The 72,089-nt window shown below is 37.3% G+C and overlaps 3 protein-coding genes and 1 pseudogene across 3 annotated transcripts; all 4 read left to right on the forward strand.

Moving 5' to 3' along the window:
- Positions 1-2,397: 2,397 nt before the first annotated feature.
- Positions 2,398-6,810, forward strand: LOC147381189 (uncharacterized). The gene is made up of 2 exons (XM_086430735.1): positions 2,398-2,911; positions 5,719-6,810. The coding sequence occupies exon 2, from the start codon at positions 5,719-5,721 to the stop codon at positions 6,808-6,810; it is 1,092 nt and encodes a 363-aa protein (XP_086286861.1). The 5' UTR covers positions 2,398-2,911.
- A 2,157-nt stretch (positions 6,811-8,967) lies between these two features.
- On the forward strand, positions 8,968-12,642 carry LOC147381190 (uncharacterized). Its single transcript, XM_086430736.1, has 5 exons — positions 8,968-9,787; positions 9,947-10,302; positions 10,399-10,963; positions 11,597-12,222; positions 12,484-12,642. The coding sequence occupies exons 1-5, from the start codon at positions 8,968-8,970 to the stop codon at positions 12,640-12,642; spliced, it is 2,526 nt and encodes an 841-aa protein (XP_086286862.1).
- Positions 12,643-12,793: 151 nt separating this feature from the next.
- On the forward strand, positions 12,794-13,476 carry LOC147381191 (uncharacterized). Its single transcript, XM_086430737.1, has 2 exons — positions 12,794-13,084; positions 13,405-13,476. Exons 1-2 carry the CDS (start codon positions 12,794-12,796, stop codon positions 13,474-13,476), a joined length of 363 nt encoding a protein of 120 aa, XP_086286863.1.
- A 4,838-nt stretch (positions 13,477-18,314) lies between these two features.
- Positions 18,315-29,124, forward strand: LOC147381192 (derlin-2.2 pseudogene; annotated as a pseudogene).
- Positions 29,125-72,089: the final 42,965 nt, after the last annotated feature.

Here is a 72,089-nt window from a genome sequence, read left to right on the forward strand (position 1 = left end):
GAATGCATTTAGTGAATGCAGCACACCCTTAAACCCTTAAGTTACCCCTAGTAGACAAGTTTGACTCGTGAGGGTTGTAGTAAATATAACCACAAAATTCTAACACTTTACAAAAATATATAAATCAAAGTCAACGTATGTAAGGCAAACATAATGACATTTCACAAATCAATCACAGGTCCTTTACGTTTGAGCAAAGTTCTAGTTTCTATTCCTTACTTTAGAAAATTTCAAAACTTGAGTGCCCTTGTAATTTTTATTTTAAAAAACATATTTTTAAGTAACAAGATTTCACCTTTTAACTCTTAAGAATGGTCGATTCTACCTAAGTTCTAACTCAAAACTAAGTATCATATATAGGATTGTGAGAGGTGTGGATGTTCACTTTAATGCCTCTAAAGAGTTTTATCTGTGATATTCCAGCTTACTCACATTTTTACTATTGATGGCTTTCACCCTATTAAAATTATTTGGTCTCATTGGACTCTTTTCTTTTTATAATTTTTAAGATCTAACCTTCTACGTTGACATCTTTCTATTTTTATTTTTCAACTTTTTTTTCACACATCACCATTTTTCTAATGTTCGTTTTATAAAAAAAATAGCTAGTCATTTTCAAGGTAGGCAATCTAATCCTATGGTTGCTTTCCAAGTTATACTAACTTCAGTTCTGCTTTCTTCTAACCAGCCAACCAAAGGACAAAAACGTCATAGTTCACTAGACTCGATTTCCCCTAATATTCTAAACAGAAAAGAGAGTCGTCTCTTATTCCTTAAAATCTTATTTTTACTTAATTAAAAGTGTCGTGAATTTCAAAGTATTCTTTTGATTTTCTTGATAATGAATAAAAAGAACACATGCTCAAAAAAAAATTTGGACATGAGCTTGAGATTTGAAATTCATATGTAGATCTACATACAAGGAGTTTGAATAAAATATTTTACAAGTGTTAAATATTTTTTATCAATTCAATTTTTTTCTGAAAAAATAAACTTACAATGTAATGCAATTGTGAGCTAACCTTACCCCCAAACTTAAACAAAATATTGTCATCAATTTGAATCAATAAGTAAAGAGAAAAGAAGTTAGATCACACTTGAACCGATTTTGATATTAATATCATTGATGTTACAACTTATCTGTAGAGATTGAACAGTTATAACATACATGTGTAGCCACCCCATTTTTGCATTTGCCTAATTCGACAATTCGTCACCCAGTTACTGTAGATTCCTAATGATGATTGTAGAGAACTCGAAGGCTTGTGAGTACTGTCCTTGGTTCCCTTCGTTTTCACTCTTCTCATCTCCTCTATTCGTCACGACTCGACATAGAAATTTACGCACGTTTAGGATCGCCATACATCATACCCGATTTAGTAAGCACGTACGCTTAGGCTCATTACACAGTTCGATAACCTAGAGATCTCGCCACGCTAGGAAAATACGACTTTGAAACATAGAAATAATCACGTTGGGACTAAAAGAAACCTCACGCCAGAATTCGTAAAAATCTGACAAAATGACAAAAATACCCCTCATAAATTTTGGACCTCCGAAAGACCTCGAAAGTACCTCCATTGTACTTAGAATAGGATTTCAAGTCTAACGGGACCCAAACCGACAAAAACAGAAAATTTTAAGAAAAATCATAAAAAGGACCGAAATGCCCCCTTAACCGCCAAACTCAACTTAGAAATCTCGATCTTTAGGAAAATATAATAAAAATTAAAATCAAATAAAAATTTAAACAATTAAAATTTAAAATTAGAATCAAATAAAAAATTAAACAATTAAAACTTAAAAAGTAAAACAAGTAACATCTAATTCAAAATTAAATAATTAAAACTTAAAAATTAAACAAATAAAATTTAATTCAAACAAATTTTTTAAAATCTAATTCACAATTAAACAATTAAAATCCAATTCAAAGCTAAACAATTAAAATTCAACATCCAATTCAAAATTAAATTATTAACATCTAATTTGAAATTAAATAATTAAAACTTAAAATTAAAATTTTTTAAATCCAATTCAAAATTAAAAAATTAAAATCAAATCAAAAGTTAAACAATTAAACCAATAAAATTCAAATTAAATTCAAATCAATAAAACCTAAAACAAAATTTGTAATCGAAACTAGAGTAAACCAATCACAAGTTGAAGTTACCATGCTACGAGTAGCAGGGGATCACCCCACCACCATTTTTCCAAAAGAAAAGAATGCGTATAGAATAAAAAGAAAGAAGAGAATTTTAGAAAGAAATAAAAAATAAAAAAAATAGAAAGTAGCTTTCTATTTAAGAGAGATAACGTTTTCTCTCTAGAGGGGCTTCTCTCTCAACGTGCTTAGGTTGAACGGCTTCATCATCTTCTTCCTCAACGAGCTTAGGTTGAACGACTTCATCATTTTCTTCCTCAACGTCTGGCTGCTCTCCCTTCTTCTTCCCACTCTTCCCATGTTTATTCTCACACAGCCCTTTCTCCATCTTCTTCTGATCTTCAACAAAGTCCTCACAGTCCTTCACTATTAACAGTCCCAAACAGCATGCTCTTGCTGCCCCATTCACGTCCTACAGCCATTACAGGACCTACAGCCTCTTCTTCATGCACACTTCCTTTTCCTTGCTGCTCAAGGGAATGAACCCTACCGCTGTAAAATCAGCAACGCCCCAGCTTTCATCTACGTTGATTGGCTACTGTACCACGTCTTAGCAGCCTCCTCGCTGCACTGCAAAACAGCCATAGTGTTGTCTTCATCATCTCCAATAGTCTCTCTGCAAAACGTGATTGTTGCAGCCATCGGTCCAGCCACTCTTCGATCTTCTCTGTCTCTGTTACACGTTCTCCATACGCGCACAAGCCTTCGAATTCTATCTGAAGGAGACGACTATACTGTTTCATCCTACAGGTGATTTTACTGGTTTATTTTATTCTCTGTTTTTCTCATCTCCTCTCTCTCTTTGTGTGCTAACACTCGCCTTTACGTTGAGGTTCTACGTTAATCTGTAACGTCATAATCATCATGGAATTTGGTATGAGATGGTTTTTTTTATGATGCCATGGGAGGGTTTATTATACTCTTATACGTTTTCTTAGTTTTTTTTTTTTTTTTAGGTATCTTTATTGTATATTGATAGAAGGGAAATCTGCTCCTTTTGTATGTTTATTTTTTTATTTTGTTTTGTTTTGTTTTTTTATCTATCTCCGCATATCGTTAGGATTAAGAGACTTTATTTTATTTTATTTTGTGTCGTTTTTTTATTTTCGTTTTGTAATTAGTAAGATTAGGAAGATCTTTCATATATATATATATTTTCCGTTTTTCTCCTTTATTTATGTATGCTTTGAAGTTTTTTTTTTCTTTTCTTTTCTCTTTTTGATAAGATAGGTACATGATTTTAGTTCACATAGTTTCTATATTTTTTTTAGATTTGTCGGTCAAGAGTGATTTTTGTTTTTAGATAGGCTTCGTTTTTATATTTTTTCCTTCTTGCATGTTAATAGGTTAGGAGAATATTTTCCATTTCCATATTTTTCATCTTTATTTGTTATTGTTATTATTTTGAACCTTAGAAGGGGTAAAGGAATTTTTTTATCATCATGATCATTACGCTCAATTCCAATTTACATGTTTTGTGATGATATTTGAACTCTTTGTGTAATTTTGGGATTTTTTCATGTGGTTAATGTATCCCTTGGCTTGATAAACATGCATGTCATTGAACAATAGTTGCTTTGGAAAGATCGAAAATCATGAATGCATGCCCGTTTGATTATTTTGAGAGTTGATTGTATGGGATTCTTTATTATTTTATTAATTTCCAATTTGTGGATTCATCATAAATTCATAATTCCTTGATTTGGAAACTCCTATTTGTAATCCCATTGGAAAATTCATATTTGGAATTTTCTGATATAGAAATTGCATAATTGCCTATTTAAGGAAGGAATATATTTATAAATTCCTATTTTAGGAATTTCATATCTCACCAATTTCTAATTTAGATGATTTTATAATTTCGTATTTAGAAAGTTTATGAATTTAGAAGTTTCTAACTCAAAATTGTGATCTTTGAAAATTTTCTATTTTGAGAATATTCCATTTTTTTATAAATTTTTAATTTGGGAATTCTGTGTATATCTCTTGAATCCTAATTTAGGAAATTTTATATCCCTAATTTGGAAATGTTAAATCCCAATTTGACAGGTTTCTATTTGTAATCTTCCTACTTAGGATATTCTCATGATTTTCTATTTTGGACAGTTTGAGGAATATTTGCAGGTGGAGTTTCTTAATTAATTTCAGGTCATGGAGCTGATTAGGGCTTTTTCAAACCCTCCCATACTTTGTGGAATTCAAAGAAGAATCACGTGATAATTGAGATAAATTTTAGCCATGGGATTTGGTTGGAAAATCCAACATAAAGTGATGATGATGATTGGACTGTGACCTTGATTGTAATTTTTGTATGTTGACCGTAAGATGATTTTGGATAGTAGTAGAGACCAATCATATTGATTGGGCGGGTTCGGTGCCTAACACCTTCCAAAAACCCGTAACCTGACCCCTTACCCATACCTTTGATCCGTGGATCGACCCATTATCCATTTGGAGTTATTTATGGTTCCTAGACCTAAACTAGGTGGCGACTCCCTTATTTTAAAGTCCCTTATTTAATAAATCGGACCCATATCCACTATTGAGTGAAAACGGGTCGAGGCGATTTCAGTGGCGACTCCATTGGGGACTTTAGGGTCAAACTTGACCCGATCCAAGACTATCCTTAGGTTGACCTTTTGCTCGAGTCAACCTAGTTGACTCAATGAGACTCTCAGATTATGTTAGATTTTGTCCTTTTTTTCATTGTATTGTGATTGGATGTAATCAATTATTGTGTTCATTGTGATTGATTTGATGATGGGATGAATGTGGTTTGTATGGATGAATATTCACGAAAACGCCCCGGGCGCACTTTGTCCTTTTGCACACACTCACGAGCATGCATATATATGTTTGTATCACGACATGTCCTTATAAACCCCCGTAGCCGGATCCAAGCTAACCTGGTCCTTCGGGACACAGGGGATGACAGTGAACGCTACAACTTCAGTACAGTACCTTCGGGTATATCAAACTGGAGCACCACGTACTGCTTGACCAAGTAAAACTGGGATAGTATATCGGTGTTTCGGGCTGAAGTGACCTAAGTTTTGTCCTAACCTAGCCTCAATCATATAGTGAGCTTAGAGCCTCGAATTTAGGTACGGTCCCACTAGGCCACGACTCGAATCAACTAAGAGTGCTCTCAGGTTGCTTTACTTAATTTAACCAAAAGGTAAATGGATGAACCGATCCACACCGTTCAAACTAAACCCGCAATATCGGTCTAACCCAAAGGATATAATTGACAAGATGTGCAGGCCAATTTTTTAAACCCATTAACCCGATTGGTAAATCAATCTTTAGATCGATATATTGGCCAATCGAGTTAATTGGTTTAACAAAATGTCAATGAGGTGATATATTATTTTTTTTATCCATTGGGTAGAGCCGGTCCAAATCCGACAATCAAATTTCTCTATCTTACCAGTTTTATTCAATGGATCAACCTTTCTTTAAGGCAAATGGATGACTCATATTAAAGATCGTACCAAATGAAAAATAGATTTGATTTCTTTTAATGTGTCAGTAATGGAAAGTAGTTGTTTGTATAGATGGCTCATGATGATGTACGATTGTTGATGGATCAAGCCTTAGAAACATTCACCACTGTTGAAAAGTATAATTTTGGTACATATGGACTTCAAAGCGTATTCTCCCTCAAGTCAGTGAACGTCAATTGGAACCTCTTATGCTCCGCAGCCAATTTCTGGGATCAAGACTATCATATATTTTGCTTTGGGTCAGTCACACTTTGTCCAACTCACGAGGATTTCTGTAGCATCATGGGGATAAGTACATCAGGCCCAATGGCCCATCGGTCATTACCATCTCAACATACAGAAGAACTCGCAAGAGGATTAGGGGTTAAGCCTAAGAAAGCAAGAAGATTCATCAATCATGGTTCACTAAACATGAGAAGACTCTTAGAAGTGCACCGAACCCCTAAACCTGAGCATCCCGGGGATTTCGCTCTGGAATCTCATAGGAGAGCTAAAGATTTTACCTTATGCTTGGGGGTATTGTCTACATACTTCTTGGTTTCCTTTAGGATGGGTCATCAGTTACCTGGTTTCTTTGCGGATATTGCCAGACAACTCAAAAATAAGGCTAATCCAGTTCCTATAATACTCGCCGAGACTTTTGAGGGATTATCTAAGGAGAACGCACCAGAAGGAGCAGGGTTTAAAGGAAGCCCATACTTACTTTATATATGGCTGTGCATTAGACTCCGTATTGCAGAATTCCCACGAATTACGAAAGATAAATGGGATAAATTCACAGAAAATGACATATTAGTGGACTTTGCATCTGTGGGAGACTGGAGAAATTGGCTTTCAAGTTTGACTGCTCGGGATGTTAATTGGGATAGATTGGAATCGAGGACAGATGAAGGCATCGTGCTTGCTTCAAAGGGATATGATCACGTAACGCTCACCGGACTATTGAACACATCTTTTTATTGCCCGAGGATGATACCAAGACAGATAAGGCTCCCTTCATGGATCCCCATACGTTCGAGAAATCGATACCCTATTAAAGAACTGAACAGGCAACTGGTGGAACATATAGCTATAGCTTGGGATCAACGATCGTTTGTGGAACTCGAGGACCAGCAAGCATTCAAGAAGCATAAAAGAGGATAGAAGAACATATTTGAAAAAGTAGGATCCCAGATCGAGTCATTTTCATTTTTTGTAATAAAAGGAGAGTCCCCTTATTTCTTTTTGTTGAATTGAATGTTATCTTATTTACAAAAATAAATCAGAAATTGGTACGAACTTTAATGCATAAACAAGGACCTAATTGATAATAAATTACCTCGTAAGACATAAACTTGACCAACACATCTCATCAATTACAAAATGAAGTAATAATGAAAGAAAATGCTATCAAGAGGGAATGTCTATCAATTATTAATCCACCTTTGATGGGGTTACAGGATAATATTGCGCCCAAACTTAAGCGTCCACCACCCACTTGGGGTCGAGAGTCAGGTCGTTTGGGGCGAACGTCAGCACCAAGTGAACCTTCAGAAATGGCCTCCGAATCTGAACTCGCAGAAATCCGCAAAGTCTTAGCAGTGTTTGCAATGGACATAAACAGCATCAAGAACAAAGTAGAAGTGCTAGAACAGATCTCTGAATCGGCAAGAAATCCCCCTGATGATCAGAGGGGAAAAGGACCGGAAGGAAGCATGGCTAGAAACTTGGAAGATATTTACGAGCTTGATGGAAATGAGGAACACTTCCATGAAAGTCCGATACTGGCCAACAGGATGACTCAGTTGGAAACAGCCTTAAAAAATATTAAAGGGATTGATGAAATCGCAGCAGGCATCGAGGCCCTAAATCAGATCCCTAAGATTCGTTTGCCTGAGAAGTTCGTAATGCCAGAAATGGAGAAATTCAGTGGAGTGGGTTGTGCAAAAACTCATCTCAAGGTATATGTCACCAATATGCGCACCTTGGGCCTCAGTGATGAACAAATGACATCGTTGTTCCAACGTACTTTATCGGGATCCGCACTACGATAGTTGATGTCTCAAAATCCAGCTGCAATAGGGACATGGGAGAATATGTCAAAGCTATTCTGGCATCAATACAAATATAGCACAGAGATTGAGACTTCTCGGAGGGATTTGGAATCGACTAAACAAAAGAATGGGAAAACGTTTACTGACTTCATTGGCCACTGGAGGGCTAAGGCTGCGCAAATGTGGGACAGACCATCAGAAAAGGAACAAGTGGCGATCATACTGAAAAATCTCACACAAGGGTATGCTCAGCATTTGGTCGCCCAATACCTCCCCACATTTGAATCTCTGTTACAAGCTGGGAGCCAACTTGAAGATGCCTTTGCCTCTGGGATTTTGTCTAACCCTTCTGACAATAAACCCAAAAAACCCTTCACCAATCCTAAGCCCAACATCAATCATGCCTATATAGCCAACACTTCCACTACCACAATTCAACCCCCAGCGCGAACCAATAATCAAGTGAATTCGGGTAGAACCCCCTTTCGACAATTCACGAATCTAGGAATGACCCTCACAGTTGCTTTCCAAAAACTATTGAAGAAAGGACTCCTCACCCCTCTTCAACCGCGGCCTCTGCCGAACCCCCTACCAGCATCGCATAACCCTGACCTCTTCTGTGAATTCCATCAAAATCCTGGTCATCATACTGATCGGTGTATTACCCTTCGCCACGCCATCCAAAACCTCATCGACGCTAAAAAAATCACCATCCCCCACCCCAACACCACCAAACATCACCACCAATCCACTACCCGTATATCAACCTCCTCCTACCTTGAATATGATATCCAAAATCCAATTACCATTTGATCCAGTCTCCCTCATCCACCCAGTCTACACCAAGCCACCCAGTTATCCCCTCGTCGGAATAGCTTTCACTGACGAGGTCTATGCCACAAACCATGAGCCATTTGACCTAACTGAGGACGAAACTTACTGCTTATCCCCACCCCGCTACGATTGCCCATCATACACCAGTTATCTCTTAGCACAAATGGCCCCAGAAAGTGCATCCTCCTTAACAGGTGAAGACCCTTATTTATTGGCCGAAGAGGATGAACCATTTTCACTCTCTTGTGATGAAGTCAGACATGTAACTCGAGGAGGAAGGGTCTTTAAACCACCAGAACTCAGTGTTGATAACCCTGCAGCCTTGGCAAGAAAGGAAACAGTAGACCATGTTAAGGAAACCATTGAAGAAGACGACGCCGTAATAAAACAGTTAAAAAGGGCAGGTGCCAACATTTCAGTTTAGGGTCTACTAATGGCTTCCACAGCTCATAGGGAAGCTGTTCTCAAAGCATTAAGCGCAGCCCAAGTTTCACTCGACACTTCCCCAGATCAATTGGCCAACCTAGTAGGAGCAACACATGTTGAGAACAATCTGTCTTTTTCTGACTCAGACCTCCCAAAAGAAGGACCAAGCCATACGAAACCGTTGCATATCACAGTTGACTGCAATGGAATGAGAGTTCCTCTAGTTTTGGTAGACAATGCAAGTGCACTAAATGTCTATCCATTGAAGACCGCGACTTGTCTCGGATTCAAGGTAGAAGACTTCAAACCTACTAGTCAAGGTGTCAGAGCTTACGACAATACGAAAAGAGATGTACTGGGAACCTTGCACCTACGAATCTCCACAGGTATAGCAGACTTCCCTGTGGAATTCCAAGTCTTAGATATCCAGTCATCATTTAATTTACTACTAGGGAGACCATGGTTGCATCAGATCAAAGCCGTACCGTCTACTCTACATCAGAAGATTAAATTCATCAAGGACGGTTTAGTAATCACACTTCACGGAGACGCGGAAATCATGGGGATCGTCAACGACATCGAAACTAAGGAAAAGTCGCTACCCGAAATCCAACCCGAACAACGAGAAATACAACTCAGTGGGTTTGAATTTGAAAAGATTCATGCCGTCCAATGGGATAACCCTACAAAAGAGTTTGTTCCTATCGATAACACATTCAGCTGTTGTGTGGCCAGTATGTTCAAAGACATGAGATTCTTCCCGGGCATGGGCTTAGGTCGTAGACAACAAGGGATCAGAATCGCACCGGTCATTCAAGAAGTAGTTGGTACTTTTGGATTAGGGTACGAACCTACCAAAGAAGATTGGGCCCGATATTGGAAGATAAAGAGAGACAAGGCAAATGCGAAAAGACAAGGGCATATCGTCGATTTGATCAATATGAAGCCCTATCGAAAAACCCTTAATGGGCACTTCGTAAAAGCAGGAGAAGACTTTCCTTATTGTGGTTTCCCAAAACCTTTCATTAACCACCTCACGGGTATTCGTCAACCAGGGTTCGAGATCTTCTTTGGGATGAGTTGGCCTGACAAGGAAGAAGATAAGGCATCTAAAGAACTGGAAGAAGCTGACGATTGGCAGATAGCCATCGATTCACTCAACATCGCTCAAATGTTTCTCGAAAAAGTCAATGTGTCAGTCCTGTCAGTCGAAGGTGGTGCTCAAAGCCCACAGTCTGTAATCAAACCCGCAGTTGGGTCACTTTCTAATTACCATGTAATGAGTCCTTTGCTTTATGTTGAGTCTAGTCAAGTTAGTCTTGCTGAGTCTGTCGAGTCCGCAGTTAGTCCTGTCACCCCATCCATCTTTAATGAAATAGAAGAAGTTTCTGATTACCCCGAGTGCAATAATGATTTAACTGATAACCTCACTTCGAAGGAGGAATCTTCTGACGAAGAAACCCCTATCGAACTAATCAAATTACTTGAGCAAGAGAATGAACGTCGGGCTCAACCTGTAATGGAGGAAACAGAACCAGTCAATCTCGGGACTAAAGAAAACCCTCAAGAGATTCGAATTGGTGTCACCTTGTCTCCCGAGGAACGCGAGGGAATAGTAGATTTGCTCAGAAAATTCAAAGACTTGTTCGCGTGGTCCTATGAGGACATGCCTGGGGTGAGTACGGACATCGTTCAGCATAGAATTTCATTGTATCCTGACGCTCGACCAATAAAGCAAAAACTCCGACGCATGAAGCCAGAATGGACTTTGAAAATTAAACAAAAAGTCACCAAGCAGATCAATGCCGAATTTTTGGAAGTGGTAGAATACCCAGAATGGATCGCTAACGTAGTCCCAGTTCCTAAAAAAGATGGAAAAGTTAGAATGTGTGTGGATTTCAGAGATCTAAACAAGGCAAGTCCAAAAGATAGCTTTCCATTACCTCACATAGACGTACTGGTCGACAACACTGCAGGACATGCCATGCTCTCGTTTATGGATGGTTTTTCGGGATACAACCAGATAAAGATGGACCCCCGCGACATGCAAAAGACATCGTTCATCACCCAATGGGGAACTTTTTGTTATAAAGTCATGCCTTTCGGTCTAAAAAACGCTGGGGCCACATATCAGAGAGCAGCTACGACCTTATTGCACGACATGATACACAAGGAAGTTGAAGTTTATGTGGACGACATGATAGTCAAATCCAAGGAACGATCGGGACACGCTGCTGCACTAGAAAAATTTCTTACAAGGATTTAGAAATACCAGTTACGTCTCAACCCACAGAAATGCGTATTCGGTGTGACTTCAGGAAAATTGCTAGGATTTGTGGTCAGTCAAAGAGGGATCGAAGTAGATCCCGGGAAAATCAAAGCCATACAGGAAATGGTACCACCTAAGATTGAAAAGCAGATTCGAGGGTTTTTAGGAAGAATTCAGTATGTCAGCAGATTCATGCTCAGCTCACCAATGTATGTGAACCGATATTCAAGCTTCTCAAGAAGAATGAGCCGACAGTATGGAATGAAGCAATGCCAAAAAGCCTTCGATCAAGTCAAGGAGTATCTCGCAAATCCGCCTATTCTGGTTCCGCCTACCCTGGGTGAACCTCTTCTCCTTTACCTGTCAGTCACAGAAGAAGCTATGGGATGTATGTTGGCACAGTACGACAAAGACAATCATAAAGAGAGAGCCATCTATTACATCAGCAAGAAGATGTTAGAGTACGAACGAAAATATTCAGCTCTTGAAAAGACCTGCCTAGCATTAGTATGGGCTACTCAAAGGCTTCGGCACTACATGCTCTCCCATTCAGTCATTCTGTTATCCCGGATGGATCCTCTAAAATATCTTTTTGAAAAGCCAGCATTGACAGGAAGGACTGCACGATGGTTACTTCTGTTATCAGAATTTGATATCACGCATGTTACACAGAAGTCTATTAAGGGAAGAGCAATAGCAGAGTATTTGGCCGATCATCCCGTAATAGAGGGAATAAGACTTGTCGATCAATTCCCGGATGAAAATATCCTGAACCTCGAAGAAGGATCACGAGACCAAGTTTGGCAATTATACTTCGATGGAGCTGCAAATCAAAATGGGTATGGAATAGGGGCGGTTTTGTTATCTCCCGAAAGGTGCCATATTCCGATCGCTATTAAGTTGACTTTCTCCAATACGAATAATACAGCTGAATATGAAGCGTGTATCGCTAGGCTTGAGGCTGCATTGAATTTGGGCATCACAGAAATTGAAGTATTTGGAGATTCGGCCTTGGTCATACATCAATCGTTGGAAGAGTGGAAAACCAAGGATGCGAAGCTGAAACCTTATCATGAATATCTGTTAAATCTGGTGAGGAAATTCAAAACCATCTTGTTTCAACATCTGGCAAGGGAAGATAACAGATTCGCAGATGCCCTAGCTACTCTCTCTTCAATGATCCATTTACCTCCAGGAATGGAATTAAGATCCATCACAATCGAAGTCAAAGATAAACCCGCATATTGTTACCAGGTCGACATCGTTTGTCGACTCCCTGACGGAAAACCATGGTATACTGATATCAAGAAAGTCCTAGAAAAGCAAGAGTTCCCAATTGAAGCATCTAGGAAAACGACAAACTCTGCAGAGATTCGCATCCCAATTCATACTATGCGCAGGGAATTTATATAAGAGATCATATGACGGAATCCATTTGGCATGTGTTGACGAAAATCAAGCTGAACGGATAATGTCAGAACTGCATTCGGGGGATTGTGGACCTCACATGAGTGGGAAAATGCTAGCCAAACGAATCATGAGGCAAGGGTATTATTGGCCGACCATGGAAACAGATTGTCACTATTTGGTGAAGACCTGCCATAAGTGTCAAATACACGCTAACCTCATACACGTTCCTCCATCTCAGCTAGTTGGTTTGACTTCTCCGTGGCCGTTCTCTGTTTGGGGAATTGATATAATCGGCAAAATCACACCTAAAGCATCGAATGGGCATGAGTATATCCTAGTGGCCATTGATTACTTCACAAAATGGGTAGAAGCCGCTTCGTACGCCGTTCTCACCGCATCTAAAGTTGCCAAGTTCATCCAAGCGCATATCATCAGTCGATATGGGGTACCTTCTGAATTGATTTCGGATAATGGGTCACATTTCAAAGCTGAAGTCATTACACTGTGTTCAAAATTCAAGATTCGTCATCACAAATCATCTCCCTATCGTCCTCAAACTAATGGAGCAGTGGAAGCAGCCAACAAGAATCTCAAGACGATTATCAGGAAAATGTGTCAATCGCACAGGGATTGGTCTGAAAAATTACCATTTGCGCTCTGGGCGTACTGCACCTCAATACGATCCTCCACTGGGGCCACCCCGTATTCACTTGTGTACGGAATGGAAGCTGTCTTACCAGTTGAAATGGAAATCCCTTCCCTCAGGATCCTAATGGAAAGTCAATTATCAGAAGCAGAATGGGTTCTTCACCCGTACGAAGAGCTACATTTAATTGATGAAAAATGACTTAGAGCTCTGTACCACGTGCAAGCTTATCAAAGAAGAGTCGCTCGAGCGTTTGATAAAAGAGTTAAAGTTCGTGACTTGCAAATTGGGGATCTAGTATTTAAAGAGAATCGAGCACCCATTTTCGACCCTAGAGGCAAATTCAAGCCCAATTGGGGAGGTCCCTTCATCATTAAAGAGGTACTGCCTGGGAAAGCTGTTAGACTTCAAGATCACGATGGTGTTGAATTACCAGAACCGACGAACCTTGACCAAATCAAACGGTACTACATCTAAGGAGGCCATCTTTGGCCGAACCAAGTTCCTTGTTACCCAGTTAAATATCTCCCTTCTTAAACCCTCGCAGCCCTTTTCGAAAAAAAGATAAATAAAAATCTTGCCTTTTTTCTTTCTTAGCCCGATCACCCAACCTAGGGGGGGAATGTAATTCGAACTACGTATTGGTCTGATCCCAAAATCTTGGGGTACGTAGGCAACCTGAGAAGTTACTTCAGGCCCGACCACATCAAAATAAAAAAATAGATCCCCCCCCACAGAAAAAAAAAAGATATAGTCAAAATGGGAAAGAAAATTCAAAGAAAAAGAAATTTTTTTTTAAAGAAATGCCACACAAAGGGCATTCGGGTTTTGAGCCTCAAAATCCCTTCTTTTTTGCCCAGTCCTAAGCTACCTATGAAAGCCCTCCTAAGTACCGTGCGAAAAAGTCAAGGAAGGAAACAAAGCTTGATCAGACAGTAACTCTAGAAGTTCAAAAAAGGAAGAAAAGGGAAAATAAAGCCTGCTAAGTTGAAAACCCGAGAGGGCGACTTAGGCAAAAATCAAGGCAAGCTCGCGAGGTTGAAAATCCGAAAGGACGGCCTTGGCAACAATTAGAGTAAAAGAATAAGAAAAATTGTAAGCTCGCTAGATCGAAAACCTGAAAAGACGATCTAGGCAAAAGCTAGAGCATGCTCGCTAGATTGAAAACCTGAAAAGGCAATTTAGGTAAAAATTAAAGCAATCAAAAAATAAAGGGAAATCTTCATTGAGTTGAAAAGTAAAGCGAACTAGAGCATCAGAAGTCTGAACGACCAAGCATTTATTCTCAGCTCAAACCAAGCAATGACTCAGAAACCACATGTATCTTGTCTACAATTGATCTGAATAGTTTTATTTCCCCAAGCGAACCCAAAGGGAAAGAATGTGATATCCAAGATGAATCTCAAGAGTAGAGACTTGGTTCCAACAGTTGAGCCCGACTCATGATCTCCAATAAAATTGAAATTAAGAGTAAACCCTTATTGCACTTGTGGTAATCTAAGACTTCTAATTTTCACATTGAGGGATATCCTTTTTCTTTAGAAGTATATTTTCCCCTACACTAGGGGCAGTTCCTTTTTTCAAACATGTTCAATTATCCTCAGTACAACATCCCCCATCAAACTAGGGGCATTTTTGAAGTTAAGTCAATTTTGACACCCCAAAGGATAAGGTTCACTCTAAATTAAAGGTAACCCTCTTGATAACATCTTTTTGAAACCCCCAGGGTTCAAAGAAAGTTAAAACATTGACCGGACCTTCATAAAATTCAACTTTTTGAAAGTGTTGTTTTGCCAAAAATAATGCATTACTCTTCCACCCCGAGAATGTAGAGTAAGACATTCAGATTTTGCTCAGATGCCGCCGAGGGTCTTCTCGGATTACGCCCAGATTTTACTTAGATGCCGCCGAGGGTTTTCTCGGATTATGCTCAGATTTTGCTCAGACACCGCTGTAGACACCCCATTTTTGCATCCGCCTGATTAATCAACTCGTCAACCCATCGCAATGATTCCCAATGATGGATGTGTATTCCATTGCTTTACTTTGTTACCAGATATGTTTCAGAAATCCGGATGAGGTATCTCGAACTGACAAAACTTTAGAAACCACGCTACACTAGGAAAACACAACCCTAGAAAATAGAAATAGAAATCATCATCTTGCAGACCAAAAAAGAGCTTCACGATAAAAATCACTAAAATTGACCAAATTAGCAAAATACCCCTAACATCAAAACAACCCTAGAGCCTACATTACGCTTAGGAAAATCCATTCGAACCATAAAACAATAAATCGAAACCAAATAAATCATTTCGCCAATTTTAACAGAATCTGACAAAATTACAAAAATGCCCCTCATAAAGTTCACAATCATTTCACATAAAATTTTTCATAAATGACATAAACCAACATTCCCTTTGAATTCCTTACGAAAAATCAATTCTAAAACATCCTAGAACATAAAAATCGACTTAAAACGTGAAAAGTCCTCTCTGGGGGCAAAACGGTAATTTCACAATTTTCATAATTAAAAAATTCGAAATTAATAAATAAAACATTAAATAATTAAATTTAAACATTAATGAAATTAATTTAAAATTTTGAATTAAAAAGATCGATCAATCGGGCTCTCAGGCAAAATTGTTGAGAGTTCGTGAGATATTTCTTTAAGGACCCCTCCATTTGGGGGTCCAAAGAATTAAAAAAATAATGGAAGGGGGTTCTCCAAAAATCAAAGTAAATCAAGCAAGACAAAGGTCAAGGTATTAAAGTCAATCAAGTGAGACTAAAGTCCAATTAAAGTCAATTAAGCAAGACTGAAGTCCAAGATATTAAAAGTCAATCAATTAAGACTGAAGTCAAAACATTAAAAGTCAATCAAGTAAGACCAAAAGTCAAATAGAGATCTAATTAAATAATAACTCTATCTAATAGAGTTCTAATTTAAAAACAATTCTACCTAAAACAATTTGAATTAAAACACAATTCTACAATTCTAATTAAAACACAATTCTACCTAAAACAAGTCAAACTAAAACACAACTCTAATTAAAAGATCTCTAATTAAACACTAACTCTATCCAAATCAATCCTAAAAAACATCTATAAATAGAGTGCTCACACCCTATTTTCGTATCAAAATATAAACCTTAAGAAAAGTAGGTCTAGAAGCTCCCCTATCCCCCTATAAACCCTAGTTTTGGAGCCCCAACTCCTTAACTAACATCCCTCCTTCAATTTTAGTCTAGAAAACACCCAAAAGCCTTCTAAAAACACTCCCAAATCCGCAACGAATTTGAAGAGTTCAGATTCAAAAACAAGGAGATACCTTGTCTCGGAGATCCGAAGACAAATCCGGAAACAGAACGAAGCAAGGGAACACGGTACAAGGAGCTCTTTTTGTCAGATCTGAGGGAATAAAGTCTTTGCATCGGAAAGGTATTTTTTTTATTTCTATTTTTGTCTAGGTTTTAGCAATGTAATTTACTTGGAAATTTAGTAGAGACCGACTTTGGCCGGGCGGGGTTGGTGCCTAACACCTTCTAACCCCGTAACTTGATCCCCGAATTCAGTTTTTTTTAGTTTTAGATTAGTTTTTATCCGTTTAGAGTCATTGATCGATTCCTAGACCGTAATAACTAGGTGGTGACTCCCAAACCTCAAGGGTCAAAAGCAGATCCGCGCAACCCGCGGATCGAGGGCGCTTTCAGTGGCGACTCCGCTGGGGACCTTGAGGATCAGACTTGAAAAAACCCCAAGTATGGGAATATTGCCATTGACCTAGATTTTATTTGTTTTTTTGCTTTCTTTCTTTTATATTTAATTTTTAGATAATTTCTTACTATTGTCCGGTTATCGTTTTTTTTTTTCATGGACCCAATCATTAAATTTTGTTCAATTTTCGAGTATGTTAACATGGCGCATTTTGTTTTTTTATATGGTTCGATCGAGGGTCACTTAGGGTGACTTTGAATAATACTAAATTTCAAAAGATAATTTTATTGGGGGCGGAATAATGATGATTGAGTATGGAATAATGAAACAAAGAGGTTTTCTTTTTTAGGTAGGTCGATCCATTTTTTTTTTTTGAATGATAAATTTTTTTTAAGGAACATGTTTGATATGTTACTTAATAATGCTTTTAAAAAAAATCGAAAAAAAAGGATTTTCATTTATTTGTTTTGATTTTTTTTCTTAGGTGTTTAGTTTTAGTTTTTTTTATAGATAAGACATGCTGCCCATGGACAGGAAATAAAACGAAAAAAAAAAATGGTTTCTTTGAGTTTCTGTACAGCAACAATGTGCTGGTTTAGTTGGAGTGCCGCAAGTAAAGTTCGTTTTTATTTTTACACCCCTTTAACAGCATACTAATGAGAGTGGTGTGCCATGCGTAAATTGCATTTTATTTTTCTCCCACACCGTCTTCTTCATAAGGATGCATCTGGTTTCAGCGTTTAAATTCAAGAGAAACCAATTCGGTCTCTCTTCGATCGGTTGAAAGTCAGTCCAAATCGATTTTGAACTTCACAAACCGTTGCCTTTTCATGATCTAAAGCTAAGAACCATCTTTTCTTCTTGAAACCGATTTTGGTTTGAACGTTTTAAACATCGAAGAAAATGTCGAGGTTTACCAGATCCGATCGAACTACAAGAGCGGTTAATCCAAAAATCGGTGATTGTGGTTTTGATTGGAGGATCTCTACAAATACATCTCTTCCATCCTAACTTACAGCTTCTGCTTATGTATTTCGAGCTGATTGTTGGTGACCTTGGGGATTAGAATCCAGATTTCAATGATTGAATGGTATTGAACTTCACTGGAATTTCTATCTTCTCAGTTCCAAATAATTTCGAATTCCTTTTGACTGTTTGATCGGCTCCTCTCAGCATCAGATTCAATGGGTAAATTGTCTGTTTTTGGCTGAAATTAATTTGAAATCTCTCTCTCTCTCTCTGTGTCTCTGTTGGGTTTCCAAGAAACTTGAGGTCAGGTTAGAGTTTTGTGTTGAATCAGAAAACACTTGGGATGACGCAAACAGTAGAAGAGTGGTACAAACAGATGCCCATTGTCACCCATTCATATCTTACAGCAGCAATTGTCATCACCTTTGATGCTCGCTCGAAATAATCTCTCCTTATCATTTGTATTTGAATCTGAATCTAGCTGTTCAGCAGTATGGATTCTGGCGTCTCATTACGAATTTCTTTTACTTCTGTAAAACGGACTTGGACTTTTTATTTCACATGTTCTTCCTTGCACGATATTGCAAGCTTCTTGAAGAGAACTCTTTTAGGGGAAGGACCGCTGACTTCTTTTGCATGCTCCTATTTGGTGCCACTGTTTTAACTGGAATTGTTCTTGTTGGTGGGATGATACCTTATGTTTCAGAATCTTTTGCTAAGATATTCTTTCTTAGCAATTCGTTGACCTTCATGATGGTTTAGGTATGGAACAAGCAGCATCTCTTTATCCACATGAGTTTCTTGGGACTCTTTACTTTTACAGCAGCTTATTTACCATAGGTTCTGCTGGGATTCTCTGTACTATTTGGTACCAGTGCTTAGATGGATCTGCTAGGAATGATAGTCAGTCATGCAAACTATTTTCTCTAAGATGTGTACCTCCGGATGACAAGTAGGCGCCCACTGAGGACTCCAGCATTTATCAATTTGCTGATGAGAATGTCGTTGGGCCCATTTGGATTATCAAATAAAAAATTAGGATGTATTGGTCTCCTAGATTTTGAAAATTTTAAAATAAAAAAATAAAAAAAAAATGGTTTATTTGATTTTAAAGAAAAGTCTCCATCCCAGCACTTACCATTATCTCCTCAATTCAATATTCCTTAATAATTTGATGTGTTTAGGGTCAATAAAGCGATTTTTTATTGAATTAATAAAAAAACCTTGGACTAAAAAAAAAGAAAATTTTGTGCTTGTTTCGATTGATTCTAATTATTAGTCCTATTGTGACTGCTTATCTAGCCTGCCATAAATTGAGATATGTGTGCTTATTTTGATCCTAGAATTGATTTGATGGGATATGATTTGTTTGTGTATTATTGGAATTAATATTTCTATGTCGTAATTGGTTGATTGGATTCATGGGCCCATGTGTTTGAAAAAAGGCCCCGGGCACACCCCACCCTTGCTTTGCACACACCACATGCACGTTTACTGCTTTACTCACTTACACGTCCCATTTAGCCAACGTGGCACTAGTGCGTGGCCCGGTCTCTTCGGAGATGCGACGTCATTCATGAAACCCACAACTCCAGTCACGTACCTTAGGGTATATCGAACTGGGGCATCAATACCGTCTGATCAGGTGATTCTGAGAGACATATTGATGCACCATGCTGGTGTGACCTGAGCCTTTGTCCTATTGTAAGCCACACGTCACATGTCCCGATTGCCAACGTAGTACTAGTACGTGGTCGGTCCCCTCGTGGGATGCCAAAACCATTTATGAAAGCTACAACTCTTGACTCGTACCCGTAGGTATAAAAGGTAGTCTAAGTATATCGATTGCACTTCTTGGTCAAAACCGGTGCCTAAGCAAGATCTTGCCCCGCTGTACCCTACTGTACGAGGGGATAGACTACGTCTATTCTAGACGAGAGGTATTTAAGTGGGCCCTTGCTCAGCATTGTGCGCCACCTCTCAACTGGAGATCAAACTAGCTGTTTTTGGCTTCAGAGAAGTGAATTGAGGTTTTAGATTATCACCTACACGGTATATCAAACCAAGTCACCACGTATCGAAAGGTATATAGGTGTGCTTGGGCAAGGGTGGCTAGATGAAAATGCATTGCACGTAGTAAGCTTAGAGTCTAGAAACCTTCCGAGTAGGTCACGACTCGAACTTATCGTGGGTGTTCCCGGGTTGTTTATTGAATGGAGTCCGTTGATTGATGAATGTATGTAAGTGATGTGAATGATGAGATCAAAGTGTATGATTGTCCTCAAGGATCAAAAATTTATTTTCGAAAATTAAAATGGGTGCACCAACTTAATAAAGAATCCATTCTTTTACAATAATGACCCAGTCCATCTCGATCCAACAGTCCTGATGGACCTGGCCATTTAAATCGAAATAAAAATCAAATTTTCAAAGAAGAAAAATAGTTTACAAAGGAAAGTATTTTCCAGAAAAAATATTTTCAAAAGAAGTGTTTTCCAAAAAAGTGTTATTCTCTAAAAAATGTGTTTTCTAAGAATAAACGTTTTCCAAAAAAATATTTTCCATAAAAATAAGATTTTCCAAGAGAATATGCTTTCCAAATAAAAAAACTATTTTTTAGAGAAAAAAATATTTTTCAAAGAAAATGTTTTTCAAAAAAAAGAAAAAGAAGGAAAAATATATTGCCAAAAAAATAATCATATATAATAAAAACTTTTATTTACAATAATTTTCAAGAGTGCAACATAATTATTTTTCTTCTGAATAATCATTGAATGGATGAATTTTTTAATGGATTGGTGCACAAAATTCGATAAAATCTCAGGGTTCATTTAAAATGTTATCAAGGGGGTGACACTGAAATTTGTTAAATTCACCTTCAAAGAAGGTTAAGGGTTATCATTGTATCTAAGCTTAATCGTCCATCATCTAGCTAAGGTTGTAAATCTAGTCAGTTAAAGTAAACGTCAATTTCAAGTTAACAGTCAGAATTTCTCAACATCGTCCAGTTGTTCTTTGAAGATTATAGTGCTTCAATCCTACCGGTTGTAAGCAATATCTCAGTCCTCAGTCCTAATCAAACTCGTGTGAGTACTTGTATTGAATTTTCATGAGTCATTTGGGTTAACTCGAGTCCTTCTTCCTAGCAAGGTCATGTCTTCCTTAGATTGAGTCTACTATTTCCTATTGAGTCAAGTTAGTTCGTCGAGTCTATAGAGGTGTCTGTCGTCCCTTCTGAATTTGATTGGATAAAAAAAAATTTTGAATATCTCGAGCGCATTAACGAATTAACTAATAATCTAGCTTCAACGATAAGAAAGATAAGAGTCGTGCTCAAGAAAGCAAAGGTCATTGACCTCGGAACATAAATAAATTCCTAAAGAGATTCAAATAGAAACTATCTTATCTCTAGAGGAACACAAGGGGATAATGAATTTTCTCAGAAATTTCAAAAGACTTGTTCGTGTGATCATATGAGGATATGTTAGGTACAAGCTTGAGTGTTGTTCAACATGGACTAAATACTCGTCTATATCAATGGAATCAAAGAAGATATTATAAAATGTATCAGTGCTATCTTCACTACATCTTGAGTTGCAAATCACATATTATCAATCGATATGGGGATACCTTTTGAACTGATCTCTGATAATGGGTCGTACTTCAAAGCATAAATCATTACTCTGTGTTCAAAGTTGAAGATCCAGAAGCACAAATCATCCCCCTACCATCTTCAGATCAATGGAACGGTTGAAGCAATTAGTAAGAGTCTCAAAACTATCATCAGGAAAATGTGTCAATAACACCGAGATTAGTCAGAAAAATTATCATTACGCTGTGGACAATATCGAATTCTAATTCGATCCTCCACTGGAGCTACTCCCTACTCCTTAGTGTATGGCATGGAAGTAGTTTTGCCAGTTGAAATGGAGATTCCATCTCTCAGGATTTTGTTAGAAAGTCAGTTGTCAGAAGCAGATTGGATTCGCCAACGGTATGAAGAGTTGAATTTGATCGAGGAAAAACGACTGAGAGCGTTGTATCACGTGCAAGCTTATCAAAGAAGAGTCGCCCGTGAGTTTGACAAGAAAATCAAGGCCCGTCACTTACAATCGGGGATTTAGTACTCAAAGAGAACAGGGCACCTATTTTTGATCCCAGGGGAAAGTTCAAACCAAATTGGGGAGGTCCATTCATCGTCAAAGAAATATTACCAGTAAAAGCTGTCAGACTTCAAGATCATGATGGAATCGAGTTATCAGAACCAACCAACCTTGACCAAATCAAACGGTACTACATTTAAGGAGGCCATCTTTGGCCGAATCAATTTCCTTGCTACCCAGTTCATTATCTCCTTTCTCAGCCCTTTGCAGCCTTTTCAAAAAAAAAATATATATATTGTGCCTTTTATTTCTTAGCCTGATCACCTAACCTAGGGGAGGGAAGTTCGAACTACGTTTTGGTCTGATCCCAAAATTCTGGGGTACGTAGGCAACTTGAGAAATTACTTCAGGCTCGACCACATCAAAATAAAAAAATATATTTCCCACACAATATAAAAAAAATCAAGAAGAAAATTCAAAAGAAAAGAAATATAATTCAAAGTGGGAAAGAAAATTTAAAGAAAAAGAAATAACTTAAAAGGAAATGCCATACAAGGGGCATTTGGGTTTTTGAGCCTCAAAATCCTTTTCTTTTTATACCCAGTCCCAAGCCTACCTATGAAAGTCCTCCTAAGTACCGTGCGAGAAGTCAAGGAAGATAGCAAAGCATGATTAGACAGCAACTCTAGAAGTTCAGAAGAGAAGAAAAAGATAAAAAATGATGAAGCCTGCTAAGTTGAAAACCCGAAAAGGGCGACTTAGGCAAAAATTAAGGCAAGCTCGCAAGGTTGAAAATCTGAAAGGACAACTTTGGCAACAATCAGAGCAAAGAAAAAAAAAAGCTCGCTAGATCGAAAACCTGAAAAGGCGATCTAGGCAAAAACTAGAGCAAGCTCGCTAGATTGAAAACCTGAAAAGGCGATCTAGGCAAAAATTATAGCAATAAAGAAAAGCAGAAGAAAATCCTAAGCTGAGAGCAGTCCAAGCTGAAACATCAGAAGTCCGAATAATCAAGTTCAATACTTAGCTTAAACCAGGCATAGACTCAGAAGCCACAAGTATCTTGTCTACAATCGATCTGAAAATGTTTACTCCCCCAAGTGAACCAAGGGAGATGAGAGGGTGAATTCTATGATGAATTTCGAAAGGAAATAATTTTGTACTCTTGAGCCTGATTCAAAACTATAATAAAAAATTAATCAAAATAAAAGTTGAGTCTTTATTGCGCTAGTGGTAATCAATTATTTCAAACCTTCATACAAGGGGTATCTTCTTTCTCCTTTAATGTAACTTTTCCCCCTTATACTAGGGGCATTTTTTTTAATTTTTGCATGATGTGTTCAATTATCTTCAATGTCACGTACATTGTCAAACTAGGGGCATTTTGTCTTCAAGCAATGTTAATCCTATAAAAATAATAGGAACCCCAAACTTAAGGTTACCCTCTTGATAACAGTTTTTTCGAAAAACTTTTGAGGTTCAAAAGAAATAAAAACTCATGTTTTAAATTCATAAAACTTTTTGATACATTCTTGAGGTTCAAACAAAAGCATTTTGGATCTCACATAGGAGATATGGCATTCTTTCGTTCTCCAGATTTTTTTTCAGGTCCAATCATTCTTGGAATCGATCATTTCTCTTCCAGATTCAGTATCTTCCAGATTTATTCAATTCACTCTGATCAGTCTTTTCCAAATTCATTCATTATTTCCCAAAAGTCCTTCGTTCCTTTGCCAATTTTGCTCAGTTGCCGCCAAGAGTTAACTTGAATTTTGCTCAGTTGCCGCCAAGGGTTATCTTGGATTTTGCTCAGTTTCCGCCAAGGGTTATCTTGGATTTTGCTCAGTTTCCGCCGAGGGTTTTCTTGGAACTATGCTCAGTTACCGCCGAGGGTTTTCTCGGAACTATGCTCAGATGCCGCCGAGGGTTTTCTCGGAACTATGCTCAATTACCACCGAGGGTTTTCTCGGAACTATGCTCAAATGCCGCCGAGGGTTTTCTCGGAATTATGCTCAGATACCGTCGAGGGTTTTCTCGGAACTATGCTCAGATACCGCCGAGGGTTTTCTTGGAACTATGCTCAGATACCGTCGAGGGTTTTCTCGGAATTATGCTCAGATACCGCCGAGGATTTTCTCGGAACTATGCTCAGATATCGCCGAGGGTTATCTCGGAATTATGCTTAGATACCGCCGAGGGTTTTCTCGGAGCTATGCTCAGATACCGTCGAGGGTTTTCTCGGAACTATGCTCAGATACCGCCGAGGGTTTTCTCGGAAGTATGCTCAGTTACCGCCGAGGGTTTTCTCGGATCTATGCTCAGATGCCGCCGAGGGTTTTCTCGGAACTATGCTCAGTTACCGCCGAGGGTTTTCTCGGAACTATGCTCAGTTACCGCCGAGGGTTTTCTTAGAATTATGCTCAGTTACGGCCGAGGGTTTTCTCGGAATTATGCTCAGATATCGCCGAGGGTTTTCTCGGAACTATGCTCAGTTACCGCCGGGGGTTTTCTCGGAACTATGCTCAGATGCCGCCGAGGGTTTTCTCGGAATTATGCTCAGTTTATGCTCAGATTGTATTCAAATTATGCTTAGTTTATACTCAGATTATGCTAAATTTATGCTCAGGATTTACTCAGTTTCACACAGTGCACACAGTTGCACATTTGCACTTTTTAGTCAGGGAGAATTCTCTAAAATTCAAGGATCTGACACCGTCAGTGAGAGTTTGCGCTCAAGGACCTGACAACCTTTTGATTCGGGGAGAGCTTTACCCTCAAGGATCCGAACACCTTGACGAATTGCTAAATCAGGCTGCAAAATGAACTGTCACTAGCTTTGGCATTCGAATATCGCACTATCTACCAAAATAGATTTGCTATCTAGTTTGCTTCAACCCTCTGCCAAAGAGGGGCATCTGTAGACACCCCATTTTTGCATCCGCCTGATTAATCAACTCGTCAACCCGATCGCAATGATTCCCAATGATGGATGTGTATTTCATTGCTTTACTTTGTTACCAGATATGTTTCAGAAATCCGGATGAGGTATCTCGAACTGACAAAACTTAGAAACCACGCTACGCTAGGAAAACACAACCCTAGAAACATAGAAATCATCATCTTGCAGACCAAAAAGAAGCTTCACGATAAAAATCACTAAAATTGACCAAATTACCAAAATACCCCTAACATCAAAACAACCCTAGAGCCTACATTACGCTTAGGAAAACCCATTCGAACACATAAAACAATAAATCGAAACCAAATAAATCATTTCGCCAATTTTAACAGAATCTGCCAAAATTACGAAAATGCCCCTCATAAAGTTCACAATCATTTCACATAAAAATTTTCATAAATTACATAAACGAACATTCCCATTGAATCCTTACGAAAAATCGATTCTAAAACATCCTAGAACATCAAAAACCGACTTAAAACGTGAAAACTCCTCTCCGGGGGTAAAACGGTAATTTCACAATTTTCATAATTAAAAAATTCGAAATTAATAAATAAAACATTAAATAATTAAATTTAAACATTAATGAAATTAATTAAAAATTTTGAATTAAAAAGATCAATCAATCGGGCTCTCAGGCAAAATTGTTGAGAGTTCGTGAGATATTTCTTTAAGGACCCCTCCATTTGGGGGTCCAAAGAATTAAAAAGAAATAATGGAGGGGGTTCTCCAAAATCAAAGTAAATCAAGCAAGACTAAGGCCAAGGTATTAAAGTCAATCGAGTGAGACTAAAGTCAAAATTAAAGTCAATTAAGCAAGACTGAAGTCAAGATATTAAAAGTCAATCAATTAAGACTGAAGTCAAAACATTAAAAGTCAATCAAGTAAGACCAAAAGTCATAATAGAGATCTAATTAAATAATAACTCTATCTAATAGAGTTCTAACTTAAAAATAATTCTACCTAAAACAATTTGAATTAAAACACAATTCTACAATTCTAATTAAAACACAATTCTACCTAAAACAAGTCAAACTAAAACACAACTCTAATTAAAAGATCTCTAATTAAACACTAACTCTATCCAAATCAACCCTAAAAAACATCTATAAATAGAGGTGCTCACACCCTATTTTCGTATCAAAATATAAACCCTAAGAAAAGTAGGTCTAGAAGCTCCCCTATCCCCCTATAAACCCTAGTTTTGGAGCCCCAACTCCTTAACTAACATCCCTCCTTCAATTTTAGTCTAGAAAACACCCAAAAGCCTTCTAAAAACACCCCCAAATCCGCAACGAATTTGAAGAGTTCAAATTCAAAAACAAGGAGAAACCTTGCCTCGGAGATCCGAAGACAAATCCGGAAACAGAACGAAGCAAGGGAGCACGGTACAAGGAGCTCTTTTTGTCAGATCTGAGGGAATAAAGTCTTTGCATCGGAAAGGTATTTTTTATTTTATTTTTGTCTAGGTTTTAGCAATGTAATTTACTTGGGAATTTAGTAGAGACCGGCTTTGGCCGGGCGGGGTTGTGCCTAACACCTTCCAACCCCGTAACTTGATCCCCGAATTCAGTTTTTTTTTGTTTTAGATTAGTTTTTATCCGTTTAGAGTCATTGATCGGTTCCTAGACCGTAATAACTAGGTGGCGACTCCCAAACCTCAAGGGTCAAAAGCGGATCCGCGCACCCTGCAGATCGAGGGCGCTTTCAGCCGCCGAGGGTTTTCTCGGATTATGCTCAGATTTTGCTCAGACGCCACCGAGGGTTTTCTCGGATTATGCTCAGATCTTGCCTAGATGCCGTCGAGGGTTTTCTCGGATTACGCTTAGATTTTGCTCAGATGTCGCCGAGGGTTTTTCTCGGATTATGCTCAGACGTCGCCGAGGGTTTTCTAGGATTATGCTCAGACGCCGCCGAGGGTTTCCTTGGATTATGCTCAGATCTTGTCCAGATGCCGTCGAGGGTTTTCTCGGATTACGCTCAGATTTTGCTCAGATGCCATCGAGGGTTTTCTCGGATTATGCTCAGATTTTGCTCAGACGCCACCGAGGGTTTTCTAGGATTATGCTCAGATTTTGCTTAGATGCCACCGAGAGTTTTCTCGGATTATGCTCAGATTTTACTCAGATGCCGTCGAGGGTTTTCTCGGATTATGCTCAGATTTTGCTCAGATATCGACGAGGATTTTCTCGTATTATACCCTAGATTTGCTCAGATTTTATGTTTACACACTTTCTCTATCGTTAAACTTGTTATCCTCCCAACATGAATGCGCAGAATGGAGGTGCGCCTTTTCAAAATCATCAATACACTATTACACACACATGTACTTGCATCAGTCAAGGAGAATTTTCAAAATTCAAGGATTTGACATCTTTAGTCCAAGGAGAGCTTATCCTCAAGGATCTGGATATTTTGACAAATTACCGAATCAGACTGCAAAATGAGCTGTCACTAGCTTTGGCATTCGGATGTCGCACTATCTATCACAATAGATTGGCTATCTAGTTTGCTTCCACCCTCTGTCAAAGAGGGGCATCTATAGACACCCCATTTTTGCATTTGCCTAATTCGACAATTCGTCACCCGGTTACCGTGGATTCCTAATGATGATTGTAGAGAACTCGAAGGCTTGTGAGTACTGTCCTTAGTTCCCTTCGTTTTCACTCTTTTCATCTCCTCTATTCGTCACGACTCGACATAGAAATTTACGCACGCTTAGGATCGCCATACATCACACCCGATTTAGTAAGCACGTACGCTTAGGCTCACTACACAGTTTGATAACCTAGAGATCTCGCCACGCTAGGAAAATACGACTTTGAAACATAGAAATAATCACGTTGGGACTAAAAGAAACCTCACGCCAGAATTCGTAAAAATCCGCAAAAATCTGACAAAATGACAAAAATACGCCTCATAAATTTTGGACCTCCGAAAGACTTCGAAAGTACCTCCATTGTACTTAGAATAGGATTTCAAGTCTAACGGGACCCAAACCGACAAAAACAAAAAATTTTAAGAAAAATCATAAAAAGGACCGAAATGCCCCCTCAACCGCCAAACTCAACTTAGAAATCTCGATCTTTAGGAAAATATAATAAAAATTAAAATCAAATAAAAAATTAAACAATTAAAATTTAAAATTAAAATCAAATAAAAAAATTAATAATTAAAACTTAAAATTAAAAATTAAAATCAAATAAAAAATAAACAATTAAAACTTAAAAAGTAAAACAAGTAACATCTAATTCAAAAATAAATAATTAAAACTTAAAAATTAAACAAATAAAATTTAATTCAAACAAATTTTTTTTTTAAATCTAATTCACAATTAAACAATTAAAATCCAATTCAAAGCTAAACAATTAAAATTCAACATCCAATTCAAAATTAAATAATTAAAACTTAAAATTAAATGATTAACATCTAATTTGAAATTAAATAATTAAAACTTAAAATTAAAAATTTTTAAATCCAATTCAAAATTTAACAATTAAAATCAAATCAAAAGTTAAACAATTAAACCAATAAAATTCAAATTAAATTCAAATCAATAAAACCTAAAACAAAATTTGTAATCGAAACTAGAGTAAACTAATCACAAGTTGAAGTTACCGTACTACGAGTAGCGGGGGATCACCCCACCACCATTTTTCCAAAAGAAAAGAATGCGTATAGAACAAAAAGAAAGAAGAGAATTTTTAGAAAGAAATAAAAAATAAAAAAATAGAAAGTAGCTTTCTATTTAAAAGAGAAAACGTTTTCTCTCTAGAGGGGCTTCTCTCAACGTGCTTAGGTTGAACGGCTTCATCATCTTCTTCCTCAACGTGCTTAGGTTGAACGACTTCATCATTTTCTTCCTCAACGTCTGGCTGCTCTCCCTTCTTCTTCCCACTCTCCTCATGTTTATTCTCACACAGCCCTTTCTCCACCTTCTTCTGATCTTCAACAACGTCCTCACAGTCCTTCACTATTAACAGTCCCAAACAGCATGCTCTTGCTGCCCCATTCACGTCCTACAGCCATTACAGGACCTACAGCCTCTTCTTCATGCACACCTCCTTTTCCTGGCTGCTCAAGGGAATGAACCCTACCGCTGTAAAATCAACAACGCCCCAGCTTTCATCTACGTTGATTGGCTACTGTACCACGTCTTAGCAGCCTCCTCGCTGCACTGCAAAACAGCCATAGTGCTGTCTTCATCATCTCCAATAGTCTCTCTGCAAAACGTGATTGTTGCAGCCATCGGTCCAGCCACTCTTCGATCTTCTCTGTCTCTGTTACACGTTCTCCATACGCGCACAAGCCTTCGAATTCTATCTGAAGGAGATGACTATACTGTTTCATCCTACAGGTGATTTTACTGGTTTATTTTATTCTCTGTTTTTCTCCTCTCCTCTCTCTCTTTGTGTGCTAACACTCGCCTTTACGTTGAGGTTCTACGTTAATCTGTAACGTCATAATCATCATGGAATTTGGTATGAGATGATTTTTTTTTATGATGCCATGGGAGGGTTTATTATACTCTTATATGTTTTCTTAGTGTTTTTTTTTTTTTAGGTATCTTTATTGCATATTGATAGAAGGGAAATCTGCTCCTTTGTATGTTTACTTTTTAATTTTGTTTTTTTATTTTTTTTATCTATCTCCGCATATCGTTAGGATTAAGAGACTTTATTTTATTTTATTTTGTGTCGTTTTTTTATTTTCGTTTTGTAATTAGTAAGATTAGGAAGATCTTTCATATATATATAATATATATATATATATATATATATATATATATATATAATATATATTTTCTATTTTTCTTTTCTTTTCTCTTTTTGATAAGATAGGTACATGATTTTAGTTCACATAGTTTCTATATTTTTTTTAGATTTGTCGGTCAAGAATGATTTTTGTTTTTAGATAGGCTTCATATTTATATTTTTTCCTTCTTGCATGTTAATAAGTTAGAAGAATATTTTCCATTTCCATATTTTTCATCTTTATTTGTTATTGTTATTATTTTGAACCTTAGAAGGGGTAAAGGAATTTTTTTTATCATCATGATCATTACGCTCAATTCCAATTTACATGTTTAGTGATGATATTTGAACTCTTTGTGTAATTTTGGGATTTTTTCATGTGGTTAATGTATCCCTTGGCTTGATAAACATGCATGTCATTGAACAATAGTTGCTTTGGAAAGATCGAAAATCATGAATGCATGCCCGTTTGATTATTTTGAGAGTTGATTGTATGGGATTCTTTATTATTTTATTAATTTCCAATTTGAGGATTCATCATAAATTCATAATTCCTTGATTTGGAAACTCCTATTTGTAATCCCATTGGAAAATTCATATTTGGAATTTTCTGATATAGAAATTGCATAATTGCCTATTTAAGGAAGGAATATATTTATAAATTCCTATTTTAGGAATTTCATATCTCATCAATTTCTAATTTAGATGATTTTGTAATTTCGTATTTAGAAAGTTTATGAATTTAGAAGTTTCTAACTCAAAATTGTGATCTTTGAAAATTTTCTATTTTGAGAATATTACAGTTTTTTAGAAATTTTTAATTTGGGAATTCTGTGTATATCTCTTGAATCCTAATTTAGGAAATTTTATATCCCTAATTTGGAAATGTTAAATCCCAATTTGATAGGTTTCTATTTGTAATCTTCCTACTTAGGATATTCTCATGATTTTCTATTTTGGACAGTTTGAGGAATATTTGCAGGTGGAGTTTCTTAATTAATTTCAGGTCATAGAGCTGATTAGGGCTTTTTCAAACCCTCCCATACTTTGTGGAATTCAAAGAAGAATCACGTGATAATTGAGATAAATTTTAACCATGGGATTTGGTTGGAAAATCCAACATGAATTGATGATGATGATTGGACTGTGACCTTGACTGTAATTTTTGTATGTTGACCGTAAGATGATTTTGGATCGTAGTAGAGACCAATCATATTGATTGGGCGGGTTTGGTGCCTAACACCTTCCGAAAACCCGTAACCTGACCCCTTACCCATACCTTTGATCCGTGGATCGACCCATTATCCATTTGGAGTTATTTATGGTTCCTAGACCTAAACTAGGTGGCGACTCCCTTATTTTAAAGTCCCCCATTTAATAAATCGGACCCATATCCACTATTGAGTGAAAATGGGTCGAGGCGATTTCAACATGTAATTGGCAGGGAATTGCAGAAAAAGGAAATACTACTTACGAAAAGGAAAACATCCTAACTTAGAATTTAAAAACATCCTAAACTAAAAAAAATACATCCTACTCAAAATATGAACTCTCAGCCGCTTGTGCACTAGCACTTTACTTCTACTCCTCAATGTAAGTCATTGTCTATCTTTACTAATCGATCAACAAGTGTTGACCGATTTGTAGATCTTTGTAGCGTTGGTTGACCTTTTTGAGTCTCTTAAAATCTTTTCCAAAGATAATACGATACTCTTTTTGGGGTATCAGATCGAGCCATGAAATATCGTCGAAGTCTCTTCAGGTTGCTATTCCTTAAAATCATCCCCTAGGGGCCCATAGCCATGGGGGCTGTTATGCTCATCCTCATCGATGCCCAGCGCCTAGAAGCCTTGCACACAGGTTTTTAATGCCATTTTCCCTTAAAGAGTGGAAGTCGCTCTAGACTACCCTGTGTAATCAAATAAGCTATCGAGACACCCATCCGTCATTGGAGAATGTAACAAATGAAATGAGGCAATGTGAAATATTGGCTCTAATTGGTCATCACATTGATCAATGTCTACATAAGCAATCCAATTAGACAAAATGTCAGGTCACGTGTAGGATATAGAGATGTTTGGCGTACATCTCTATCAAGTATTGTGTCCCAAACACATTGGTTATTATCCAACGCCAACATAGGTATTGATTCTCGTAAAGACACTTGGATTTCAACCCGTCATACTTGATGTGAATGACTTCTTTGGAGTGGTCGAGGCGTGTGATGTAGTAATTGAACCCAAAATCAAGCTCGCACATGCTATTCTCCACCAGCTCGATTCCCAAGATTACATTGATATCAGACGCATCGATCATGAATAAAATACCACAAAAAGTGATGGTAATCGAAGGAGCGGAGGAATCGATAGAGATATACACTCCATAAAATCCTCGGACAAGTTCATAGCTAAATTTCTCGTCCCCCTCATACAATAATCGACTCCACCCACGTGCGAGGAATTCATTGCGAAACCACGATCATTGAAAAGTGTCAAATGCATCGTAATACACCTCTTCGAGAAATATTGAATGGATTTTTGGGGCCATGGATCAAAATAAGGGGATGAAGATAAGCTTCTATCAAAATAATAGAGTCTGTGGGCCCCACTTTCACAGCGACGCAATGAATGGGTTGGGTGACGCGGGGACTGCAAATTGTGGTGCGGTTGAGATATGTTGGTTGTTTTGCACAGGGTAAATGATTAGACCGATCGAATTTTGATTTGAACGGTTGGATTTGCGTCGATCAAATTGTTAGGAGTTTGGTGAAAATGGAAGTGGAAGCTTGGAGAAGAAGAAGAAATGAGATAAGGATTAGGTTATGGTTCTTTTAAAAAGGTGCACAATTTTCCAAAAAAAATTTATAATGAAATTTTTCAAATTTTTTTTATCCTTTTTAACCCTCAATTATGAGTTCAAATTGAAATAATAATGAGAAAAATTGGGTCCTACGTGCCCTCAAAAACACATTGCAAGCTTTCTAATCAAGAGTTATCTCCAGAAAAATGCCAAGTTTATTATCTTCAGCCAAATAACAACATGAGGCTAATCCTAGTACATAGGATCCCTCAAAAATGAATCTTTTCTTGTGTTGGGAGATAGACAAAATGTTTGAGCCTTTGACTGTTGACTTGGAAGGTACTACCTTCCATGGGATTAAGAATCTCAATGTTACCGTGAGGATGAATGTTATGGACCACAAAGGGTCTTGTCCATCAATATTTCAATTTTTCGACGAAGAGTTGGAGACAAGAATTACAGAGTAACACATTCTGACTTAAAGGAAGGATTTTCACTAAATGTGTTTGTCATGCCAGGTTTTTATATGATCCTTGTACAATTTAACACTATCATATGCATCGTTACATAATTCTTCTAGTTCGGAGAGTTGAAGTTTTCTGTACTCCCATGTCTTAGTAAGATCGAAGTTTAGATGTTTGATAGCCTAATAGGCATGGTGCTCGAGTTCGACCAAGAGGAGATAGGTTTTCCCAAAAATGAAACGATAGAGGGACATGCCGATAAGAGTTTTGAAAGTCGTTCTATAAGCCCACAAGGCATTAGTTAACTGTAAAGACCAATCTTTTCTAGATGGGTTTATTTTTTTTTTTATAATGGTTTTAATTTTGTGATTGGATATTTCGACTTTCCCACTCGTTTGTAAATGATAAGGGGTGGCGACCTTTTGAGTAATGACATATTTATGCATGAGGCTTTCAAAGACTCTATTGTAAAAATGTTTTCTTCCATTACTTATGATGGCCCTAAGAGTACCAAAACGGGCAAATATGATGTTCTTAAGGAATTGCACAACGACTTTGTAGTCGTTAGTTCGGCACACTGATGCCTCAACCCATTTAGACACGTAGTCAACTACGATTAGAAAATATTGGAATCCGTGTGAAATGGGGAAGGATTCCATGAAATCAATACCCCAAGCATAGAAAATTTTGATAATCAAAATTGGTTGTTGGGGAATTTTATTCATTTGCTAATCTTACCTAAACGTTGGCATCGATTACACGATTTAGCGAAAAGGTGGGCGTCATGAAAGAATTTTGGCTAGTAAAAATTGCATTGTAGTGTTTTTGTTACTATTTTCTTGCCTCCAAAGTGACCACAACAAGAGTGGTTATGACAGAACTCAATAATACTTTTTTGATCACTGTGAGAAACACATCGACGAATTATTTGATCTGGGCATTATTTAAATAAGTACGAATCATCCCGGAAGAACCATTAAGCAAGGAATCTCATCTTCTCTTATTTATTCCACGAGGTAGGTGTTTGCCCTGTCACTAGGTAGTTGACAATGTCAGCATACCATGGCGTATCCAGATGAGAAATTGCCATAATTTGTTCATCTGAAAAATTCTTGAAGATGGGAAGGGAGTCAGAACTTATTTCAACTATTATCTTGGATAAGTGGTCAGCAACAACATTCTTGCATCATTTCTTATCTTGAATTTTGAGATCAAATTCTTGAAGCAAGATGATCTATCAGATTAACCCTGATTTTGCATCCTTTTTGGCAAGAAGGTATTTTAACGATGCATGGTCAGTGAAGATTACTACCTTGGATCCTATCAAGTAGGGGCAAAATTTATCTAAGGCAAAAAATACTACTAGTAGTTCTTTCTCAATTGTGGAGTGGTTGAGTTGGGCATCATTTCACATTTTGCTTGCCTACTGAGTGACATAGGGGAGTTTATCTACTCGTTGACCAAGAATAGCACCTATTGCATAGTCTAAAACATCACACATCACCTAGAAAGGAATATCTTAGTTGGGTGGTTGGATGATAGGTACTGAAGTCAATTCAATTTTGAGTTTATTGAACGCATTTAAATAGGCTGTGGAAAATTCAAAAATTGTGTCTTTAGATAGTAAATCGCATAGTGAAAGTTCCCTCGATCCACGAGGTGCGCGGATCCACTTTTGACCCTTGAGGTTTGGGAGTCGCCACATAGTTATTACGATTTAGGAACCGAATACTGACTGTAGACGGATAAAGAAACTAATCTACTAAAGAAAATTGAATCCGGAGACCACATTACGGGGTTGGAAGGTGTTAGGCACCAACCTCGCCTAGTCAATGCCGGTCTCTACTTATCCTAAATAAGACTATATTGCTAACAAAAACCTAGATAAAAAAAATAAAAGAGATTTTACCTTCGAACGCAATGATTCTATTCCCTCAGATTTGATAAAACTACTCCTTATACCGTACTCCTTACTTGGTTCTATATCCAGATCTGATTTCGGATCTCCGAGGTAAGGTATCTCTTCCTTAGATCTGGATTCTTCAAATTTTGTTATCAATTTTAGGATGTTTTTGAAGGGTTTCTAGGTGTTTTTCAAGTTAAAATCGCAGTATAGGTGTTAGGTAAGGAGTTGGGACTTCAAAATTAGGGTTTGTGGGAGGCTAGGGAAGCTTTTTTATCTACTTCTCTTAGGATTTTTTATTTGATACGAATATAGGGTGTGGAGGCTCCTATTTATAAAGTTTTTTAGAAGAATTAAGGTTTGATTAGGGTTTCTTTTCGGGTTTTAATTAGGATTTTGACTTTTGTCTTATGAGATTGACTTAGTCTTTAGGGTTTTGACTTTAGTCTTATGAGATTGACTTTAATACTTTGAATTTAGTCTTACTTGATTGACTTTAATTTTTGGAGAACCCCCTTTTATTATATCTTTAACTCTTTGGACCTCCAGATAGAGGGGTCCTTGAATAAATATCCTAGCAACCATCAATAATTTTGCCTGAAAACCTGATTGATCGTTTTTTTTGTTCAAAATTTTAAATTAATTTTATTAATATTTCACTTTACATTATTTAATGGTTTATTTATTAATTTTAAAAATTTTAATTATTAAAATTATAAAATTACCGTTTTACCCTCGGAGAGGATTTTTTGCGTTTTAAGTCGTATTTCAATGTTTCAAGATGTTTTGGAATCAGTTTTTCATAAGGAATTCAATGGGAATGTTGATTTTTATCATTTATGAAATTTTTTGTATGAAATAGTCGTGAACTTTATGAGGGGCATTTTCGTAATTTTATTGAATTTTGTGAAAATTGGTGAAATGATTTATTTGATTTCGATTTGTTATTTTATGTGTTTGAATGAGTTTTCCTAATCGTAACGTAGACTCTAGGGTTGTTTTGATGTTAGGGGTATTTTGGTAATTTGATTATTTTTAGTGATTTTTATCGTGAAGCTTCTTTTCGGTCTGTAAGATGATAATTTCTATGTTTCTGGGGTCGTATTTTCCTAGCGTAGCGTGGTTTCTAAGGTTTTATCAGTTTGAGATACCTCACTTGGATTTCTAAAACATATCTTGTAACAAAATAAAGCATTGGAATAAACATCCATCATTGGGAACCGTTGCGATTGGGTTGACGAGTTGATTAATCAGACGAATACAAAAATAGGGTGTCTACAGATGCCCCTCTTTGGCAGAGGGTTGAAGCAAACTAGATAGCAAATCTATTTTGGTAGATAGTGCGATATCCGAATGCCAAAGCTAGTGACAGTTCATTTTGCAGCCTGATTTAACAATTCGTCGGAATGTTCGAATCCTTGAGGATAAAACTCTCCCCGAACTAAAATGTTGTCAAGTTATCGAGAGAGAACTCTCACTGATAGTGTCAGATCCTTGAATTATTTTTTTAAATTCTCCTTGACTAAAAGAACAAATGTGCAAGTGGGTGGACTTAAAATCTGAGATAAATTTCAAAGAGTTTAAGTTGTAAATGAGTCAAATCTGAGCATGAAGTGAACATAAATTAAGCTAAACTGAGCATAATTCCGAGAAATCCTCGACGGTATCTGAGCATAGTTTCGAGAAAACCCTCAGTAGTATCTGAGCATAGTTCCGAGAAAACCCTCGATGATATCTGAGCATAATTCCGAGAAAACCCTCGGCGGCATCTAAGCATAGTTCCGAGAAAATTCTCAGCGGTAACTGAGCATAATTCCGAGAAAACCCTTGACGGCATCTAAGCATAGTTCCGAGAAAACCCTCGGCGCCATCTTAGCATAATTTCGAGAAAATCCTCGGTGGTAACTGAGCATAATTCCGAATCTAAGCATAATTCCGAGAAAATCCTCGGCGGTAACTGAGCATAATTCCGAGAAAATCCTCAGTGGTAACTGAACATAATTTCGAGGAAACCTTCTGTGGCATCTGAGCATAATTTCGAGAAAACCCTCGGCGGTAACTGAGCATAATCCCGAGAAAACCCTCGGCAGCATCTACGCATAGTTCCTAGAAAACCCTCGGCGGCATCTAAGCATAGTTCCGATAAAACCCTCGATGGTAACTGAGCATAATTCTGAGAAAACCCTCGACGGCATCTTAGCATAGTTCCTAGACGGTAACTGAGCATAATTCTTAGAAACCCTCAGCGGTATCTGAGCATAGTTCCAAGAAAACCCTCGACAGTAACTGACTGAGTAAAACTGAGAATGAAGGAATAAATCTGGGAAAGAAACGATTGAAAATGAATTTAAAAAAGAGTGATCGAATCTGAGAATGAATAGATCTGGGAAAGAATGAATGCCCTATCTCCTATTCTAAGTGAGAGGGTTATGAGTTAATCTCTAGGCAAAATCAAATTTGAGATTCAAAATACTTTTGTTTGACCCTTAAGGTTTTACCCAAAAGTTTTATGAATTTAAAACTTAAGTTTTTATTTCTTTTTGAACCTTAAGGGTTTTCCAAAAAATTGTTATCAAGAGGGTAACCTTAAGTTTGGGGTTCCCATTATCTTTTAGGATTAACATTGCTCAAACATAAAATGCCCCTGGAGATAATTGAATACATCATGTAAAATAAAAAAAAAAGGCCCCTAGTATAAGGGAAAACTACATATTAGAGGAAAAAGAAAAATGCCCCTTATATGAAGGTCTAAAATATTTGATTACCACAAGCGCAATAAAGATCCAACTTTTTATTTTGATTAATTTTATTGAAGATTTTGAGTCAGGCTCAAGAGAACAAAAATATTTTCTTTTGAGACTCGTCATAGAATTCATCCTTCTCTCCCTTGGTTCACTTGGGGAAGTAAGAATTTTCAGATCGATCGTAGACAAGATACTTGTAGCTTCTGAGTCTATGTCTGGTTTAAGCTAAGTATTGAACTTGATTATTCAGACTTCTGATGTTTCAGCTCGAACCGTTCTCAGCTTGAGATTTTCTTCTATTTTTCTTTATTGCTCTAACTTTTACCTAGATCGCCTTTTCAGGTTTTTAATCTATTGTAGACACCCCATTATTGCATCTGTCTAATTCGACAATTCGTCACCCGATTTTGGTGGATTCCTAATTATGAATATAAAAGAACTCGAAGGCTTGTGAGTACTGTTTGATTATTTCTGTTTCTAGTTTCTTTTCATCCTCCCTACTCGTCACAACTTAACCTAGAAATTTACGCACGCTTAGGATCGCTACATCTTATACCCGACTTAGCAAGCACGTACGCATATGTTCGCTACACAGTTCGATAATTTAGAAACCTCGCTACGCTAGGAAAATATGAATTTGAGATTTAGAAATAAACACACAGGGACTGAAAGAAATCTCACGCTAAAATTCCTAAAAAACTGTAAAAATCACAAAAATGACGAAAATACATTTCATAAATTTTTGATGTTCGAAAATTCTCAAAAGTACCCCCATTGCACTCAGAACGTGATTTCGAGTCTAACGGGACCCAAATCGATGGAAACAGAGAAATTTGTAAAAATTTGTAAAAAATATCAAAATGACAAAAATACCCCTCATAAATTTTGGATGTCCGAAAAGCCTCGAAAGTACCTCCATTGCACTCAGAATGTGATTTCGAGTCTAACGGGACCCAAATCGATGAAAACAGAGAAATTCAAGAAAAATCGTCAAAAATCGTCAAAATAACTAAAACGCCCCTTAACATCTAATTCTAACATAGAGACCTTGATCCCTAGGAAAATAAAATTCAAATAAAAAAAATTAAACCCAAATAAAATTCAAATTAAAAATTAAAATAAAATCCAAAATATAAAATTAATTTAAAATCGTAAAATCAAATTAAAATTCAATACCAAAATAAAAATTACATTTTCAAGAAACCGATTAAAATACAAAATCAAAATCAAAATCAAATTGAAAATCAAGTTAAAAATCACTCAACTAATTAAAATACAAAATTGAATTAAAATTTTAAATCAATCAACCAAATCAACCAACCAAAAATGTAATTAACAAATTAAAATCCATTCGATCACATTTAAATCGAAATCCAATCAACTGACCAATTAAAAAATTGAAATCAATTTAAATTTCAAATTAAAACGCAAATTAATCAATCCATTCAAAATTTAAATTAAATTCAAATTAAACAATTAAAAACAAATTAAAAATCGAATCACCCAACCAATTAAAATGTAAAATAAAATCGAACGATCAACCAATCAAAAATCAAAATCAAATCAACCCACAACCAAATTATTCAAATTAAATTCTAATCGAAATTCAAATAAATTAAAATCAAATACAAATTCAAATGTAATTTAAAACATCAAATTAAATTTCAAATCAAAACATCGACTAAAATAATAAAAAAATTTCGAAATCAACTAATTGGAAACAAAATCAATTCATTAACCAATCACAACTCATTGGTGGAGAATTACCGTAGTACGAGTAGCGTAGGAACCCCCTCTCTCATTCTTTTAAAAAATAAATAAATAACGAAAGGAAAAAAAAAAAAAAAAAACACACGTTTTTCCTCTTCTTCCCCAACGCCTTCTTCTCCCTCACGTCTTCAACTCCTCCTTCTCCATCTTCTCCAACCACGTTTTGGACCACCCACACAACACCCACTTTCTTCCCCACTCCTTCTCCAACTCTCTCCATCACTCTCCACTTCATAACCTCCCTTCTCCAACTGCTGCCATGCCCCCACGTTGGACAGCAACCATGTTCCATCTCTTCTCTCCCATTTATCCATAACAGCCCAACAGTTCTCTCTCTCTCTCTCTCTTACACACACACACACACACACACACACACACACACACACACACACACACACGTTTCATTGAAAGAAAAAAAAATAGCAGCATAGAAAGAAAACGTCTCTCTTCTTTGATTACACCCTCTTCTTCTCCATAAAAAGAGCCAGCCCACTTCCTTGCCATTACCTCCTTCTCCATCAAAAACCAGCCAAGTTCTCTACCATTAAACCATCTCCATTACAGCATACGCACCATCACACGCCCTCTTCTCCCACTTCTCTCTCACTTTCTCTGATTTTGGATGCCCCTCTCTCACTTTCTTTGCTCTCCTCACTCTTCACCAAGTCCCAACAACCATAATAGCGGTCATAACTGTAGCCACATCGTCTCATTTTTAATTTTTGTATAACTCGCAACCACAGCGACCCGTACGACATTATTCACTTGCCATTTCAAGTTCTTTTGAAGGAATCCACGCATCCGAAATTATTCGACAAGGTAAATTTTTTTATTTTTTTTATTTCATTTTATTTTATTTTACTTTTATTTATTTGTTTATTTATTTTTATTAGTCCTTGATTTCGTATGAATATAAACTAATTCATTGATTTTTGAGGTACACGTGGCACTAATGACAATTTTCGAGTTTCTGAATTATTAGCGTATCAATTCACCCATTTTTTTTATTAATAGATCGATTGAATCAATTCACGTATACCAAGTTGATGGACCGACTCATTGGATGTTAATATTTATCGGGTTGATTCGTCACTTTTTGATGTTGTTAGGTCAACTCATAAATGTTGATTTTGATCGACTCAATAAAAATTAATGGTGTACACTAAACATAAAAATAAAAAATCGATTTTCATAATAAAAATTACGAGTCAACTCGCTGATTTTGGGGAACATAAAAAATTTGAATTGATTTTATTTTCAAATTAGGCACGTGGGTTAAATCACATATTTAATACATGTGACGATTTTAAAAATAATCAAAGATTAATTTGATTAACAAATTGCGAGTCGACTCGCTGATTTTTGGTACATTGGAAATTTGATTCAATTTTTTTAGCAAATTGTGCACGTGGGTTAAATCACATATTTAACACATGTGGCGATTTTTAAAAATAATCAAAGATTATTTTAATTAACAAATTGCGAGTCAACTCGCTGATTTTTGGTACATTGGAAATTCGATTCGATTTTTTTAGAAATTGTGCATGCGAGTTAAATCACCGATTTAATACACGTGGTGATTCCAAAAAAATTAGGATTCTTTTAGTTAACAAATTGCGAGTCAACTCGCTGATTTAGGAGACATTGAGAATTTGGATCGAATTTTTAAAAATTAGGCACGTGGGTTAAATCACCAATTTAATACACGTGGCGATTCAAAAAATATAATATTATGATATAAAAATTGCGAGTCGACTCGCTGATTTTGGAGACATTGAGAATGCGAATCGAATTTTTTTTTTCAAAAAATTAGGTTTCTTTTGATTAACAAATTGCGAGTCGACTCGCTGATTTTTGGGATATTGAAAATTTGAATCGATTTTATTTAAAAATTAAGCATGTGGTTAACTCACCGATTTAATACATGTGGCAACTCAAAATTTGCGAGTTAACCCACTGAATTTAATGCACATGACGACTCAGAAATCAAATTTCTTTGATAAATATCATCACTGAGTCAATTCATTAATTTCATGTACGTGGCATTGAAAATCAATTTTCTATTATTCAAAATATGATTGAATTGATCCATTAAATTTTGGTGTCATGTATGCCTCATTAAATCATGTAATTATTTTAACCGTAGGATTTGTTTAGTAAATCCGATGCAATTTGATGATGATTGGACCCAAATTTGACTTTTAGTCTTTGAATGTTGACCGTAGGATATTTTTAGATCACAGTAGAGACTGATCATCTTGATCAGGCAGGTTCGGTGCCTAACACCTTTCAAAATCCGTAATCTGACCCCTTACACATCTCTCTGATCCACGGACCGACCCATATCCATTTGGAGTTAATTTTGGTTCCTAGACCTAAACTAGGTGGCGACTCCCTATTCTTTTAAAAATCTTCGAGATACATAGATCGGACCCCTAATACGTTATTTAGCGGACGGCCGCGGGAGTCGAGGCGATTTCATCTATCGAGCTTGCTTTAGCTTTTTCCTAGATCGCCTTTTCAGGTTTTCGATCTAGCGAGTTTTTTCTTTTTTTTTCTTGGTTCTGATTGTTGGCAAAGTTGTTCTTTCAGATTTTCAACCTTGCGAGCTTGCCTTAATTTTTACCTAAGTCGCCCTTTTCGAATTTTCAACTTATCAGGCTTCATCATTTTTTTTTATCTTTTTCTTCTCCTCTGAACTTCTAGAGTTACTGTTTGATCATGCTTTGCTATCTACCTTGACTTTTCGTACGTTACTTAGGAGGACTTTTATAGGTAAGCTAAAAGCGCCCTCGATCCACGGGGTGTGCGGATCCGCTTTTGACCCTTGAGGTTTGGGAGTCGCCACCTAGTTATTATGGTCTACGAACCAAACTGACTCTAAAACGGATAATGAATTAATCTACTACAGAAAATCTGAATCCGGGGATCATGTTACGAGGTTGGAAGGTGTTAGGCACCAACCCCGCCCGGCCATTGCCGGTCTCTACTTATCCCAAATAAATCTACATCGCTAATGACAAACCTAGATTAAAAAATAATAAAAAAAAACTTACCTTCGATTTGCAAAAGTGCTATTCCCTCAGATCTGGTGAAAACGACTTCTTATATCGTATTCCTTACTTCGTTCTATCTCCGGATCTAATTTCTGATCTCCGAGGTAAGGTATCTTCTTCTTCGATTTAGATGCTTTGAATTTGTTGTGGATTTTTGGAGTGTTTTTTAAATGTTTCTATGTGTTTTTTAGGCTAAAATCGAAGTAGGGGTGTTAGGAAAGGAGTTGGGACTCCAAAATTAGGGTTTTGGGGAGATTGTGGAGGCTTCTTCACCTACTTTTTCTAGGATTTTTTCTTTGATACGAAAATAGGGTATGGAGGCTCCTTTTTATAAAGTTCTTAGAAGCATTAGGTTTCTTTTAGGGTTTCAATTAGGGTTTAGACTTTGGTCTCATGAGATGGACTTAGTCTTTAGGGTTTTAATTTAGGGTTTTGACCTTTAGTCTTATGAAATTGACTTGATTAGTTTACATTAGGGTTTTGACTTTTAGTCTTATGAGATTGACTTGATTAGTATTTTGATTTAGGGTTTTGACTTTTAGTCTTATGAGATTGACTTTAACACTTTGACTTTAATCTTTCTTGGTTGACTTTAATGTTTTGACTTTAGCCTTACTTGACTTTGGTCTTACTTGATTGACTTTATGTTTCAATTTACATTTTTTTAATGATTTATTTATTAATTTTGAAATTTTTAATTATTAAAGTTGTAAAATTACTGTTTTACCCTCGAAGAGGATTTTTTACGTTTTAAGTCATTTTTCAATGTTCTAGGATGTTTTGGAATCAGTTTTTCTTAAGGAATTCAATGAGAATGTTAGTTTTTATCATTTATGAAATTTTTGTGTGAAATGATTATGAATTTTATGAGGGGTATTTTCGTAATTTTGTCATTTTTAGTGAAAATTGACGAAGTGGTTTATTTGGTTTCGATTTGTGGTTTTATGTGTTTGAATGGGTTTTCCTAAGCGTAACGTAGGTTCTAGGGTTGTTTTGATATTAGGGGTATTTTGATAATTTGATTATTTTTAGTGATTTTTATCGTGAAACTTCTTTTTGGTCTGCAAGATGATGATTTCTATGTTCTTGGGTCGTATTTTCCTAGCGTAGCGTGGTTTCTAAGTTTTGTCAGTTCGAGATACCTCATCCGGATTTCTGAAACATATCTGGTAACAAAATAAAGCATTGGAATAAACATCCATCATTGGGAACCGTTGCGATCGGGCTGACGAGTTGATTAATCAGGCGAGTGCAAAAATGGGGTGTCTACAGATGCCCCTCTTTGGCAAAGGGTTGAAGTAAACTAGATAGCAAATCTATTTCGGTAGATAGTGCGATATCCGAATGCCAAAGTAAGTTCTCCCTGGACTAAAAATGTCAAATCCTCGAATTTTGAAAAATTCTCCTTGACTTATGCTAACATGCACGTGTGTGCAATGGTGTGATGCTCACGAAATAGTCTATCGGATCATTGAGATTAATCCCTCCTCGATAACAACAAATGTCAGGTCTTGGAGATCTTCTCTCGCCGACAATGATGATTCAAACTGGAATGTATATATGCAATGAAATCAATGACAAGTTTGAAAAAATGAGATAATCATAACACAATCAGAATCAGGTGATGTAGGAACTTCATTAAATCCTATCAAAATTCTTTTTTTTTAGAGTAAGAAAAAGTTTTGAGTCTCGTTTATCGGACTCGCGTTAAGGTTGATAGGAACTTAAAAATCCTGTTAAAAATTGGAGTCTCGTTTCTCGGACTCAAACTGAGGTTTATAGGAACTTAAACAATCCTATTTCAAATGGTTGGAGTCTCGTTTTTCGGATTCGAACTGAAGTTTACAGGAACTTAAACAATCCCGTTAATCCATTCTATGATTCAAACAAAGCTGGGGTCTCGTTTCTCGGACTCTGGCTAAGGTTTATAGGAACTTAAAAAATCCTGTTAATTCACAGTTGGAGTCTCGCTTGTCGGACTCGAACTTGTTGGAGCCACATTTCTCGGGCTAAGGTTTGCAGGAACTTAAACAATCCTGTTAACTCATTTTATGATTCAAAAAAGGTTAGAGTCTCGTTTCTTGGACTCGAACTTGCTGGAGCCACGTTTCTCGGGCTAAGGTTTGTAGGAACTTAGACAATCCTGTTAACTCATTTTATGATTCAAAAATGGTTAGAGTCTCGTTTCTCGGACTGGAACTTGCTGAAGTCACGTTTCTCGGGCTTGGGTTCGTAGGAATTTAAACAATCCTATTAACTCATTTTATGATTCAAAGGAGCTGTAGTCTTGTTTCTCGGACTCGAACTCAATGGAGCCACGCTTCTCGGGCTTGGATCAATTAAAGATTCAGTATTATCGAACTCAACGATTAAGAAATTGACCTTTTATTGGCTTATCATGCATCTGGATTCATAATTATGATTGGGCTTCATCGGACTTTTAAGTTTTTGAATAAGATTTTTCCTTTTGATCATGGGATCAAGAATGCAAATTTCAGAATCGAAGTTAGTCTCAAAAATGCCCCTAATTTCAAGGTTGACTTACATCTGAAACTTGACTGTGAAACTGATGGGCTGGATTACATTTGAAAAGTATGAAAAATGGACTACGGACTCCATAAATGAAAGACAAAAGAATTGACATTCCTTAAATTCAAGACTCTTGAGATTATCATATGTGCAATAAGGAAATGATCATTTCATTCAAATTCAAATTTCTTTTTGAAAAATACTTGAGCTAGGCTTTGATAAATATTGAAATATAGATCTTCCTCTTTAAAGTGGTCAATGAATCTAAATTTCCCATTAGCAGACGCTACTAAAGATCTTGTAATGTTCAAAATAAAGGCTCTCTGAGCTTCTTCAACTTCAACATTGTCTTGAACAATTTTCTACATTCTCCAACTTCTGTGTAAGCTTTTATTCTGAATTTTCTTTCTTGATGGGATCTTGAAAGCGCCCTCGATCCACGGGGTGCGCGGATCCGCTTTTGACCCTTGAAGTTTGGGAGTCGCCACCTAGTTATTGTGGTCTAGGAATCAAACTGACCCTACAATGGATAAAAAAGAACTAATCTACTATAGAAATCTGAATCCGGGGATCATGTTACGGGGTTGGAAGGTGTTAGGCACTAACCCCGCCCGGCCAATGTCGGTCTCTACTTATCCCAAATAGATCTACATTACTAATGACAAACTTAGAAAAAAAAATAATAAAAAAGCTTACCTTTGATCTGCAAAAGTGCTATTCCCTCATATCTGGTGAAAATGGCTCCTTGTACCGTGTTCCTTACTTCATTCTATCTTCGGATCTGATTTCTGATCTTCGAAGTAAAGTATCTCTTTCTTGAATCTGGGTGCTTTGAATTTGTTGTGAATTTTTAGGATGTTTTTTAGAGGTTTTGGGTGTTTTTTAGGCTAAAATCGGAAAGTAGTAGTGTAGTAGGTAGGGGTGTAGGGAAGGAGTTGTGGGACTCCAAAATTAGGGTTTTGGAGGGGTTTGTGGAGGCTTCTTCACCTACTTTTCTATGGTTTTTTCTTTGATACGAAAAATAGGGTGTGGAGGCTCCTATTTATAAAGTTTTTAGAAGCATTAGGGTTTGATTAGGGTTTCTTTTAGGGTTTCAATTAGGGTTTTGACTTGTCTTTAAGGTTTTAATTTAGGATTTTGACTTTAGTCTTATGAGATTGACTTGATTAGTTTAGATTAGGATTTTGATTTAGGATTTTGACCTTAGTCTTATGAGATTGACTTGATTAGTTTAGATTAAGATTTTGATTTAGGGTTTTGACCTTAGTCTTATAAGATTGACTCGATTAGTTTAGATTAGGGTTTTGATTTAGGGTTTTGACTTTAGCTTAGGAGATTGACTTTAATTACTTGACTCTTGTCTTACTTAATTTACTTAATTTTGATTAGTCTTATTTGATTAACTTTAATATCTTGACTTTAGTCTTGCTTGATTGACTTTAAATTTTTGGAGAACCCCCCCCTCTATTATATCTTTGATTCTTTGGACCCCTAAATGGGGGGGTCCTTAAAGAAATATCTTGCGAACCATCAACAATTTTTCTTGAAAGCCTGATTGATCAATTTTATGGTTTAAATTTTATAATTAATTTTATTAATGTTTCATTTTACATTATTTAATGATTTATTTATTAATTTCGAAATTTTTAATTATTAAAATTGTGAAATTACCATTTTACCCTCAGAGAGGATTTTTTACGTTTTCAGTCGTTTTTCAATGTTCCAGGATATTTTGGAATCAATTTTTCGTAAGGAATTCAATGGGAATGTTGGTCTTTTTCATTTATGAAGTTTTTTGTATGAAATGATCGTGAACTTTATGAGGGGTATTTTCGTAATTTTGTCAAATTTTGTGAAAATTGGCGAAGTGGTTTACTTGATTTCGATTTGTTGTTTTGTATGTTTGAGTGGATTTTCCTAAGCGTAATGCAGGCTCTAGGGTTATTTTGATGTTAGGGGTTTTTTGGTAATTTTAGTGATTTTTATCGTGAAGCTTCTTTTTGGTTTGTAAGATGATGATTTCTATGTTTCTGGGGTCGTATTTTCCTAGCATAGCGTGGTTTCTAAGTTTTGTCAGTTCGAGATACCTCATCCGGATTTCTGAAACATATCTGGTAACAAAATAAAGCATTGGAATAGACATCCATCATTGGGAACCTTTGCGATCGGGTCGACGACTTAATTAATCAGGCGGATGCAAAAATGGGGTGTCTACAGATGCCCCTCTTTGGTAAAGGGTTGAAGCAAACTAGATAGCAAATCTATCTTGGTAGATTAGTGCGATATCTGAATGCCAAAGCTAGTGACAGTTCATTTTGCAGCCTGATTTAACAATTCGTCGGGGTATTCGGATCATTGAGCATAAAACTCTCCCCGAACTAGAAAAATGTCAGTTTCTTGAGCGCGAGCTCTCACTGGCAGTGTCAGATCCTTGAATTTTAAAAAATTCTCCTTGACTGATATAACAACTGTGCAAGTGTGTGGGCTCAAAATCTGAGATAGATTTCAAAGATTTTGAGTTGGAAATGAGTCAAATCTGAGCATGAAGTAAATATAAACTGAGCATAATTCCAAGAAAACCCTTGGCGGCATCTGAGCATAATTCCGAGAAAACTCTCGGCGGTAACTGAGCATAGTTCCGAGAAAACCCTCGGCGGCATCTGAGCATAATTCCAAGAAAGCCCTTGGTGGGATCTGAGCATAGTTCTAAGAAAACCCTTGGCGACATCTGAGCATAATTCTTAGAAAACCCTCGGCGGCATCTGAGCATAGTTTCGAGAAAACCCTCGGCGGCATCTGAGCATAGTTCCGAGAAAACCCTCGGCGGCATCTAAGCATTGTTTCGAGAAAACCCTCGGTGGCATTTGAGCATAATTCCAAGAAAACCCTTGGCGGCATCTGAGCATAGTTCCGAGAAAACCTCGGCGGCATTTAAGCATAATTCCAAGAAAACCCTTGGCGGCATCTGAGCATAATTCCGAGAAAACCCTGGCGGCAGCCCTCTGAGCATAATTCCAAGAAAACCCTTGGCGCATCTGAGCATAATTCCAAGAAAACCCTCGGCAGTAACTGAACATAGTTCCGAGAAAACCCTCGGCGGCATCTGAGCATAATTCCAAGAAAACCCTTGGCGGCATCTGAGCATAATTCCAAGAAAACCTTCGGCGGCATCTGAGCATAATTCCAAGAAAACCCTTGGCGGCATCTGAGCATAGTTCCGAGAAAACACTCGGCGGCATCTGAGCATAGTTCCTAGAAAACCCTCGGCGGCATCTGAGCATAGTTCCGAGAAAACCCTTGGCGGCATCTGAGCATAGTTCCGAGAAAACCCTCGGTAGCATCTGAGCATAATTTCAAGAAAACCCTTGGCGGCATCTGAGCATAATTCCGAGAAAACCCTCGACGGCATCTGAGCATAATTCCAAGAAAACCCTCGGCGGCATCTGAGCATAATTCCGAGAAAACCCTTGGTGGCATCTGAGCATAGTTCCGAGAAAACCCTCGGCGGTATCTGAGCATAATTACAAGAAAACCCTCGGCGGCATCTGAGCATAATTCCAAGAAAACCCTTGGCGGCATCTGACCATAGTTCCGAGAAAACCCTCGGCGGCATCTGAGCATAATTCCAAGAAAACCCTTGGCGGCATCTGAGCATAGTTCCGAGAAAACCCTCGGCGGCATCTGAGCATAATTCCAAGAAAACCCTTGGCGGCATCTGAGCATAGTTCCGAGAAAACCCTCGGCGGCATTTGAGCATAATTCCAAGAAAACCCTTGGCAGCATCTGAGCATAATTCCAAGATAACCCTTGGCGGAAACTGAGCAAAATCCAAGATAACCCTTGGCGGCAACTGAGCAAAATCCAAGTTAACCCTTGGCGGAGACTGAGCAAAATCCAAGATAACCCTTGGTGGAAACTGAGCAAAATTCAAGATAACCCTTGGCGAAAATTGAGTAAAATCTAAGATAACCCTTGGCGGCAACTGAGCAAAATCCAAGATAACCCTTAGCGACAACTGAGCAAAATCCAAGTTAACCCTTGGCGGCAACTGAGCAAAATTGGCAAAGGAATGAAGGACTTTTGGGAAAGAAAGAATGAATTTGGAAAGGACTGATCAGAGTGAATTGAATAAATCTGGAAGTTACTGAATCTGGAAGAGAAATGATCGAATTCAAGAATGATTGGATCTGGGAATACCATATTAGTTGATCTCTGGACACAGTCAAATGTGAGATCCGAAGTGCTTTTGTTTGAACCTCAAGGATTTATCCAAAAGTTTTATGAATTTAAAACCTGAGTTTTTATTTCTTTTGAACCTCAAGAGTTTTTTGAAGAACTGTTATCAAGAGGGTAACCTTAAGTTTGAGATTTTTAGGATTAACATTGCTCCAAAAACAAAATGTCCCTAGTTTGACAATAAACATGGCATTGAAAATAATTGAACACATTATTAAAAAAATGCCCTTGGTATAAGGAGGGAAATTACATAATTTAGAGAAAAAGAAAAATGCCCCTTGTATGAATGTTTGAAATATTTGATTACCACAAGCGCAATAAAGATCCAACTTTTAATTTTGATTAATTTTATTGAAGATTTTGAGTCAGGCTCAAAAGAATAAAATATTTCCTTTTGAGACTCATCCTAGAATTCACCCTTCTCTCCATTGGTTCACTTAGGGGAGTCAAAATTTTCAGATCGATCGTAGACAAGATACTTGTGGCTTCTGAGTCTATGCCTGATTTAAGCTAAGTATTGAACTCGATTATTCGGACTTCTGATGTTTCAGCTCGGACCGCTCTCAGCTTGGGATTTTCTTCTGTTTTTCTTTGTTGCTCTAACTTTTGCCTAGATCGCCTTTTCAGGTTTTCAATCTAGCGAGCTTGCTCTAACTTTTGCCTAGATCGCCTTTTTAGGTTTTCGATCTAGCGAGCTTTTTCTTTTTTTTCTTGGCTCTGATTGTTGTCAAAGTTGTCCTTTCAGATTTTCAACCTTGCGAGCTTGCCTTAATTTTTGCCTAAGTCGCCTTTTTCGGATTTTCAACTTAGCAGGTCTTTTTATTTTTTTATCTTTTTCTTCTCCTTTGAACTTCTAGAATTTACTGTCTGATCATGCTTGCCACCCTCCTTGTCTTTTCACACGGTACTTAGGAGGACTTTTATAGGTAGGCTTAGGACTGGGTATATAAAAAGAAAAGGATTTTGAGACTCAAAAACCCAAATGCCCCTTGTGTGGCATTTCCTTTTAAATTATTTCTTTTTCTTTAATTTTCTTCCCCATTTTGAATTTCTTTTTCTTTTGAATTTTTTTTCATTTCTTATTGTGTGGGGAAATAGATTTTTTTTATTGATGTGGTCGGGCCTAAAGTAACTTCTCAGGTTGCCTACGTACCCCAGAATTTTAGGATCAGACCAAAACGTAGTTCGAAACTTCCCTGCCCTAGGTTAGGTGATCAGGCTAAGAAATACAAGGCACAATATATTTTTTTTTTGAAAAGACTGCAAAGGGCTGAGAAAGGAGATAATGAACTGGGTAGTAGGAGAATTGATTCGGCCAAAGATGGCCTCCTTAAATGTAGTACCGTTTGATTTGGTCAAGGTTGGTTGGTTCTGGTAATTCGATTTCATCATGATCTTGAAGAATGACAGTTTTTTTCGGGTAATATTTCATTGACGATGAACAGATCCCCCCAATTTGGTTTGAACTTCTCTCTAGGGTCAAAGATAAGTGCTCGATTCTCTTTGAGTACTAAATCCCCGACTTGTAACTGACGGGCCTTGATCTTTTTGTCATACGCACGGGCAACTCTTCTTTGATAAACTTGCATGTGATACAAAGCTCTTAGTCATTTTTCTTCGATCAAACTTAATTCTTCATACCATTGACGAACCCAATCTACTTCTGACAATTGACTTTCCTTGAAGGCCTTGAGATACGGGATTTACATTTCAACTGGTAAGATTGCTTCCATATCATACATTAGAAAGTAAAGAATAGCTCCAGTGGAAGACTATATTGAAGTATGATGTACCCCTAGTGTGAATGGTAACTTCTCTAACTAATCCTGGTGTGATTAACGCATTTCCTTGATGATTGTCTTCAAATATTTTATTGGCAGCTTCAACCTTTCCATTAATCTGAGGACGGTAGAGAGACAATGTGATGTCGAATCTCGAACTTTGAACACAAAGTGATAACCTAAGCTTTGATGTACGACCCATTATCAGATATCAATACCGCTTTAGTTGTTTCATTAATCTGATAATGGTAATCTATTCTGGGAGCTCTACTATGTTGAGAAGTCTAGCACTGTAACATCTTCCTTGATCTCATTTTATCAAGTTAATATCTAATCTGTGTCAGACAACACCCAAGCTTGCACCCAACATATCCTCATAGGCCCACACGAACAAGTCTTTTGAAATTTCTGAGAAAATTCATTATCTCCTTGTGTTCCTCCAGGGATAGGAGGATTTCTGTTTGAATCTCTTTAGGAATTATTTTCTGTTTCGAGGTCAAAGACCTTTCCATTCTCGATCAAAGGTTGAGCCCGATTCTTATCTTCTTGTTTAGAAAAGAAATCTATCAAATTATTAGTTAATTCATTAATGCGCTCGAGGTATTCAAAAATTTTCTTTATCCGATCAATTTCAGATGGGGCGATAGATACCTCTATAGACTCAACGAACTAACTTGACTCAATAGGAAAGAGTAGACTCAATCTAAGGAAGACATGACCTTGCTGGAAAAAAGGACTCGAGCTAACCCAAATGACTCATGAAAACTCAAGACAAGTACCCACACGAGTTTGATTAGGACTGAGGACTGAGATATTGCTTACAACCGGTAGGATTGAAGCACTATGATCTTCAAAGAACAACTGGATGATGCTGAGAAAATTTGAGGTCATTTCTGACTGTTGACTTGATATTGACGTTTACTCTAATTGACCGGATTTACAACCCTAGTTAGACGATGGACGATTGAGCTTAGACGCAATGATAACCCTTAAACCTCTTTGAAGGTGAATTTAACCAATTTCAGTGTCACCCCCTTGATAACATTTTAAATGAACCCTAAGATTTTATTGAATTTTATGCACTAATCTATTAAAAAATTCATCCATTCAATGATTATTCAGAAGAAAAATAATTATGTTGCACTCTTGAAAAATATTGGAAAATAATATTTTTATTTCTCAAATCTGATTATTTTTTTACAACATTTTTTGGTAGTTTTCTGAGGTCCATAAAAACTTTTCATGCAAAAATAGATCTTTTGCAAATTATTTTTCCTTCTTTTTCTTTTCTTTTGGAAAGTATCTTCTCTTGGAAAATATTTTTTGGAAAACGTTTTTTCTTAGAAAACATTTTTTTTTAGAGAATAACACTTTTTTTGAAAAACACTTCTTTTGGAAAATATTTTTTCTGGAAAATACTTTCCCTTTGTAAACTATTTTTCTTCTTTGAAAATTTGATTTCTATTTCGATTTAAATGGCCCAGTCCATCAGGATTGTTGGATCGAGTTGGGCTAGGTCATTTGCAAGAGATGGATTTTTTATTGGGTCGGTGCACCCATTTTGATTTTCAAAAATAACATTTTTTATCCTTGAGGACAATCATACACTCTGATCTCATCATTCACATGCATTCCGATCTCATCATTCACATACATTCATATCAATCACAAAGTTTCATAAGATTCTATTCAATGAACAACCTGGGAACACCCACGATAAGTTTGAGTCGTGACCTACTGGGAAGGTTTCTAGACTCTAAGCTTACTACGTGCAATGCATTTTTATCTGGCCACCCTTGTCCAAGCACACCTATATACCTTTCGATACGTGGTGACTTGGTTTGATATACCGTATAGGTGATAATCTAAAATCTCAATTCACTTCTCTAAAGCCAAAAACAGTCAGTTTGATCTCCAATTGAGAGGTGGCGCACAATGCTGAGCAATGGCCCACTTAAATACCTCTGGTCTAGAATAGACGTAGTCTATCCCCCTCGTACAGTAGGGTACAGCGGGGCAAGATCTGCTTAGGCACCGGTTTTGACCAAGAAGTGCAATTGATACACTTGGATTATCTTTTATACCTACGAGTACGAGTTAAGGGTTGTAGCTTTCATAAATGGTTTGGCATCCCACGAGGGGACCGACCACGTACTAGTACTACGTTGGCAATCGGGACATGTGACTGTGTAGCTCACAATAGGTCAAAGGCTCAGGTTGCTCCAGCCTGGGTGCATCAATATACCTCTAAGAATCACCTAATCAGACGGTATTGATGCCCCCAGTTTGATATACCCTAAGGTACATGACTAGAGTTGTAGTTTTCATGAATGACGTCGCATCTCCGAAGAAACCGAGCCACGCACTAGTGCCACATTGGCTATATGGGACGTGTAAGTGGGTAAACCAGTAAACATGCTTGTGATGTGTGCAAAACAGGGTGGGGTGTGCCCGGGGCCTTTTTCAAACACATGGGCCCATGGGCCAGATTACGTCATCACATATGGATATCAAATGAATATTGATCAAGAAAATAATCCAAAACCCATCACATTGAAATTAAGATGAAATCAAACACATCACAAATATATCTTTCAAGATCATGGCAAATCAATTAATGAGCATGACATATAATAATTGATCAAACAAACATTGCAAGAGGCATAATTTTTATAATTTTTAAGGTCCAATCAATGATCACTTTTGGGTGATCCAAAATAAATCGAGATTCCAATAGGTGTTACATTGATGATAGAATGACAATGGTTGAGATGAGCTCACTCTCAAGAACATTAATTGTGCTAACATTAGATAAATTCAGATTTTCTATGAATTAGGAAAATACAATCTGAACTTGCATTGATGATATCTAAGGCTCCCGATAACGAAATCGAGTGAAATCAAATTCTAAATTAATCTACTCGATGAGATCTACATTTTATTAATTGGTGTCCAAACTTAGTTCTCACCAGAATGTTCTGTAAAAACGTTTTAACATTGCTATCCCAACTTTCATTCAGAAATAATTCCAGATTTACAGATTGAACTTGCATCGATGATATCTAAGGCTTTCGATAACGAAATTGAGTGAACTCATGTTTTAAATTAATCTATTCGATGAGATCTACGTTTTATTAAAGGTTCCCAGACTTAATTCTCACTAAATTGTTCTGTAAAAAAGTTTTAACATTACTGTCCCAACTTTCATTCAGAAATAATTCCAGATTTACATATTGAACTTGCATCGATGATATCTAAGGCTTCTGATAATGAAATTGAGTGAACTCAAATTCTAAATTAATCTACTCGACGAGATCTATGTTTTATTAATAGGCTCCCAGACATAATTCTCACTAGAATATTCTCTAAAAATGTTTTAATATTTCTGTCCAACCTTCATCATTCCATCATTTTCATAGGTCAATTTGAATCTTTCATTATTTAGGGGTCATCAAAAAGTGATCCTTAATTGGAAAAAAAAATGCAATACCCAAAATCATCTACAATCAAGATAAAAAAATAAATAAATTGAAAAAATAAATAAAATAAATCCAACTAAATAATAAAAAAAACTAGGTCATCTTGGCAATGCTCCCATACTTGGGGTTTTTCAAGTTTGATCCTCAATAGTCCCCAGTAGAGTCGCCACTGAAAGCGTCCTCGATCCGCGGGGTGCGCAGATCCGCTTTTTACCCTTGAAGTTTGGGAGTCGCCACCTAGTTATTGTGGTCTAGGAACCAAACTGACCCTACAATGGATAAAAAAGAACTAATCTACTATAGAAATCTGAATCCGGGGATCATGTTACGGGGTTGGAAGGTCTTAGGCACCAATCCCGCCCGGCCAATGCCGGTCTCTACTTATCCCAAATAGATCTACATTGCTAATGACAAACTTAGAAAAAAAAATAATAAAAAAGATTACCTTTGATCTGTAAAAGTGCTATTCCCTCAGATCTGGTGAAAACGGCTTCTTGTACCGTGTTCCTTACTTCATTCTATCTCCGGATCTGATTTCTGATCTCCGAGGTAAAGTATCTCTTTCTTGGATCTGGGTGCTTCGAATTTGTTGTGAATTTTTGGAATGTTTTTTAGAGGTTCTTGGGTATTTTTTAGGCTAAAATTGGAGTAGGGGTGTTAGGGAAGGAGTTGGAGCACCAAAATTAGGGTTTTGGAGGGGTTGTGGAGGCTTCTTCACCTACTTTTCCTTGGGTTTTTTCTTTGATACGAAAATATGGTGTGGAGGCTCCTATTTATAAAGTTTTTAGAAGTATTAGGGTTTGATTAGGGTTTCTTTTAGGGTTTCAATTAGGGTTTTGACTTAGTCTTTAAGGTTTTAATTTAGGATTTTGACTTTAGTCTTATGAGATTGACTTGATCAGTTTAGATTAGGGTTTTGATTTAGGATTTTGACCTTAGTCTTATGAGATTGAATTGATTAGTTTAGACTAGAGTTTTGATTTAGGGTTTTGACCTTATTCTTATGAGATTGACTCGATTAGTTTAGATTAGGGTTTTGATTTAGGGTTTTGACTTTAGTCTTATGAGATTGACTTTAATACTTGACTCTAGTCTTACTTAATTTACTTTAATTTTGACTTTAGTCTTATTTGATTAACTTTAATATCTTAACTTTAATCTTGGTTGATTGACTTTAAATTTTTGGAGAACCCCCCTCTATTATATCTTTGATTCTTTGGACCCCCAAATGGGGGGGTCCTTAAAGAAATATCTTGCGAACTATCAACAATTTTTCTTGAAAGCCTGATTGCTCAATTTTTTGGTTTAATTTTATAATTAATTTTATTAATGTTTCATTTTACATTATTTAATGATTTATTTATTAATTTCGAAAATTTTAATTATTAAAATTGTGAAATTACCATTTTGCCCTTAGAGAGAATTTTTTACGTTTTAAGTCGTTTTTCAATGTTCCAGGATGTTTTGGAATTAGTTTTTCGTAAGGAATTCAATGGGAATGTTGGTCTTTGTCATTTATGAAGTTTTTTGTATGAAATGATCGTGAACTTTATGAGGGGTATTTTCATAATTTTGTCAAATTTTGTGAAAATTGGCGAAGTGGTTTACTTGATTTCGATTTGTTGTTTTATGTGTTTGAGTGGGTTTTCCTAAGCTTAATGCAGGCTCTAGGGTTATTTTGATGTTAGGGGTTTTTTGATAATTTTAGTGATTTATATCGTGAAGCTTCTTTTAGTTTGCAAGATGATGATTTCTATGTTTCTGGGGTCGTATTTTCCTAGCGTAGCGTGGTTTCTAAGTTTTGTCAGTTCGAGATACCTCATCCGGATTTCTGAAACATATCTAGTAACAAAATAAAGCATTAGAATAGACATCCATCATTGGGAACCTTTGTGATCGGGTCGACGACTTGATTAATCAGGCGGATGCAAAAATGGGGTGTCTACAGATCTTTCCTTCGATTTGATGATGCCCTAATTTTTGCCTAGATCACCTGTTCAGGTTTTCAATCTAGCGGACTTTGTTTTTCTTTTTTTGATGATGCTTTGATTTTTGCCTAGATCGCCTTTTCAGGTTTTCAACCTAGCAGTCTTGTTTTTTTTTTTTTATGCCCTAACTTTTGCCTAAGTCGTCCTTTCGGATTTTCAACTTAGCGGGCTTCTTTGTTTTTGATGATCTTGGATACTCAATTGACAACCTTGGTTCTCTGGACCTTAACCAAATCAATTAACATTCAGGAGGACTTAGTAGGTGGGCTTAGGACATGGTTTAGAAAGAAAATGTATAAGACTCAACTTCCCAAAATGCCCCTAGTATGACATTCTCTTTTTTAGACAACTCTCTTAAGTCTCTTTCTTTCTAATGTCCCTAGTTAGGCATTTTTGTCTTCATTTTTTTATTCTTTTTTTTTCAATGCCCCTAGTTTGGGTTTCTTTTCTTTTCCTTCAATTCTTTTGATTCTCTTCTTCTAATACCCCCTTTTTAGTATTATTTTCTTTTGCACATTTCAACAGGGGGTTTTCCCTTTCGATGACACTTTCCTTAAGAGAATGTATATTTTGTTTTTTGTTGTGACCAGGCCTGAAGTAACTTCTCAGGTTGCCTATGTACCCCAAATCATTTTTTTTCCTTTTTGGGATCAGGTCAAAACGTAGTTCATACAAGATTTCCCTCCCAAGGTTAGTTGGTATGGTTTAGAAAGAGAAAGACTATTGAATTTTTTTAGAGGCTGCAAGGGGCTAAAGAGGGTCATTTTTCTTTCTTGGCAAGATAAGAGAATAGTTTGGCCAAAGAAGGCCTCCTTTAGTGAAAGTTACTTGATCTGGTCAAGGTTCTGGGAACTCAATGTCTTGATTACTTTGTCGAGCAAGATCTTCTTTTGAGAATAAATCGCTTTCAATCTTCTTTTGAGAATGAACTGCTTTCAATATTCTTTTGTAAAATATGATTAAGTTTTCCGCATTCGACTGTTCACTTCTTCTATAACTCCGAGAAAATCCTTTATCCTTTATGAGGGATTCCTTCTTGCAAATCTTGGCATCTTTGTCGACGGTTTCAATTACATCATTCCTGATGATCTTTGGCTTTGATGTTCACTCTTGACACTAAGTTCTGATCCATTTTGGTGCAATTCGAAAGGTAAAATAGTGTTCGCATTTACCATATCCTCATGAGATCAAGCGAAAAGACTGCTGAATTTCTTAAATGAATTCATCATTTTCTCATGTTCTTTTGAGGATAATGTAGTACCAATATGCACTTCTTGAGTGTACTCTCCTATTCCAATATTTATCAAGTTCAATTAGTGAACTCTGAGTCATTCTCCACGTTAGATTTTATGTTCACATTATTATTGCATACATGATAATCAAAAGCTTCTTTACTTTATTGGAATAAAAAGACATAGACCTACCAACTTGACTAAAAAAATAAATCTTAACATAATGGAACTGACCGACTGAATTTAAAGACTGACGCAACTGACACTTAAGGAAAAAAAACTGAAAATAGGGATATGATTCTGAATGGAAGGACACAGCGCTAGGGTCTATGCCACTTTGGATATCTTCATAAGGGATGATTCAGGCTCGTCCGCTTTTACCATACCTTCATGTTCTGATTCAAGCTTGTTTGACGCTGAATAACCCATTACTTTCATATTGTCCTTGCTTTTCAGTTCTGTCATTGTCTCAGGGCAAATGAGCCCATTCTGGCATGATAAAGATGTACTATCAAGACCAATCAAGCGGATAAAAGAAGCTGGGTCAACTGATTCAGGTTTGGACATGGATATTAGATTCAGAGTAGGAGGGGGTTGATTTTGAAAAGTAGGCAAAGGGTTAGTTTTGACATTAGGCGCGGTAGGAGCAGGTATCGTAACTTTCCCTTGTTCAATAAGGTCTTGGATAGCATGGCGGAGGGTATTACACCTATCCAGAACATGGCCGAGCATTTGATGGAATTCACAGAATTGCCTATTGTTCAAGTTTGGAGGGAGAGGGTTAGGCAACAGCTTGGGTCGTAACGGTGTCAATAGTCCCCTTTTCATTAGTTTTTGGTAGACAACACTAAGGGACATCCCGAGATTGGAGAATTGTCTCCTAGGCTTGGCTTGTGAGGATTGAGTGGCTTGAGGAGTTAGGGCAAAAGAGGTGTGGGCCACTTGCAAGGAATTTGTACTGGGTTTGAAGTGTTTGGATTTTGACTCAGATGAGTTGCCAAAAAGTCCCGAAGAGTAGGCATCCTCAACTTGGTTTCTGGCTTCAAGAAGAGATTGAAATGTAGGCAAGTATTGAGGCATTAGGTACTTGGCATAATTGGGAGTAAGATTCCTGAGGATGATCTTAACTTGCTCTTTCTCTTGAGGTCGGTCCCATAACTGAGCGGCTTTAGCTCTCCATCGATCAATAAATTCTGTGAAGGTTTCCCCGGGGTTCTGCTTAGTTGTTTCTAGATATCTTCTTGTGAGTTCAATGTCCGTGTTAAAGGAGTATCGACCAATGAACTCTTTCATCAATTCATGCCATGTTCTTACTCGAGACGAATCTAGTGACATTAACCAGCGTAAGGCAGGACCTGTAAGGGTTCTCTGAAAAAGTTGGGCCATCTGTTCTTCACTCAGACCTTGAGACTGCATGATACCGATATATATTTTCAAGTGAGTCCTAGGGCATCTAGTCTCATCAAATTTATCCACATCTGGCATTGTGAACTTTTCTGGCAGACGGACTGTAGGAAATAATGTCATTGCCCCTAATCCAAGGGTGAGATCGTCAGGATCCTTGATATTCTTCAATGTAGTTTCTACCTGAGTTATTCGATGAGCTAATATAGGGTTAAAGGACACTTGATCATCTTCAAAATCTTTAACCAGATCAAACACGGTCTGAGGTTCTACAACTTTATCTTTTTTCTTTTCAGTCTTCAGGGTCTCAATTTGTGTCTGGACAGAAGCAATTATCTGCGCTTGAAAGGAGTCCAAAATCTGACGGAGTGTTGCTTCATCCATTGTACTTGTTTCTTCTTGTGAAGAGTGTTGACTACTTAGGCTTGACAAAGGTACTCTGGTGAGACGACTCTTTTCACGGACCCAAAGTGGCACGGTTGGTTTAAAACGCCGATGAGCAATTATTACCTAATTAGAAGTAAATCAGGATCAACTATTGACTCGGAAGGTTGGATTCTCAACCACATGATAAAAAGAAATCTGATATGATTTAGCCCAGGTCCGATTGTAAACATTACGTCCAAATGCATTATAAATCTATAAAGACCACAACGGTGAAAGAAGTAATTACGGGTCTACCCCTGGTTGGGGTTGAACCTAGGGTCAAACTAATTAGTTTGACCTCCTAATTGCATCTTTTCGGTATGAGCTAGGTTGAATCTTTGAACCTAAAAACCAATTGGTCTAACCGATTTGATATTGTTCAGTTAGATCCATTTGTCAATTGGCCCAACTAGTTTAATTGGTTCAAATTGATTGGTGTATTTTACCAGTTGGGTCGGACCGATATTGCGGGTTTAATTTGAACGGTGTAGATCGGTCCGCCCACTTACCTTTTGGTTAGATTAAATGGAGCAACCCGGGAATACCCACTATAAGTTCGAGTCGTGGCCTACAGGGAAGGTTTCTAGACTCTAAGCTTACTACGTACAATGCATTTTATCTGGCCACCCCTGCCCAAATACACCTATATACCTCTCGATACGTGGTCACTTGGTTTGATATACCGTATAGGTGATAATCTAAAACCTCAAGTCACTTCTCTGAAGCCAAAAACAGTCAGTTTGATCTCCAGTTGAGAGGTGGTGCACAATGCTGAGCAAGGGCCCACTTAAGTACCTCTCGTCTAGAATAGACGTAGTCTATCCCCCTCGTACAGTAAGGTACATCGGGGCAAAATCTCGCTTAGGCACCGATTTTGACCAAGAAGTGCAATTGATATACTTAGATTATTTTTTATACCTGCGGGTACGAGTCAAGAGTTGTAGCTTTCATAAATGGTTTGGCATCCCACGAGGGGACCGACCACGTACTAGTACTACGTTGGCAATCGGGACATGTAACTGTGTGGCTTACAATAGGTCAAAGGTTCAGGTCGCTCCAGCCTGGGTGCATCAATATACTTCTCAGAATCACCTGATCAGACGGTATTGATGCCCCCAATTTGATATACCCTACGGTACGTGACTGTAGTTGTGGTTTTCATGAATGACGTCGCATCTCCGAAGAGACCGAGCCACGCACTAGTGCCACGTTGGCTATATGGGACGTGTAAGTGGGTAAAACAGTAAACGTGCATATGGTGTGTGCAACACAGGGTGGGGTGTGCCCGGGGCCTTTTTCAAACACATGGGCCAGATTATGTCATCACATATGGATATCAAATGAATATTGATCAAGAAAATAATACAAAACCCATCACATCGAAATTAAGATGAAAGCAAACACATCACAAATATATCTGTCAAGATCATGGCAAATCAATTAATGAGAATGGCATATAATAATTGATCAAACAACATTGCAATAGGCATAATTTTTATAATTTTTAAGGTCCAATCAATGATCACTTTTGGGTAATCCAAAATAAATCGAGATTCCAATAGATGTTACATTGATGATAGAATGACAATGGTTGAGATGAGCTCACTCTTAGGAACATTAATTGTGCTAACATTAGATAAATTCGGATTTTCTGTGAATTAGGAAAATACAATCCGAACTTGTATCGATGATATCTAAGGCTCCCGATAACGAAATTGAGTGAACTCAAGCTCTAAATTAGTCTACTCGATGAGATCTACATTTTATTAATAGGTGCCCAGACTTAGTTCTCGCTAGAATGTTCTATAAAAACGTTTTAACATTGTTGTCCCAACCTTCATTCAGAAATAGTTCCAGATTTACAGATTGAACTTGCATCGATGATATCTAAGGCTTCTGATAACGAAATTGAGTGAACTCAGATTCTAAATTAATCTACTCGATGAGATCTACATTTTATTAATAGGTTCCCAGACTTAATTCTCACTAAAATATTCTGTAAAAATGTTTTAACATTGCTGTCCCAACTTTCATTCAGAAATAATTCCAGATTTACAGATTGAACTTGCATCGATGATATCTAAGGCTTCCGATAACGAAATTGAGTGAACTCAGATTCTAAATTAATCTACTCGATGAGATCTATGTTTTATTAATAGGTTCTTAGACTTAATTCTCACTAGAATATTCTCTAAAATTATTTTAATATTTCTATCCAACCTTCATCATTCCATCATTTTCATAGGTCAATTCGAATCTTTCATTATTTAGGGGTCATCAAAAAGTGATCCTTAATTGGAAAAAAAATGCAATGCCCAAAATCATCTACAATCAAGTCATAAAAATAAATAAATAGGAAAAATAAATAAAATAAATCGAACTAAATAATAAAAAAACTTGGTCATCTTGGCAATGCTCACATACTTGGGGTTTTTCAAGTTTGATCCTTAATAGTCCCCAGTAGAGTCGCCACTGAAAGCGCCCTCGATCCACGGGGTGTGCGGATCCACTTTTAACCCTTGAGATTTGGGAGTCGCCACCTAGTTATTATGGTCCAGGAACCAAAATGACTCTAAAATGGATAATGAACTAATCTACTACAGAAAATCTGAATTCAGGGATCATGTTACGGGGTTGGAAGGTGTTAGGCACTAACCCCGCCCAGCCATTGCCGGTCTCTACTTATCCCAAATAAATCTACATCGCTAATGACAAACCTAGATTAAAAAATAATGAAAAAAACTTACCTTCGATCTGCAAAAGTGCTATTCCCTCAGATCTGGTGAAAACGACTTCTTATATCGTATTCCTAACTTCGTTCTATCTCCGGATCTAATTTCTGATCTCCGAGGTAAGGTATCTTCTTCTTCGATTTGGATACTTTGAATTTGTTGTGGATTTTTGGAGTGTTTTTGAAATGTTTCTATGTGTTTTTTAGGCTAAAATCGAAGTAGGGGTGTTAGGGAAGGAGTTGGGGCTCCAAAATTAGGGTTTTGAGGAGATTGTGGAGGCTTCTTCACCTACTTTTTCTAGGATTTTTTCTTTGATACGAAAATAGGGTATGGAGGCTCTTTTTTATAACGTTTCTTAGAAGCATTAGGGTTTTATTAGGGTTTCTTTTAGGGTTTCAATTAGGGTTTAAACTTTTGTCTCATGAGATGGACTTAGTCTTTAGGGTTTTAATTTAGGGTTTTGACTTTTAGTCTAATGAGATTGACTTGATTAGTTTACATTAGGGTTTTGATTTAGGGTTTTGACTTTTAGTCTTATGAGATTGACTTGATTAGTATTTTGATTTAGGATTTTGACTTTAGTCTTATGAGATTGACTTTAACACTTTGACTTTAGTCTTTCTTGGTTGACTTTAATGTTTTGACTTTAGCCTTACTTGACTTTGGTCTTACTTGATTGACTTTAATGTTTCACTTGACATTTTTTAATGATTTATTTATTAATTTTGAAATTTTTAATTATTAAAGTTGTAAAATTACTATTTTGCCCTCGGAGAGGATTTTTTACGTTTTAAGTCATTTTTCAATGTTCTAGGATGTTTTGGAATCAGTTTTTCGTAAGGAATTCAATGAGAATGTTAGTTTTTGTCATTTATGAAATTTTTGTGTGAAATGATTATGAATTTTATGAGGGGTATTTTCGTAATTTTGTCATTTTTAGTGAAAATTGGCGAAGTGGTTTATTTGATTTCGATTTGTGGTTTTATGTGTTTGAATGGGTTTTCCTAAGCGTAACGTAGGTTCTAGAGTTGTTTTGATGTTTGGGGTATTTTGGTAATTTGATTATTTTTAGTGATTTTTATCGTGAAGCTTCTTTTTGGTCTGCAAGATGATGATTTCTATGTTCCTGGGGTCATATTTTCCTAGCGTAGCGTGGTTTCTAAGTTTTGTCAGTTCGAGATACCTCATCCGAATTTCTGAAACATATCTGGTAACAAAATAAAGTATTGGAATAAACATCCATCATTGGGAACCGTTGCGATCGGGCTGACGAGTTGATTAATCAAGCGAGTGCAAAAATGGGGTGTCTACATAAGCTTATGACTGGGTATAAAAAGAAAGGAATTTTGAGGCTCAAAAACCCAAATGCCCTTTGTGTGGCATTTCATTTAAAAAATTTTCTTCCCCATTTTGGATGATATTTCTTTTTCTTTTAAATTTTTTCTTTTAGATTTTTTTTCTTTGTCGGGGAATCTATTCTTTTATTTTGATGTGGTCGGGCCTGAAGTAACTTCTCAAGTTGCCTAAGTACCCCAGAATTTTGGGATTAGACCAAAACGTAGTTCAAATTTTTTTCACCCCTGAGTTAGGTAAGCAGGCTAAGAAGTAAAATGCATAATTTTTCTTTTTTTGAACAGGCTGCAAAGGGGTTGTGAAAGGAGATAATGAACTAGGTAGTAGGAAAATTGATTCGGTCAAAAATGACCTCTTTAAATGTAGTACCGTTTGATTTGGTCAAGGTTGATTGGTTCTGGTAACTCGATTCCATCATGATCTTGAAGCCTGACAGCTTTTCCTGGTAATATTTCCTTGATGATGAACGGATCTTTCCAATTTGGTTTGAACTTCCCTCTAGGGTCGAAGATAGGTGTCCGATTCTCTTTGAGTACTAAATCCCCGACTTGTAAGTGACAGGCCTTGATCTTTTTGTCAAATGCACAGGCGACTCTTCTTTGATAAGCTTGCACGTGATACAAAGCTCTCAGTCGTTTTTCTTCGATCAAATTCAATTCTTCATACCGCTGGCGAACCCAATCTGTTTTTGACAACTGACTTTCCAACAAGACCCTGAGAGATAGAATTTTCATTTCAACTGGCAAGACCGTTTCCATGCCATACACTAAGGAGTAGGGAGTAGCTCCAGTAGAGGATCGAATTGAAGTTCGATATGCGCATAGTACAAATGGCAGTTTTTCAGATCAATCTCGATGTGATTGACACATTTGCCTGATGATAGTCTTAAAATTCTTATTAGCTGCTTCGACTGCTCCATTAGTCTAAGGGTGGTAAGGAGATGATTTGTGGTATGATATTTTGAACTTTGAACACAAAGTAATAACCTCAACTTTGAAATGTGACCCGTTATTAGAAATCAGTTCCGAAGGTACCCCGTACCGACTGATGATGTTCGTTTAGATAAACTTTGCAACTTGAAACGCAGTGAAGACAACATAAGAGGCAGCTTCGACCCACTTAGTAAAATAATCGATAGCAACTAAAATGTATTCATACCCGTTTGATGCTTTAGGCGATATTTTACCAATGATGTCAATTCCCTAAACTGAGAATGGCCATAGTGACGTCAGACCAACTAATCGAGATGGTGGCACATGTATGAGATTTGCATGTATTTGACATTTGTGGCAAGTCTTGACCATGTGATGACAATTTGTTTTCATCGTAGGCCAGTAGTACCCTTGTCTCATAATTTTCTTAACTAACATTTTCCCACTAATGTGAGGGCCGCATTCTCCTAAATGTAGTTCAACCATTATCTGTTCAGCTTGATTTTCATTGACGCATGACAAATGAATCCCATCATAAGACCTTTTGTATAAACTTCCTACGCATAGGATGAATTGAGATGTTAATCTTAGTATGGCTTGTCGTTCCTTCCTCGATGCTTCTTCTGGAAATTCTTGTTTTTACAACACCTTTTTAATGTTTGTGTACCACGATTTTCCATCAGGTAGTCGAGTAGCAATGTTGATTTAGCAACAATATGCAGGTTTATCTTTGACTTCGACAGTGATCGGCCTCAATTCCATGCTAGGGGGCAAATGGATCATTGAAGATAGAGTAGCTAATGAGTCAACAAATCTATTATCTTCCCTTGACACATGTTGGAACATAATAGCTTTAAACTTACTCACTAGGTTTAACAAATACTCATGGTTAGGCTTCAACTTTTCGTCCCTAGCCTTCCATTCTTCCAATGATCAAGGCTGAATCCCCAAAAATTTCAATTTCTGTAATGCCTAAATTTAAAGCAGGTTCAAGTCCTGCGATGCATGCCTCATATTCGACTGTGTTATTGGTGTTAGAGAAGGCTAATATAATAGCGATCGGAATGTGGCATCCTTCCAGAGAAAACATGACTGCCCCTATTCCATGCCCATTCCGATTGGCGGCTCCATCAAAATACAACTGTTATGTTTGGTTCTGAGGCTCTTCTTCAACATGCAAGATATTCTCATCTCGGAACTGATTAACAGGCCTTATTCCTTCTACAACCGGGTGATCTGTCAAGTATTCTGCTACAGCTCTCAATTTGATAGATTTCTGTGTAACGTGCATGATGTCAAACTCTAATAACAACAATAACCATCGTGTAGTTCTCCCTATCAGTGCCAATTTCCCGAAAAGATACGTAAGAGGATCCATCCGAGATAACAAGATGATTGAATGAGATAGTATATAGTGTCGAAGTCTCTGAGTAGCCCATACTAGTACCAAGCAAGTTTTTTCCAGGGCTGAATACTTTCGTTCATACTCTAACATCTTCTTACTGATGTAGCAGATAGTCCTTTCTTTACGAGTATCTTTGTCATACTATGCAAGCATGCATCCCATAGCTTCTTCTATGACTGACAGATAAAGAAGAAGTGGTTCACCCGTTGTAGGTGGAACCAAAATAGACGGGTTCAAGAGATACTCCTTGACTTGGTTGAAGGCCTTTTGACATTGCCCATTCCAAACTGTTGGTTCATTCTTCTTGAGAAGCTTGAAAATAGGTTCGTAAATGTTGGTGAGTTGAGCGATGAATCTGCTGACATACTGGATTCTGCCTAAAAAATCTTGAATTTGCTTTTCCGCTTCCGGCGGTGGCATCTCTTGGATAGTTGTAATCGTCACAAGGCCAACTTCGACCCTTCTTTGACTGACCACAAATCCCAATAAATTTCTAGAAGTTACTCCAAATACATATTTCTGCGGGTTGAGGTGAAGTTTGAACTTTTGAATCATTGTGAGAAATTTTTCTAACGCAGCAACATGCCCCAGTTGTTCTTTGGATTTGACTATCATATCATCTACATAAACTTCGACTTCCTTGTGTATCATGTCATGTAGTAGAGTCGTGGCTGATCATTGATAGGTGGTTCCGGCATTCTTCAAATCAAAAGGCATAATCTTGTAGCAAAAGGTTCCCCACTGTGTGATGAACGACATTTTTTGCATATCCCGAGGATCCATTTTTATCTGATTGTACCCCGAAAAACTATCCATGAAGGACAGCAAAGCGTGCCCTACCGTACTATCTACTAGAACATCTATGTGTGGTAAAGGAAAACTATCTTTTGGGCTTGCTTTGTTTAGGTCTCTAAAGTCTACACACATTCTGACTTTCCATCCTTTTTAGGCACCGAGACGACATTGGCAATCCATCAGGGTATTCTACTACTTCCAAAAATCCAGCGTTAATCTGCTTCGTAACTTCTTCTTTAATTTTCAGAGTCCATTCCGACTTCATACGTTGAAGTTTCTATTTAATGGGTCGAGCATCCGGATATAACGGAATCCAATGTTGAACAATGTCTGTGCTTATTCCCGACATATCCTCGCAAAACCACGTGAACTTGTCTTTGAACTTTCTCAGCAAGTCTACTATCCCTTTGCATTCATCGGGGGATAATGTGATCCCAATCCGAATCTCTTGAGGACTTTCTTTTGTTCCGAGGTTGATAACCTCTACTTCATCCATTAAAGGTTGAGCCCGATTTTCATTTTCTTGTTCAAGTAATTTGATTATTTCAGGGGGAGGTTCTTCGTCAGAAGACTCTCCATCCGAAGCCAGATTATTAGTTAAATTACTATTACACTCGGGGTAATCGAAATTTTTTTTCATTTCATTAAAAGGAGATGGGGGTAACAGGACTCATTGCAGATTTAACAGACTCACTTGACTTAGCAAAAATAATGGACTTACTTGACTCAGCAGAAACAAATGATTCATCTGGAATGTCAGACTGAATAGGACTAAGAGGACTGATAGACCCGGTCTTGACATGCAACACAAGACTAATTACATGATAGCTAGAGAGACCCCCCTATAGCAGGTTTGATTATAAACTGAGGATTTGGGATCCCTTTCTCAAATGACAACACCAGGACACTGTGATCTTCAATGAATAACTGGTCAATGTTGAGGGAGTCTAGATTGAGCTATCAGTCTTCAATTTTCTTCTTTTCAGCTTCTGTACTTGCTTCCTTTTCAGGACAATCCATACCAAAGAAAATCTCAAACCCCGACAGACGAGTACCTGTGATGTGGTCAATGAACGGCTCTAGGAACCCACAGTAATGAAAATATTTTCCTTCCTTCATGAAATAGCCATTAAGGGTCTTACTATAGGACTTCATTTTGATGAGATTCATAGTGCGTCTTTACCTTTTTGCGATTATCTTGTCCCATTTTGTCTTCCAGTATTGGGCCCAATCTTCATTAGTAGGCTTAATCCTAGTCCGAATGTGCCGATAACCTCTTTAATCACTGGTGCCTCTTTAATACCTTACTGCTTGCGACTTAAGCCCATACTAGGAAAAAATCTTATTTTCCTGAATATATTGGCCATGTAACAGTTAGAAGTATTTTTCATTAGAAAGTATTCTTTCATGGCTGGATCCCATTGGACTGAGCATATCTTCTCAAACTCGAACCCACTGAGTTCTACTCCCTGTTGTTCTGGCTGAATCTCAAGCAATGGCTCATCCTTAGCTTCAGTACTGTTTATAATCCCTACAATTTCAGCATCTCCATGGAGAGTAATCACTAGCCCATCCTTGATAAACTTGACCTTTTGGTGCAGCGTGGAAGAGATAGCTTTGATCTGGTGTAACCATGGCCTCCCTAACAATAAATTGAAAGAATACTAGATATCGATAACCTGAAATTCCACAAGAAATTCAACTATGCCTGTGGATAATCGAAGGTGTAAAATTCCTAGTACATCCCTTTTGGTGTTATCATAGGCCCTAACCCCTTGATTAGTGGGCTTGAGATCTTCAGTTTGAAACCCAAGGCAAGTGGCGATCTCCAAAGGGCAAACATTTAATGCACTCCCATTATCGATCAATACCAGAGGTACCCTCATCTCATTACAGTCAACTGTGATGTGCAATGGCTTAGTGTGGCTTGCTCCTTCTTTTGGGAGTTCTGAGTCTGAGAAGGATAAGATATTCTCCACATAAGTCGCCCTTACTATGTTGGCCAGCTGATCTAGAAAAGTATCAAGGGAGACTTGGGCTGTACTTAATGCTTTGAGAATAGCCTCCCTATGGGCAGTGGAAGCCATAAGTAAACCCCAAACCGAGATATTAGCTCCTAATTTCTTCAATTGCTTGATCACGGAGTTATCTTCTTTGATATTTTCTTTGATAGGATCTTCTCTTTCTTTTCTTGCTAGGATTGTCGGATTATCAACACAGAGTTCTTGTGGCTTAAAAACTCTTCCTCCTCGACTCATATGTCTAACTTCATCACAAGAGAGGGAGAAAGGCTCATCTTTTTCAGTTAACAAGTATGGGTTTTCATTTGTCAAAAATACTGGGCTTTTTGGGTTCATCTGAGCCAATAGGTAACTAGTGAATGCAGGGCTACTATAGCGAGGCGGGGATAAATAATACGTATCATTTGAGGTTAAATCAAATGGTTCATAGTTTGTGGTGAAAATCTCATCAGTGAAGGCTATCCCGGCAAAGGGGTAACTAGGCGACTTGACTTGGATGGGATGGATAAGAGAGACAGGATCGAATGACAATGGTGTGTGAGAAACCATGTTTAGGGTTAGTGGAGGTTGCTAGGTAGGTAGTTGATTAGTGGTGACATTTGGTGGGCTAGGGATTGTGATCTTTTTGTTGTCAATCAAGTTTTGAATGGCATGACACAAGGTAATACATCGATCCGTGTGATGGCCAGGGTTTTGATGGAACTCGCAGAACAAGTTAGAATTGTGTCTAGCTGGCAAGGGATTAGGTAAAGATCGGGGTTGGATAGGGGTAAGAAGCCCTTTTTTCACTAATTTGTGAAGAGCTACAGTGAGACTCATCCCTAGATTAGTAAATTGACGCGGAGTTCGAGGTTGACTTGGGTGAGCCTGGTTATTAGTTCGGACTGGGGGTTGAGCTGGGGTAGCTGTCATGTTGGCTATGTAGACATGGTTGGTACTAGGTTTAGAAACATAAGGTTTCTTAGACTTGTTATTCGAGGGGTTAGAGAGAACCCTAGAGGCAAAAGTGTCATTGAGTTGACTTCCGACTTGTATCAAAGACTCAAAAGTAAGGAGATATTGAGCTACTAGGTGTTAAGCATATCCTTGTGAGAGGTTCTTTAGGATAATCACTACTTGTTCCTTCTCTGAAGGTCTATCCTACATTTGAGCAGTCTTGGCCCTCCAGCGACCAATGAAATCAGTGAATGTATCCCCATTCTTCTGTTTAATTAATTCCAAATCTCTTCTTGAGGTCTCAATCTTGGTACTGTACTTAAAATGATGCCAGAAAGGCTTTAACATGTTCTCCCATGTACCCACAGTAACTAGATCTTGAGACATCAGCCAACGTAGTACTGATCCTGACAAAGTTCTCTGAAACAATAACGTCATCTGTTCGTCGCTTAGCCCCATAGTGCATATGTTAGTAACATACACCTTAAGATGTGTTTTTGCACACCTTATACCACTAAACTTGTCCATTTCCGGCATCACAAACTTCTCAGGTAAATAAATTCTAAGGATGCGATTCAGAGCTTCAATGCCTGCTGCAATTTCATCAATACCCTTTATACTCTTCATAGTCGACTCTAATTGAGACATTCTGTTAGCTAACACCGGATTTTCATCAACATACTCTTCATCTCCGTTGAGTTCGAAAACTTCACATGGACGTCTCTCTTCTGCCTTCTTTCCTTTTGGGTAATCTAGGGGATTGCCCATTGATTCCGAGGTCTGTTCTAATACTTCCACTTTGCCTTTTATACTGTTGATATCATTGGTAAAAGTTGCCAACATCTTACGGATCTCTATGAGTTCAGATTCTGAGCCATCTCTGCTTGTTGACTTGGTATTGTAGCTCGTTCTAACCGACTGGACTTACGACTCCAACTAGGAGGTGGACGCTTGAGTTTGGGCGCAATGATTATCTTATATGACCCCATCAAAGGTAAATTTAGTCAATTTCGGTATTACCCTCTTGATAACATTTTAAGGAATCATTTTATTGAGGTTAGTGCACCAATCCATTAATTAATCCATTCACACAATGAACATTCAAAGAAGAAATAAATATTTATTTGAAAGAAAAATAGCTTTATTGAACATGATTGACAAATAAATGTTCTTATTAAAAATATCTTTCAACAAATTTGACTTGAACTATTTTTACATGGACGCTTGGCTTTGTCTTGATAGTCATCAGGATTGATCTCAGGCTTGACCCTATTGGCTCTAACAACTGGCTCTTTGATTCTGCTGGTCCATCTGGATACCCTAAGGTGCGCTTGCTCCAAGCCTTCTAAATGAGATGTACTAACTTTTCAGTCAAAGACTCGGGGGGAAAGAAAGCTTTGTGCTGAGATAAAGATAACTCTATGAGTACGTCGTACTGTTCTGGGATCAAATTAGGATGGTAAAAAGATGTTTCTTCTAAATCGATCAGATGAACATAGTAGGATCCTTTGGTTCCTAGAACAGGGGGATCAGTCATCCACCAAGGGCACCTTAAATTGATATGACGTGCAAGGCGAGAGTCTAACCATTTGCTCCAAGCCTTGACTGAGTTGTGATGCATTAACAGGTTTCTCTTGGAAAAGTGTTCTGGTCCATATTCGAGGTTTGAAAGAACATCTACAATTTTGAGATGGTCACAAAGTCACGTATAAAGTAAGTAGGGTCAGAAAGTTTCAGCAAGTATGAGAGGTACCAGGTTGGCTTTCCTTGAGAGTTGAGAAGCTATATCTATGAAGGACTAAGGGATAGTTTGGCCATCACTATTAGAGGTCAGTATGTATTGGGCTAGGATTCCTGGACACAATCGATAGTCTCTAGTGGCTCGCCAGGCTTCTAATTTTACATTGATGAGATGACTGCGGGAGCGATACGGGCCCAATAAAAATACTAAGTCCAATCTCCCGTTATAAACTAAGGCCTTGGCTTCTTCCTTGAAAATGTTCAGTCCTGTGGCGAAGTCACCAAAATAACCGGTCTTCAATGAGGGCCTGACTAAAGGCCCTGAAGTAGATATCCCCATGATGTCACAATAATCCTCGTGAGTGGGGCACAAGTGCATATGCCCAATATGAAACATATGAAGGTAGGGGTTTCATCGCTTAGCCATAGCACATAAGAGGTTCTAGTCTATCTCAAACTCGTGGAAGTAAAAAGTACTCCTCAACATGAATCTTCCAAAATTAATCTTTTCTACTGGGTGCATCCCTATGATGGTTGTTTTGACTAACTGATCGATTGCGTTATCGCCTGCGACTA

Source organism: Akebia trifoliata, unplaced genomic scaffold (genome assembly GCF_017979445.1).
Source record: "Akebia trifoliata isolate Shusen 1 unplaced genomic scaffold, ASM1797944v1 Contig00660, whole genome shotgun sequence".
Classification (NCBI taxonomy): Eukaryota; Viridiplantae; Streptophyta; class Magnoliopsida; order Ranunculales; family Lardizabalaceae; genus Akebia; species Akebia trifoliata.

Bases quoted from the DNA above. Each gene is read 5' to 3' on its own strand.
- LOC147381190 (XM_086430736.1), top strand. From the start codon at position 8,968: ATGGCTTCCACAGCTCATAGGGAAGCTGTTCTCAAAGCATTAAGCGCA. The intron at 10,303-10,398 runs GTTAGTCCTGTC...CTCACTTCGAAG, and splicing joins CTGAGTCTGTCGAGTCCGCA to GAGGAATCTTCTGACGAAGA. The intron at 10,964-11,596 runs GTTTTTCGGGAT...TTTACCTGTCAG, and splicing joins CATGCTCTCGTTTATGGATG to TCACAGAAGAAGCTATGGGA.
- LOC147381191 (XM_086430737.1), top strand. From the start codon at position 12,794: ATGGAAACAGATTGTCACTATTTGGTGAAGACCTGCCATAAGTGTCAA. The intron at 13,085-13,404 runs GTACCTTCTGAA...CCCTTCCCTCAG, and splicing joins ATATCATCAGTCGATATGGG to GATCCTAATGGAAAGTCAAT.
- LOC147381189 (XM_086430735.1), top strand. From the start codon at position 5,719: ATGGCTCATGATGATGTACGATTGTTGATGGATCAAGCCTTAGAAACA.